Source organism: Strix aluco, chromosome 16 (assembly GCF_031877795.1).
Source record: "Strix aluco isolate bStrAlu1 chromosome 16, bStrAlu1.hap1, whole genome shotgun sequence".
NCBI lineage: Eukaryota > Metazoa > Chordata > Aves > Strigiformes > Strigidae > Strix > Strix aluco.
The window spans coordinates 20492165-20563556 of record NC_133946.1 but is presented as its reverse complement, the minus strand read 5'-3'; the positions used below and the strand labels follow the sequence as shown (position 1 = coordinate 20563556).

The window sequence follows — 71392 nt, the reverse complement described above, 5'->3', positions numbered from 1 at the left end:
AGTTCAGTTCAGTAATTTGCCCTGCAGGCACAGCAAATATCCCTCATGCTAAGTGAGACTGCACGTGCTTGTATCTGGGGAGAATTTGATCTTGCATGCACCTCTGAATTAAACTGCAAAAGACTACATTGCAATCAAGTTATACCTTAAACGGAGTTTAGAATTGCTAATGTTCAGAGTATGCTTTGAGATTCTTGAAAGAATAATGCTTTTCCAGTTCAAATCTTAAGATAAAAACTCAGACCTTATCACCAACACAGGGCCAAGTGGTGAGGAAGAGCCTTTATTACGTGACAAGTGTAGTGCAGGCTGCCACGCACATCCTTGGACATGCTAGAAACTGTGGAGTTCCAGATGCAGAATACCCTATGTGTGAAAATGGACAAAAATATCCTACTTGCCTTTCAAGAGAGTGAGGGTTACTAATTAGGTCAGATGTTGTGGATGAGTCTGCACAGAGTAAGGGTAGACAATAATGTATACACTGGCATGATGGACACTTGCAATATCCAAATTTCTATACTGACATCTCACTTTAAGCAGTACCACTCCTGTTTCTTGTCAGGTGTTCAGTTTTGGGCCCCTCACTCCAAAAAGGCCATTGAATGACTCGAGCGTGTCCAGAGAAGGGCAACGGAGCTGGTGCAGGGTCTGGAGCACAGGTCTGATGGGGAGCGGCTGAGGGAACTGGGGGGGTTTAGTGTGGAGAAGAGGAGGCTGAGGGGAGACCTCATGGCCCTCTACAACTCCCTGAAAGGAGGGTGCAGAGAGGGGGGATGAGCCTCTTTAACCAAGTAATGAGCGATAAGACAGGAGGGAATGGCCTCAAGTTGCGCCAGGGAAGGTTTAGACTGGATATTAGGAAGCATTTCTTTCCAGAAGGGGCTGTTGGGCGTTGGAATGGGCTGCCCAGGGAGGTGGTGGAGTCCCCATCCCTGGAGGGGTTGAAGAGTCGGGTCGACATAGCGCTGAGGGATCTGGTGTAGTTGGAAACTGCCAATGCTAGGTTAAAGGTTGGACTAGATGATCTTCAAGGTCCTTTCCAACCGAGATGATTCTGTGATTCTGTGATTCTGTGAGCGTGTCCAGAGAAGGGCAACGGAGCTGGTGAAGGGTCTGGAGCACACGTCGTATGAGGAGCGGCTGAGGGAACTGGGGGGGTTTAGTCTGGAGAGGAGGAGGCTGAGGGGAGACCTCATGGCCCTCTACAACTCCCTGAAAGGAGGGTGCAGAGAGGTGGGGATGAGCCTCTTTAACAAAGTAACAAGCGATAGGACAAGAGGGAATGGCCTCAAGCTGCGCCAGGGAAGGTTTAGACTGGATATTAGGAAGTATTTCTTTCCAGAAGGGGTTGTTGGGCGTTGGAATGGGCTGCCCAGGGAGGTGGTGGAGTCCCCATCCCTGGAGGTATTTAAGAGTCGTGTTGACATAGCGCTGAGGGATCTGGTGTAGTTGAGAATGGTCAGTGTTAGGTTAATGGTTGGACTAGATGATCTTCAAGGTCTTTTCCAACTAAATGATTCTGTTATTCTGTGATTCTGTAATGTCAGAATCCCAAAGTATGAGGGTCAGTCCCCTATCTATGATTTTGCTATTAAAATGTTGCTCATTTACAGTTTTTGTCTGCCTTTAAAGTGTTAAGTATTATAGCACTTAAGAAAATAGGATTCCAGGGTAAACAGACCGCTGATCTGATCCAGAATTTGCTCTGCTGTCCCCTCCTGGTTGGTGGAGATAAGTATCTAGGCGATTCTTTACTTCAGCCACAAGTTACAAGACCCAATTCAAGACTTATAGAAAGAAGCTTTGTGCCCTCTGAGAGATGGGAAGGATGGAGCTAGGCAATAATAGTGATCCTTTCTGATTTCAGTTTGTGACTCTGCCTTTCTGCATTAGCCCCATGGGAACAATCACGCTGATCTCTGAAAGCAGCAGAGCTTATAAAAGAAGAGGTAGTGGGAAGACAGGATGATCTTCATGGGAGAGCTGACAGTGGCAGTGGCTGTTGCTTAGGAATGCACAGAGAAGCAGAATCACACGGTGTCTGGGAGTGCTTTCAGGAAAGCAATGGCTGGGTGTTTGCCACAGAGACTTAAAAGCTGAATCCCAAGAGAAGAGGAAAGCAAACTGCTAGCAACACAGAAGAGGATTGCATCATCAAGCAAAGCTTACAGAACTAAAGGACTGTGTCATAAACAAATGTCACAAGATGGACAGACAACTCACTGTGATGAACGAAGTCAAAGAAGTGATTGTCTCCTCGGCAAGCTGATCATTTAGAAGCAGGTCAGGTACAAGCTCCTAGAGCTCTGATGAATTCCAGAACCACCCTGCTCCAGACCACTGGTACCCAAAGGGAAAATGAATGGACAAGGAGGGAAACGGAAAGGCACAGAAGAGAAGGAAAGGAGGAAGCTCTGGCAGAGAAAAAGGAAGAAACAACAAGTTTGTGCCTAGAGACTGTGGAATTCAGAGGGTGCTTCTGGTTAGCGTGTTTCTCTGGGCACTGCGATCAGCCTGAGTGGCCATTCCAGCCACCCTCCTTTGCCATGTGTCCCCTTCTACACAGCAATGGGAGGAAACACCATTTGAAATCAAAGAAATTAGTGGGAAATTGGCTACTGGATAGACTGTGGCCTAAGGTGCTCGCCCCTCCTTCCTAATTCTAGGCTAAGTGTCCTTTCACACCTTACAATAAGAGTGTAAGCCAAGCACAAGATTTTATTGATATTTTCTGTACATCTCTGTGGTTTAGGAGAAGCCATAGCTTTCACTTCTTTATCATCTATGCTGGATTACTGATTGCTAACATTTGCTGAATGCCAAATTGTATAATGTGTTTTATATATTACATGTAATGTAATTCTACTTAAGTCCTAGCTTTGCTTGGCTGCTGATGTATCTGAGTGCCTCCAGCACTGCATTAAATGAAATGATTAATGTCCACCACATGCTAAACATTCCCTCATCTCCTTTTCAAGAAGTGTGTGCAGTAGAGTGTCTTCTATCATGGAGGTACTTTCATGTCTGTCGTAGGACATTCTACCATTTTTTTTTTTAAGGGAAGAAGGGGTTTTGTTTTCTTCCTGCACATGCTGCTCTTTGTGTCAGGGTAAAGAAGCAAGATTTTCTCTTTGTGGAGAGTCTTGCAATGGTGTTTAGTCCTTGCTGGCCTCCATGCTGGCTGCTGGGGAAGTTCTCTCTCTGGGAGAGACCTTCCCTTTGTGAATAGTCCCCGGGAAAGAAAGTAAAAGAAAGAAATCACGCACCTACAGTCACACACAGCTGCTGATGACAACAGTCAAAGTATGTTTCTTCCATGAAAGAAACCCACTGAAGAGGATGCAAATTCTGAATCTTTGTTAAGGTCCAATTTGTTTTACAAAAATCTTATGTCCCAGCCCCACCTGCAAGAGTCCAGGGACACTGACACCTGCTCTAGTGCCTCCAGAACAGCTCCACTGGAAACCCATCGAACTGCCCTGGACACACAGGCAGGCAGAGTGATGGAAGGGAGCGCTCCCCATACGTAAGAGAAAAAGCATGTACAGACGTGGGGTCCCTGGGCTGAAATGGTCTCTGACAGAGTCTGAGTGCTGCCAGAGAAACTCTCTAGATCTTCCTGCAGGCTAATCCAGCCTCCCACTGCCCTCCCCATTAGCCAGCACTGATATTACCATCAAGTGACATGTGCCAGATCTCCCTGACACACGACCCTGGGCCTGGGATCTCCTGCACTGAAGAAGAAAACGCAGGCAGGAAATGGTGGTCCTCTTCTGGGAATGCTCCCACCAGAGCTCCAAAACCAAATTAGTGCTGTTCAAAACTCAGTGACCATATTTTCAGTCTCCAGCCTGCAGAAGGACGTTCAGAGTTCAGTGGGCTGTGGGAATCTAATCCAGTGAGGGCAGAGTATTCACACAGCAGCAGAGCGGGGCTGCTAGCAAGTTCTACTGCACATGCAGGAATAGTAACTTTCAGAGTCTTATTAACACAAACAAATTGGGCAGGATTTTTTCACGGATGGCAAAAAATACCTCTTTGACTCTGGGAATATTTCCTTGCCAAACCTCAAAATCCTGTGCCAAACCCCTAAGGTACTGATACTTCTTTCTTTCCTTGTCTTTTCATTTTTCAAATAAATGTTAACATTGGCATAACTACCTACATTTTCCCAGCTAAAATAGTTCTCCAAATTAGCCTGAAAGTGTATGTAGAAGTTAGCCTGAACCTAAGCATGCTTTATCTCAAGATGTTTAAAGTTTGAGACATTCTTTTGTGATTGAAAAGGAGGGGGCTGACCTGAGAAAGTGTTCGGCGTCTTAAATATAACTCCTAGATAAATATAAATATAACTCCTAGACTCAGACACAAAAAGGAAGCCTACAGAGGGTGAAAGCAAGGACAAAAAGCCTGGGAGGGATACAGAGAAACTGTCTGAGCAGCCAGGGATCAGGTCAGGAGGGCCAAAGCCCTGACAGAATTAAATCTGGCCAGGGATGTCAAGGGCAACGAGAAAAGCTTCTATAGGTATGTCGGTGATAAAAGGAAGACTAGGGAAAATGTGGGCCCTCTGCAGAAGGAAACAGGAGACTTGGTTACGTGTGATATGGAGAAGGCTGAGGTAGTCAGTGACTTTTTTGCCTCGGTCTTCACTGGCAAGTGCTCCAGCCACACCACCCAAGGTACAGAATGCAAAGGCAGGGACTGGGAGAAAGGAAAACCACCCACTGCAGGAGCAGATCGGGTTCAAGGCCATCTGAGGAACCTGAAGGTGCACAAGTCCATGGGACCTGATGAGATGCATCCACAGATCCTGAGGAAACAAGCGGATGAAGTGGCTAAGCCACTCTCCATCATTTTTGAGAGGTCATGGCAGTCCAGTGAAGTTCCCACTGACTGAAAAGGGGAAACAAACCCCCCATTTTTAAAAAGAGAAAAAGGAAGACCCAGGGAACTACCGAGGCCAGTCAGTCTCACCTCCGTGCCCGGCAACATCATGGAGTGGATCCTCCTGGAAGCTACGCTAGGACACATGGAAAATAAGGAGGTGAAGCCAGCATGGCTTCACTAAGGCCAAGTTGTGCCTGACACATTTGGTGACCTTCTGTGATGGGGTTACAGCATTGGTGGATAAGGGAAGAGCAACTGACATCATCTACCTGGGCTTGTGCAAAGCTTTTGACACTGTCCCGCATGACAAATTGGAGAGACATGGATTTGATGGATGGATCACTCAGTGGATAAGGAGTTGGCTGGATGGTCACACTCAGAGAGTTGCAGTCAGTGGCTCGATGACCGAATGGAGAGAAGTGACAAGTGGCCTTCCTCAGAGGTTGGTGTTGGGACCAGTGCTGTTTAACATCTTTGTTGGGGACATGGATTGAGGGCACCCTCAGCCAACAACGTCAAGCTGTGTGGTGTGGTCACATGCTGGAGGGAAGGGATGTGCCATCCAGAGGGACCTGGATGGGTTTGAGAGGTAGGCCCATGCAAACCTCACGGAGTTCAGCAAGGTCAAGGACAAGGTCCTGCCCATGGGTCGGGGCAATCTCAAGCACAAATACAGGCTGGGGGATGAATGGATTGAGAGCCATCCTATGGAGAAGGACTTGGGGGTGTTAGTGGATGGAAAACTGACTGTGAGCCAGCAATGTGCGCCTACAGCCCAGAAAGCCAACTGTGTCCTGGGCTGCATCAAGAGGAGTGTGGCCAGCAGGTTGAGGGAGGGGATTCTCCCCCTCTACTCCCCTCTCATGAGACCTCCCCTGCAGTGCTGGGTCCAGCTCTGGGGGCACCAACATCAGAAGGACACGGACCTGCTCAAGCGGGGCCAGAGGAGGCCATGAGGGTCCTTGGGGGGCTGGAGCACCCCCCTTATGAGGACAGGCTGAGAGAGTTGGGGGGGTTCAGCCCAGAGAAGAGAAGGCTCCGGAGAGACCTTAGAGTGGCCTCCCAGTACTGAAAGGGGGAGATAGGAAAGGTGGGGAGGGACCCTGTATCAGGGGGTGTGGGGATAGGATGAGAGGTAATGGTTTTAAACTGAAAGGGGGTAGATTTAGATTAGATATAGAAAGAAATTCTTCCCGGTGAGGGTGGTGAGGCCCTGACACAGGTTGCCCAGAGAAGCTGTGGCTGCCCCCTCCCTGGAAGGGTTCAAGGCCAGGTTGGACGGGGCTTTGGGCAACCTGGGCTAGTGGAAGGTGTCCCTGCCTATGGCAGGGGGGTTGGAATTGGGAGATCTTTAAGGTCTCTTCCAACCCAAACCATTCTAAGACCCCCCTCTTGCCCAAAATGAAATCTCAAAAGATGCTGGGGCAGGTATATGAAAGGCTCTAGTTTTCAAAATAATTTGTACTGAAACTTTCATGAAGGAGAGGGCTCACTGCAATGCTGGAGCTGCATCTATCTGACCTCATTTCTGCTGGAAACTGGACAGGGTTCTCCACTGACTCCCTTGTTCCTCCTTGGCCATGATGGCATTAGCTGGGCTTCCCCACATGGTGCCTTCCAACTAGCACTGTTAAAACTTTTCTCACTCTTGGGGGGACAGACAGTGAGAAACGGGGTGAAAGCTAGAAGGGTCGTTTGGATGAGATGTTGGGGGATGTGGTGTAGGGGAGAACTTTGTAGAGTCGGGCTGATGGTTGGACTTGATGATCCCGAGGGTCTTTTCCAACCTGAGTGATTCTGTGATTCTAAGGAGGACAGGTCTGACCATTAAGTTTCCAGAAAGAACTGGCTTTGGAGTCCCCTCTTCTCACTAAGGTTAAACAACAAGCATTGTGATCACTAAGCAGAGGCACTATCACAGCCTCCCGAGCATACATTAAATAAGCCCTTCTGTGATTTTTTTTTTTTTTTTTTAAAAAAAAGGTAGATGGTCTGAGTTTTGGAGAAGGTGGGGTTTGTGCCTAGGCAGTGTGCAGGGAGGGAGCTGCTCCATCGGCAGCTCAGACCGAGCACTACAGTAAAGCTACAACAGAGGATGGGAGAGAAAATAGCAGGGAGGAGGCACGGGCTGACTGCGCAGAGATTAACTCCTTCCCTCCATTTCCCATCTCTCTGCAAAACTCTGGCAGAGAGGGAAGAGGAAACTCCATTAATATCGCTTCCCCCCCTGGAGCTGGCCATGGGCACGAGAGCTGTGACTGCGATGGGACCTGCTGGGGTGGGACCCGCTCGCCCCGTCCTCCCCTCCCGGCATCCCGCGATGCAGCTGAGCACCGGGGGCCGGGTTTTCCTTTCAGCTCTCATCAGATGCTGCTCGGTTCCCTGAATTCTTCGGGAATTTTCATTCTCTCTGCCTTTGTCTTGCTGATGTTGGCTGCACCTCGGTGCTGCTGACTGCGTGGGGCCATCCCCAGCCATCACGGTTTGAAACTCCTTCCTTCAACGGGGACAGGAAAGCCTGGCTTATTGTAAGGCTCAGCCTTGGAAGGTGAAAAGGGGATCAGGAGATTCACGCCTTTAACTCTTCCCTAGGTGGTCGGAGAAATGTGTGTAAAGTAAAAACCAGTGTTCACCCCCCCACCTCACCTCGCACATCCCCAGTCTGCGCTTCTTGTTTGCTCTTTCCAAGCACTTTGCCCCAAAGGTTTTTATTTAGTCGGGATGCTCAGGGAACGGCTGCTTGTCGGTTCAGCAGCCGCATACCGATGCAAACAGCGCATAAACAAAGGAACTGCCTCTTATTCCTTTACTACAGTCTTCCCGGATTAAAAAAACAACAGCCATCCAAGACACCAAGAACAGGAACAAACCCCCAGTTATCAGTAACTAATTTCCACACCTGACTTTGTTTATTCATAAACAAACCATAATGTGAGTCAGCAAGGGTTTGGGTTTGTTTTTTTTTTTTGGCTGGGATGGGACAAGGGAAAGAGTCTCCTCTTTGTGGGGATTCCCGAGGTATTTGGGAGAGACACAAGGATTTTCCCTCTGCTGCTGAATCACATCATCACCACCAAAGCTTCCCCTTATCCGACTCCTACACCGTAACTGGCAGCTAATTTAAATCCACACCCCCGGACACATCTGCGGGATGACCACATGTGATTTGGTGGCAACCAGTGGCCTCCAGCCCAGGAGTCTGGATCTAGGAGCTGGACCCTGGGTCAGGCTCTGCTGATAGTTGTCTGGGCCATTAGGGCAAGTGATTTCTTGGTCTCACTCTCTTCTGTCATTATTTGTGTTGTGTCTTGCAAGAGCAAGTTCTCAAGAACAAAGCGCTGCAGAGAAGCAGTTAATATGTACCTACAGTGCCTTCCCCCATGGCACCCTAACCCCAAGTTTTTCTCCAGGCTGTACTGTAATAACAGCAATGTACAGAGATTAGCCAAGCCATGATACCAAAAGCACCTTGAACATGCTAAAACAACTTCCAAGAGAGCAAAGTAAAAGGCAAATAAAAATGATGTATTTTGCTTAACAGCCACAGCAACAACATCGAACCCATCAGCGAGCAGGAGATTTAATAGCCAGGGTGTTGTCTCATTCAATAAGCAGTATAAATATGTATTAATTGGCAAGCTCAGAATAGAATTCCTTGAGTTGGGGCAGCAGGGCTTCAAAACAGAGGAAGGTCAGCACTTGAGCTTTCTCCAGTTACCTCAGTTTATTTAAAGTGTACCAACTCCTTACCCCATGCAGGTCAGATTTGGATTCAATGAGACCCAGGGTTTATGCAGGGCTGCAAACTCTGCATTCCTGCCAATGTTTAGACAGGATTGCTGCTGCTAAGTGGCAGTCCCCACAGAATGCAGTTCTGTCTGCCATTTCATGCATCGTATCATTGAATGTAATCTGACTGCACAAGGCACAATTAAAGTACGGAATGACTCTTGAGTACTGGACATCCAGCTTTGGACGTGCGTGTGTGCAGGTGTATGCTGATTCCTGAAATAAATGAAAAGTGAGAAAGTGCAAATATTTAACGTCCATTTTCCTGCCTCTCCATAAGAAAAGTGGTGCAGAACAAGGATTGCACAGGTTTTCACTTTTTCCATATGAAAATCACAGAGGTCTCAGGGTAACATAAGAGCAAGCTGAGAAGGCATGGGCAAAACAGTAAAATTAACAAGTAGATATCGTGAAAGAGCAAGACCTTTTTGATCCTGCCTCCGTAATCTAGCTGGAGCATCTGCTATCCAAGTTGACACCAGCAGTCCGTCTAAGAAGAAATGCCTCCTGGCCCTTACAGCTTCTGCTGTGCTGCATCAAATGCTGTCAGTTCAAATTAAGCAATGCTGTTTTCACACTGCATCCTGCCCGACTTGCTGCACTTCAACATGCAACTGCATTGTACCCTGGCAGAGGCTGGTACTGCCCCGCTCCCTGGAGAGTTTGAGGAAGCAGCATGGCCAAGTCAGCAAAGCAGTGCAGTAAAGATCAGACTTGCCCAGCTCTGCAGCTCTCTGGAACTAGCCCCTTCACTCCCGGTTTCTCTCCAACTTTTTGTTTAGGCAGAAAGACTGCTAGCCATTCAGAACAGGAGCCTGGGGCTTGTGCAGCCCACAGCAAACAGATTTCCAGGCTCAGCTAAGTACATGGTCCCAAATGAATAGCAGCAGCCCTGAAAATAAGTGGAGAGTGCCCAGCTTCTGCTACACTGTGTGTTTAATAGTGTTCCATGGCCAGATGCTTCTCCTTTCTCCACAGACCATTTTTCTATTAATTTGAAATGGCAACAGGGAACATTCAAAAGGTACAAATAGATGCAATACTGTAGCAAGGATTTTTGGGGGAGATTAAAAAATCTCAATTGTCCCGGTGTAAAATGATGTCCTTTTGAAAACTCGAGGAGACAAACACCATACACAACCTCTCTGGCCCCTGTGGCTTGCCCTCCCAATCTCATGGTCAATATCTTCTTGGATCTTGAGATTTCCTCTCAACTGTTAAATGAAATTACTGGACTGTTGAGCACAAGAGATTAGATCACATCAAATACACATTTTCCCTCACTGAGGATCATCTTTTACACCATGCCAGACTCTTAAGGGCTACCAAACTAGTGCTCTGTTTCATCTCCTCAAACTAGCAGACACTGAGTTTCCAGGACTTTTAGAAGCTATATGCACAAGGTTTCAGCCTGGCTATTTTAGGAAGACAAACATGGGCCTTTTGCTTCAGTGTGGGTTGGAAAAAATCTTTTCTCTCTCCTGATTTTAGAAACCATCATCTTTTTCCAGATGCTCCAATAACATTTTAGGGCTTCACCGGTTGGACAAAATGAAGTCTACTTTGCACAGCTACAGATTTCTTGAGCCAAATCCTTATGTTCAGCTGGAAGGTGTTGCTCATTCAAACATCCTGCCTTATGTAGCCATTGACTTCAGCTGCAATTATGCCCCTAGGTTCATGCGGCGATGGGAATTTCTTCACAATACTTGTATTTTTTATGGGCCACTACACTTATCTCATAGGAGGAATTCCTTGCCAGAGCATGTTTTATTTCTTCTTTGTCAAGACAAAGAAGTTCTTCACTGCAGAACAGTTCTTTGTGGAGTGTCAAAGGAGGCTACCTTGTCTCACAAGTACAAAACAAGTGTCTCAGGAGACATCTCTTCTCACATTTTATTCATGAAGCCTAGGACACCTGCCCCAAACAAAAACAGATGGACAAAGGTTTAGATGGTTTAGGTCCCTTAAAGTGTCCTGGGAATTATATACACTATCCATTTGGATAGAGTCTAGTGTGATATGATGGGAAGCACCACTGGAGTCCCTAATGAGCCCATAGCTCACATCCTAGCAATTTTCCAGCCTAAACGTGGAACCGTAGTCTCTTGACTACTTAAGTTGTATTTCTTTTTGCAAACTTTCTCTGGTTCCCAGTGCATTAATTTATCTTACCCACAGACCTGAAGAAGCTCTAAATACTGTCTTCTCTGCCTGCCTCCTCTCAGGTGGGGCAATGCCTTACACCTGAAGACTTCAAGAGGGTGCCCAGTCAAGTAAAAAGTAAAACTTGCACTTGCTGGGACTTGCACATACAACCACACCCTTTCAAACCACTTGGAAGGAGTGGCTCAGAGCAGGTTTTCCCACTGAGAGACGTGATCTTCCACCAGTTGACCTCTGGCATGGAAATTAAGAAGGAACCTGTCTCAGTAGACCATGCAAGTGTTGTGAGAAACCCTGTTCCTGCTACTGCTGAGAAAATCCTCTCCTCCTCTTTTCCTTCAACCCTTCTTCCCAAATTGGAGAACACTTCTCATTTGGCATGTCTATTACATTTACAGACAACCTGCTGCATAGGAAAGGGTGACGCAATGAAAGATTTCTGCTGTCTCTTTCCAGAACTTCATGGTGCTAAAACCAGTAACGCACATTTGCCATGGAACACAGAAAAGCTGGGAACAACCCAGCTCAAACTGGCCATGACGTAGGAAAAACCTCATTCACAGCGAAATGGAGATTGAAGACTTGTGGGCTTCCAATGTTATCATAGCATGGAGTATTAAAATAGCTAGCTCAGATCCTGAAAGCCATAAAGCATAATCAGCATAAAGATTCGTAGAGGCTAATTTACAACTTCTACTCTGCAGTTAGTTCAAGTATCTCTGTGGAGTTTCAGTGAAGACAACCACTAAGAGGAAGAATGCCAGACACTTAACAGACTTCATCCAACCAAGATCTTTCTGTGACCATTATTCCAGAATAAATGGTTTGGAAAGAACAGGCAAGAAGTGTTTGTTAAGGCAAAGGAGGTTTGGATTTTAATCTTCCCTCTGATTTTTGCATAGTTTTGGCACTTATATTTAACAACTCTGTTCCAGTGCCTCTCGCTGAACAAGGAGCTAGGTGTTACAGTAAGCCTATGTCAGTAATCTAACTAAACACTTGTGATCCTGAGCAGATGGAGAAATGCAGCTGCGTGGTATCATATGCATTTTACTCGTTTCTCCTTTCCTCTTCTCTCCTAGTCTCCACTATCGAAATAAAGATTGCTGAATCCACTGAGTCCTGCACCATTTAGGGTCAATACCCAATTGCTTCTGTAACATTTTCTAGTGCGTTATCAGCCCAGTCCTACATGACTCATAACAAAGCTTTCATCACTTTCTTCATGAGATAATTCAACAGTCTCCTAGACAACATGATAGCAGTACATAGGTCCTAAAATTAAGCAAGAGAAGCTGTATTCTAATTTCTCTGTAAAGACATCCTGTGAACGAACCTGGCTCCACAACTTTTCTCTTTGCATTTTTCAACCCCAGATAGTTATCAAACCTCTGTAGTATAGCCAAGCCCTTCTTTATCTAGTCCTTTTTTCTCATTGTCTTGTTTGAATGTAAATGTGACTCCTGGTTAGAATCAGAAGCTGAGAGTTCACAGTGCTGTCTCTAGGTAATTTTTAGTCTTGTTCCACAGCCACTAAAGTCACCAAGCATTTCAATTTAATCCAGATGCTCCTAGTTGTTTGTTGAAAATTGCTAAGGCAGATTTGAGACATTTTTCTAACCATTCCAAGTTGCTCTCATGTTTTCTCTGTTTCCTGTCTAGGTCTTTTGCATTCAACAGAGCCCTTCCTCTGGCAGAGTAAAGCATGTTGGATCAGACATTAATCTTTTTTAAGATGACTAGCAGTTGGTCTTGCTAGATCAGAAATCCAACAAACCCAGGTAGAGAGAATTCCTAGCTGTGTAATAAAAGGTCCTTGATTAAGTCAAGATTGTAGGTATGAGCAAAGGCTTCTACAGAGCTGAAGTTGCAACGTTGCTTAGTTTAGCAGTAACCACACACTCTCTGGAAGTCTTCAGTGGCCCAACCTACCAGTGGCCTAACCAACCCTAAGAGGTTGCTTAAGCAACTAAGTGGAAATTAGAAGTCTCGTTAGTCATGGATCTGTGATGAAGTAACATATCCAAAGTGGTGACATTTAGCATCTCTGAAATTCAGCCACGCTCAGGAACTTCAGGTCAAACTCTATTATAAAACAGGGTGAGTCACGAAGAATACAATCACCTTGAAGGTTAGAGACCACTGGGAGCTTGGCATGCCTACACAGAAATAATGAAAAATAGGTTCATCCTTGTCAAGATTTGAACTGCAACTCTGTCATATAAGCAGCTTAGAATTAGCTGATAATTATTTAGGTAGGTATGCAATAGTGCGCGCTACATGTTAATATGGGGACTCAAATCAACATAACAGGAAGAAGGTAGCAACTGGAAAGAAAAATCAGTGGAGAATGCTGACAGGATAGTATATCTCTATCATACTTATTACTGAAAGAAATTGTCTCAAACAGACAAATATGAATATAGACTTGTGTCACTCCTGATCTAGAGAAATTTAGGTTCAGTGCTATAACATGAATCTGTAACACAAAATGCTTATTAGGTAGAATTTACTAAACTGCTTTGATAAATCTGGAAGATGATTGCCCAGCCTGTTGACTCTGAACCATTTCCATTGCCTTTAAAAAAAGGAAAACTTAGTATCTTATTGTTTCCCCCTACTCTTGAAATACTTTTCTTCTTCTTTAAATGGGGTTGTCACTGGGAATTGCAGAGATGCACAAAGCAAGAAATGGTCTAATGCAAGCATCCATTTCACCCTCCATTTAAAACATACTACCTATTAAAGGTAGAAAACACATCTATCTTTTTTGTAAACTTATTTTAGCTTCAGCTCATCAGTAGTTTGCCCAGTCGATTCAGAGATTCAGGAATTAGTTCATCTACGAGAGGGGAGAACAAAATGCTGCAGATGAAGGGGGGGAAAAGAAGGGAGGGGAATGTTAGATATGAAACATAATATCCCTCAGGCTATTATGTTACCTAATTGTGTTTTCATTAACATTCACTATTTCTTCTTTTAACTTGCAAGTTGTATGCCCCGTATTTTAAGGCATCAAATTATACTGCCATATTGAGGATTATTTAAGCAATCCCAGTAAGTAGGTCAGCCAGTAATTTACTCTTGGTTTATTAGAGGGTGCTAAAATAAAAGAGCAACACCGTTATTTGTTAAATGAACAGCTGGACCCAAATTGTTGAGGGAGAAAAACCCATTAGTTAAGAAAGTGTTTTGTTAAGATTTCTAGCGTAAAGGAAAGTATGGCAAAGTCTTTGTTTGCCACACAAATTTGTGTAGCAAGCAAACACAATTAGAGCAGCTTCTTTTGCACAGCAGGTTAGATTAAGCATCAGGAGGAACAATGCAGAGAAGAGCTCTGTATGACCCAGGGGACGAAGATGGAGGATGCATTTGGTTTTGTGTAGCCTGATTAGACTAGGTTTTTCCCCAACTGTGTTACCAGTCCAGAAAGCTGCCACTGGAAGAAAGAGAAAAGGATCCCAGTCAGATTTCTTTATAATCACAAGGAAGAATCATTCAGTTATGCATTTGACATATATAAAAGCAAAAATTATGAAGCTGTCCTCATGAAACTAGAATAGCCTTCTGGCACCAGACCTTACATATTTACTTGTGAACTAATCTCCAATTTCCCAGTGTTCCCACTGGAAATTCTCTCCAGTACGTCAAATGAATTTTAAAGAGAAGGTATTGATTTTGATGCGTGGCTGTAGGTAAATATGTAAGGCTAGCATAAAGCTTTTAAAAGACACTAACTGAATGGCATAGAAGGGGTGAAAAGGGCAAAGAGCTGGTCTTAAAGCTGTCAGATCAAAGCCCTAACTCTTATCCTTCCTTCTGAAAGCAGTATCAGCAGCTCCTCCACATGAATACTCTGTGGTGAGGGATTTTCATGAGTTTGGATAAAGATGAGGGTAATGTCCTTACTGTGCATCGTCATCCCCAAAAAACTGTCACAGTCACCCAGAATGGGCAATTGTGTATGTTCATACTTAGCATTCATAACGGAGGTAGATGGTAATTCTCCTGTCTCAGTTATTTTACAACAGTGCAACTGTGCCTGGGCTGTGGTGGTGAAAAGTTTTGCTGATGTTGGCCTCATGGTAGCTCTCAATTACAGTTTGTCTTTTCCTTTACTTAGGAACTTTGCTCCTTAAAAACAAGTTTTATTCATGAATCTAGCTCTAGCTGGCCTTCCTCAGTGCAAGAGACTGATTTCAGAAGTTCAGCTTCCCTTTCCCCTTCTCTCTCCCTCACAAAGAAATTTTTTTCATAACCTCCGGAGCAAAAACATCATTAGATTTCCAAATCACTGCTAGAGGGTTTTATTGGAGGCTTAACTTTCCAAAGGAGCCTGCAAGAAATCACAAAGAGGGTTTTATTAACAGCTAATTAAAAGTATCCTGGTAAATTTTCATATTTATAAAAATGCAAAGGTCATGTTGCTCTGCTATAGAGCAGAGAGAATTTGGGGCAGTGAGCAAGAAGAAATGGGTATTCAGAAGGTCAATATTGGGACAGTCCCTGGTCTCTATTTAGTTCTCAGTTTTCCAAGTTCATAGCTTGTGGTGGATAACAGGATGTTCCTATTAAATATTGGTGAATGTTAAGCAGTTACAGAATACATTTTTGAACATGTTACAAGGACCAGCTTTCCACAGAAGGCAGCATGTCCAAGTCCCCACTGTTCAAAGCATTAGGAAACTTTGGGCAAATGCATGCACACAGGCATCCCCATTTTTAAGGGTTCAGGAAAAACAAGTATAGACTCAAAATATGCACTGAAAGTCAATAAATTAGGGCTGTACCAACCTGGTGGGGGAAACACATTTCATCACGAATTCCTCTTCAAGAAAAGTCCTAGATCCTTCTCTGGCAACTGTCTTGTGACTGAAGATCTATTAGCCCAGATACCTCAGACAGTCTTGTAAGCAGCTGTATCAGTCTCTCTCCTTCAGGCAGCCAAGAGTCAACCCATTCAGGACATCATGCATCACATTCCATCTGATAATCCAGAAGCCAGCAGAGATTGCACAGCGCAAATAGTTGTTTCCTGAGGAAAACTCTGCAGTCAATGGGCAATCATTATCAGTTGGAAGTTCATGTCTAGTCCTAAGGCACAGCCCTATGAAGAACCCACAGTTCATATGACATCCTTCAGGTGGCACAAGCACGGGCTGCTGCCTCATCATGTTCTCCAAATTCCTAACCTAACTTCATTGCTGACAGCTGTGGCCACCTTCTCTGTGCCCAGGCCCTGCTGCCAGCAGGATATTGCACAACTGATCAAGCAAACCAAAACAAGAATAAGAAAGAATAAGGCCATTAAAGAACATGTCTAAGCATGTCAGTACTTCCATGGTCAAGAGAATCGGAGAGAGATGACCCAAAAGGATCAGTGTTGACAACAGGGAGCCAAAAAACTAATGCAGTCACCCACAAACTACCCAGGCTCCAGAGAGTCTCCTAAAATAGGAGGATTAAGAGTAGAATCATAAATAAGATTGCAGTCTGTCCTGTGTACCTACTGTCTCACCACAAGACGTTACGGAGACACATGCAATCCATTAATAGATTCCCTCTGCAAACTCCACTTCAGAAAACCTTTTGCTTCCAAAGAAACTGGAATTTTTATATCAAATCATCTCACCCACAAGATACGACAAAACCTTCCACATCAAGAAACAGATAGATGAACAGCTAGGCAAATGCAGCTGGATTTGGCAAAATGTCTGCTATATAGTCTGATACCATGAATCCATCTCTAAATTACTGGCTTATGACCTGTGGAGTTTCCATTCCCTTACATAGCAGAGGAATATGGGCTAGAACATGCTCTAGCAGAACAACTCAGTAGCACAGCACTTAGACACTAGCCACAAAATGCTGCTGAAAAATACACCAAAAGTAGAACCACCCCTGTTCGTCCTGCAAATACCACTTGTACTTTAATCAAATAGATTTTTCTGCCTTGAGTAAACAAACGTATGAGGAAAAACTGAACAGCTAAGAGAGGTTTGTTTGGTTTTTTCCTTTTTAATGTCTAGTTTAAGGAATAAATAGATCGCTTCTAGACTGATGACTTCTCAGTCAGGAAGGGCCATTTGGTTTTTAAGAGCTTACAGGGACTGTAGCTAGACCACTGCTGCTTGCTTGTCAAATGTAGTTGTCACTTAAAGTTTCATCCCCAATACAAAGCAACTGGAAGAAGAATGCAAAAAAGGTATTTGCATTTCTCTGGGAATGCAGAAGGTATCACCTGAAATCCACACACAGAGCTTAGGTTCAAAGATGCAACAGCCTTAAAGTATTGCCCAACCTGAGGAGCACCAGATGGTCAGAGCAGCTCTGGAGGGAGAGGCCATCAGTGTGGAGTGGCCTCTTTGGGGCAAGGATGCATGAGACTGGCCAGCCCTGTCCTACTAGCCCTGCCTGCTATGCCTAATGGATACTGGATGAAAAGGAAAAAGACCTAGAGAACAGGTTAGCAGTTATTATGGGGTGCAGTAAGCCTGGCAGACTGGGGACCATATACAGACTGTAGCCTCCCAAAGGAGCTGGTGCAGGATAGGATCTTGTGAGCTAGAATTTTGGAGTTCAGCATTAAGCTTCATTTGCAACCCAAATATCACTTTAAGCAGGTTTAAAACTTTTTTTTTTTTTTTTAAGCATCTATATTTTAACTGAAATCATTGGTCTGTTTGTGTATCTATCCTTTCTGGACAAAAAAGGATGGCGGAAGCCAAGAGCATACCTATATCAGATATTAGGTGCTACTATGAAAAAATGAAAGCAAATTTATATTATTTGACCATATTGGAAATAAGGCCTATCAGGGAGCTATAGTAAAGAACAAGTTCTGGTTTCAGTCGTGCAGTCCTTTAAAGGGGTTGCTCTTCCACACCAGCTCTTCTGCTTTCTTGTGGAGATGAACACACTATCAAAAGCAAAGCTGGACTGGAAAAAAGGATGATTATTCTCTGCTTCCCAGTTTCAGCATAGAAGCTATTTCAAAGTGAAGAATAAACTTGCTGTATTTCTTGAGGCAGCTGAGGAAAACCTTCACGGTTTGCTGTCAAGGTACACTAATCCCTCTGCATTCAGCACAACGCTGCACATGCAGCAACATCTTTGGCAGCTGGGATTTACACACAGTGCCCTTTATGCACAGGAACACAAGGCAGTCCTTAATGCCCGATCTGGAGCCTGGAATTCTGTTGTGAGTGCATAAGGCAGAGTCTATCAGCCTAATTAGACATTTAATAAGGCATTGCTCTTACCCTCAAGGTCCTCAGTGAAACCAGGGCCTTCCCACTGCCTTCAACTTTCCCTAAAAAAAATCACAAGCTGTACGCATCCTGCAGCCACCTAGACAGCTCTTCCCTGCCAACTCCCCTGCCATGTCGCCTACAGATTTGAACCTAGTCGTCTTTCCTTGGGACTAAGCATTTATTAGCTGCCTGGAAGCCAGCAAGTAGTTATTTTTTCCAGGGTAATTGGGATGTGAAGAAGGCTGTATTGATAAATTGGGCTCTGGACTCCCTGAGAACAGTCACTCTCTGCTCGTGGCAGGTCAGGCTGATATGACCTTTGATGTTGGCAGATATCTGTTGGAGAAGCAGCTTTCTGACAGGATGGTACAACAGACTTCTGAGAGCAGAACTACAAAGTTCCTCTTCGTGTGAAAAACCACTGACTAGAAAAGCCAGGGTCTCCTTAAAAGAAAAAGGGGCTTCCCATCAACATTCAGAAGTTTCAAGGAAAGTTTCCCTATCGTCAGATGTTCTCTTGCATTCAGGTAGTAGCAATGAGGAAGGACAGCAAATCACAGACAGGAAAAGCAAGAGCCATTTGCTTTCTGTATGTAGACATGTGTGCAAGCATCTACTCTGATCATCCATGCTCTCACTAACCTTGAACATGAAAACTCCTTGTTTACCCTGGTGCATTACTGAAGAAGTTTCTCTGTTCCCCTCCACCTCCCCTCAGAGGCATCTTGGAGTTCTTCAAAGAAATAAATGGGTTTGGCATTTAAGTGACTGGCCTTCAGCTACAGACTCAGAGCCCTGAAGTATGTGAGCCAGACCTGCCCTCAGTCTTGGGGCACAGGCTGCTTCTTTGTCAACACTTCATTAACGCAGTATCTGCACACTGGGGCCTCCTTTCTCCTGCTGGTAAAACTATACCCTCCTATAAACCTGATCCAGCTCTTCAAAACCCGCAGTGATTTCAACAAAGATGAAAGTGCCAAATCAACCTTCATCTTGCAAGACCCATCACCTGCACTGCTACCGCCATGGTTACTTCTGTCAGGAAACTGAGAAGAAATGTCAGAAAGTCACATCAAATCAACGAACATATGTGGGTATGATCTGCATTTGCAATTGAGGAGCAAGTCTCCAGATTATAGCTTCAATACTTTTACTTTTAGATGGTCTGAGCAAGAATGACAATTTTTGTCTCCTAATAATACTAAAGAACTTTTTTCCCCAGCTCAGATAAAAAGCTGGATGAAGGTCTATTCTTCCTCTAAATAAAGGGAGAAGAGGAGAATGTGAAAGGCTGAATTTCAGGAGGACCTTTTACTTCATTTGCAATGCGCTTTTAAACACTCTTAAATCACATAGCAAACTTTTGGGGTAGATTTCATTAACTTCCTGATAGGTATAAAAAAGAGGATTAGAAAGACAATGAACTAATAGAGGGAGACAGGACATTAGTGAAGTGTTTCACAGGCAAAACTAGAACGCATTGAGGAATCTGTCATCCCAGTCCTTCCCTAACCTCTAATGGCACCATTTTCAGCAGAAGGAGCTTGCGTTTTCATAATGCTTCCTCCTGTAAACTGCTAGCACTTCACGACTAAGTGGAAAAGCAGCCAGACAGCTTTTGAGATTGACCAAGAGAAAGGTGTCTTCTGCAGAAAAACAAAGTCAGAAGAATAGGCAGGCACACCTAGAACACATTATACCCCAATTTTTTGAGTTCGATCCCATCCTTCTGTCATTAAAAGTAGTAGCCCCACTCACCAAGTTCAGGGCTTGCAACACTGTCTCTTACTTCTGCCATTTTGCGGTTTCACACCAAGGCCAAAGTCATCAGGATGGAGCCCATAAAGGAGAAAAAAACCCTTTCAAGCCAAAAACTCCTTGTTGCCAAAGTAAAGCCCAGTCCAGATGTGTTGGTGATTTCTCACTTGCCTGTATGGAAAGATGCGTATAGCCAAAACTTCCATCTCTTGCCTTCCATTCAGCCTCAATGACTAACAGAGTCTTTCCAAAGCTTAGAACAAAGCCATCAAGCCACCTTCGTATCCATCCATGACAGTAGCCAGATGCTTTTCTCCAAACTTCAGTTCTAGACAGAACTGAAAGGAGAGTAAAAAGGCCATTTCCAGTGACATATTTCAATGTGTTTTACAGTCAGCAGGAAGCAGGTCAATTATGACAGCTCCTGAAGTAATAATAACAGAGGCAGATTTATTGCATTGCTCTTTGGAATCCAGAGAGACTTTCCGTCATATTTAAGGAAGGATGTTATCAAAGCTGTAATTCCATTGCACTGAGATATATATTCTTATCACAGGCACACTGAGTGAAAGCCTCAAAAGTAAGCGTAGACAAACGAGCTATTTTTCTTTCCACTCTGAGTAACCAAAGTAACTCATTATCTATCCCAGAGACTCCAGCAGAACCCACCACTATACAAACAAAATAGCTAACCGGGCATTATGACCAAAATTTTCAAAACCAGCTAGAGACAGAGTGCCCACTTTGTGACATTTTACAGCGATCTCTAATTACAGAAAGAGCAGAACAACAACCTCTCTCAATCAGCCTAAGCTTGGCACCTTAAATAGCTAGTGATTGAGAAAATCAAAGGGAAAGTCACAGAAAATTCCATCTCTACAGGACCTTCATGGACCTCTCCTGAGGCTGAGAAGGTACTTCCAGGGCCAATGTCCTGTAAAAGGGTGTGACGCTCCCATCTGCAGAATTGTAAGGGTGGTACAGCAAAGCAAATACGTTGCACCCATAGAATCGTATCACCAAGGAAACACCAAGATTGGTGTATGTCTTTCTACCTCAATTAAAACCAAAGTGGTTTTTCCCACATAACTGATAGCTGGTTACTGTATCCAAATGCCTAACAAAAACCCGCTGTCTTTTAAAGAGAATTTTTTCTGGCTTCCTTCCAACCTGGTCTCAAAGCTACCTCTGTAAGACGTTAGCCTCCGTCATAACAGAGATGCAATAAAAAAAGATGCTCAATAGTAGCACATATTAAATCCTGAGCCATTTTCATAGCATCATACAATCATAGAAAGAATGGTTTGGTTTGGAAGGGACCTTAAAGATCATCTAGTTCCAACTCCCCCTGCCACGGGCAGGGACAACTTCCACTAGCCCAGGTTGCCCAAAGCCCCGTCCAACCTGGCCTTGAACCCTTCCAGGGAGGGGGCAGCCACAGCTTCTCTGGGCAACCTGTGCCAGGGCCTCACCACCCGCACAGGGAAGAATTTCTTTCTATACCTAATCTAAATCTACCCCCTTTCAGTTTAAAACCATTACCCCTCATCCTACCCCTACACCCCCTGATCAAGAGTCCCTCCCCCCTTTCCTGTAGCCCCTTTAAGCACTGGGAGGCCACTCTAAGGTCTCCCCAGAGCCTTCTCTTCTCTGGGCTGAACCCTCCCAACTCTCTCAGCCTGTCCTCATAAGGGAGGTGGTTTTCTTCTGTTGCAGATGTTGATAAATCATCCAGTCCAAACTTACTTCAGCTCATACTTTTTTATTCTTCCCCAAAACAGATGAATGAAGGAGACAAGGACAGAATTTTTTAATTCCTCATCCTTCCCTCCCCTAAATTAACCTCTTGCGTGCTTCTGAAATGTGTAATCACATTGTGGAAGACAACCTTTCCCCTTTCCAAGTAAGTCATGAACACAGTAAATTTTGCTTGATGGGAACACTGCAGAGATGCACTCATTCTTTGACAATTGATAGAAATGCTCCATTTTTCTAATTTTTAATTTTTTTTTTTTTTTTCCGGAAGAGGAAAGATTCTTATGCCACCCTGGGACATGAAGTTAAAATTACAGGCACACAAATTATTCTCCTCTCACTGCACCATTGCTGGCTAAAGCAGCCTCTCTGGAAACAATAGCTAGAGCTTGAGGTATCCACAGGGAAAACAGAACATTGTGCTTGATTTAATGTCCTTCTCAAGGGATTTACTCTTGGCAAAGTGCCTGTGTGGTTTCTGTCAGAAGGGATACATGATTCGCATGTGGATCCAGCGCTCACTGTGAGGTAACTCTTTAGTACGGATAGAGCATAAAAGGAGTCAGCGTCCCATGAATTAAAAAATAAATGCACCTGAAAACCACCCTCTATCAGGAGGAAACCAAAGGCCTGCCGGACTCTGGTAGGAGAGGGAGAAACATGAATATCCACGTATCTCTCCAATATAACCAAAAGCGGTGATAAGAAGAAAATACTATTAGGTTCTACAATGAATAATGAGCAGAACAGTGTCAGTGCATGAAAATCTGCAAACAAAAATATGAAACAAGCATGTTTTGGGGTCTTTTTTTGCCCCTTTTCTGCTCTTTGGATCATTTTAGAAACAAACACTAGTTTTTCTAGGTGTCACATAATTAATACAGGTAATTTATATGGACAAATAATGCCTTGATCAGCATGCTCTGCAGTACCCATCAGAAATTTTCCACGATCCTGTACTTTAAAAACAAAAACAGAACCAAAAACTTTTATAGTAACAAAGCTTGCAAGGTAAAGAAATGTGTTTGCTTCTGTTCTACCACTTGAAACAAAGCATCCCATTGCTGTCCACGTGGCTGAAGACTCTGTTCAGTAACAAAACTGCAAATACCATAATTTTGGATTTAGGAATCTGTAGTGGATGAATGAAATTCCTTCCTTCCCTATAACAGGTGCAGTCCAGGCAACTCAGAGAGACTGCATGGCAGAACCTGGTCCCCTGCTACTTCCCGTGGATCTACAGATAATACATAGTACAGTGTTTCTTTTGGTAGCCATTCAGATTAGATCAGCTGTCACAACCACTTCTGTTTTGCCATTTAGAGGAATCGGGGGCAGCTCACTGTTGTTTATGGAGCAAATCATCTCAAAACTTGCAGAAATAATGCAGGAACAGGCAGAAATACTGTACATCATAACTCCTTGGGACCCCACAGTCTCACAGTGATTTGCCAGGCTGTACAGGGAGGAAAAGCCTGGCCATAAAAGGGACAAGTGAGAGGTGTTGGTGCATAGCACTCGTACAGAACTAGTAGCCTTCCTTGTTGGTATGACAAAAGAAAATTAAAAATCCCTGTCGATATAATAAAACTCTGAATGACAATGGAGCTTTGGGAAGATAGTAACAACTCCTCCCTCCAAAGCATAAAACCAACGGAGATCAATACAACTTAAGGGTGATACCAAGCTCTCAATTTTTTTGCACAGCATCCTCCATATAAACTGGGTCCGAAGTAAGCAAGTAAACATGTAGAAACAAGAAAAAAAAAAAACCCAATCAACCTAACTTCAGTTTGGCAAGGAAAGAGGTGGATTCAGTTACAATTTGAGAGGAAATGAAGGAGCCTGTTTCAGAACTGACCTGGAAGTTGCAAATCATGGACAGACTGTGGTCCAGCTGGTCATCTGCTCTCTGTATAATTCTTACACAGTTAAAGGTAAGCAAGGAGAGTCAAGCTTTTGGATATATGCTACTATGGATCCATAAGCAATTTTAAAAGCATCCAAAGGACAGCATTTCATTCCAGAAAGTAGGAAAAAAGGGGAGGCTATTTTTTTTTTTTTTGAAACAGCTATTTTTTTCCTGTCTCTTGATGCTTTTCTGTGCGTTTGTATAATATCTAACATAGTGGGATCCTGATGTGATTGGACTTTGTCCATGACACTGTAAGAGCAATAACAGGCTTACTGAAATTAGTAATGACTTCAAAGGGCTTTGCTTCAAGGCAGTGAACAATTTATGGAGCCTGTTTTGCTTCAAATTCTAACCTTTATTTTCTGTACAAATATCGCCTTACTTCTATTCTTCAGTAGAGACAGGTCACTCAGACAGACGCTGGTGAGGGAAAGCAGGAGTAAAGCAGTATTTGTTTGGTACCAAAGCAGTATTCCTTGCTAAGGACAGTAACTGCAGCACTCTCCCAAGGACTGGCAAAATCTAACTATCACCAAACAAAACTAATCTTGGAGAAGAGAGAAGGCTGGAAAGGTTTTCACTGGAATCTAGCTGGCATCCAAATATTCACTGTGAGTTCCATTGAGAAATTCTGTATCTTTATCAAAAATAATATGCAGAGTTATTTGCAAACGAATTCTGATTGTTCCCTCCTGCAATTCTTCATCATTTATTCTCACTCATCTCCTTTCTCCTCTCCGTCTACAACTTGCATTACTTTTTGGAAATGTATCCCTTGTTTGAGAAACAGGATTTAATATCGTCCTCATCACCTCCTATTTTGGGGGGAGGGGGGAAAAGGAATGGAAATTAATATTATTTCATTTGCTTGCATATGCTCACACGTTAAAAGGGTGTGGTAAACCTGCGATCCATAGTGAGAAAATTTTCCCTTTCACCATGCAGGAATTTTAAGGAGGAAAGGAAGGGTTTTCTCTGTGAAGAGGGATAGTGTTAGGAGATGGGACAGTCTCTTCCCTGTACACAAAGAATTTTGGTTTCCAGGTCCTTTTTCTAGTCTTCTGGATCTGTTGCCTTCTTCCTAAACAGAAAAATCCAGTTATTATTAGAGATAGCACTTATTCCTGTTTAGCACCCATCCCTCTTCTTTTTGTTTTAGACATAGACCAATGTGCACAGAGGCAGTGACCACAACACTGAGTGACAGAGGTTCCTGGATCAGAAGGTACTGACATTACTTTGGGGGGGGGGAAGGGGTTGCCGACGACACAGGGGACGACCCCAAAACAGGACATACATAAACCTCTGCAGGTATTGATCGGCTTATTTTAAAAATAAAGCGTTGCTGTTGATATGTGCTAGTGGAGAAAATCTGCCTTCACTGCAGGCAGGGAGCTGAGCTTTTATACTCATCATTTCTGCACCATGCCCCTGTATTAGAGTCACAGAAAAGATGCCTATAATAATGAAGAAATACAAACCTCCGTATTTTATAAATAACAATCTGCAGACCCTAAGTGAATACAAGGATGTAATTCACTCCAGGATTTCTGCAGCTGTTAATAAATCACTCAAGCTGCACTCTGGCAGCTTATGACATCAGCAGATCCCCTCAAGTGAATTACAGCCATTAATTTACACAGAGGAGGCCATCTATCATCTATTATTGACCATCTGCTACTAAGAATATGTGTATTTTTTATAAATTAATAAGATTTTGATAGAAAACATCTTTAACTTTATTCCTATATACATTCATTTGTGATGTTCAAAACTCTGGGTTTGTAATTGTCAGTGAAACCTGACTTGTGACATCAGCCAGAGGTGATGACATATTGATTGCAATGGTACGCCTCACAGCAAGTTCAGCCAGGCACCGTGGCTAGTGCTTAAGGTCACGCTCCTGCACAGATGGAAGGGATTGATCCTCTCAAAGATGTCACAGGAAGATACTTACCCGTTCAGCATACAAAGGAAACAAATTCTCTGGGTGCCCGTGCCAATAGAAAAGTGTCATTTGCAATGTGAAACCTGTTACCCCTTTGCACAACTTCATTTCTTCCCAGCAGTAAAAATAACAGCGACAGAGCATCTGTAAACAGAAGATAAAACATTACCATAAATGAAAGATCAAGCTCATTACACCTGATGATTTACTTCAGCTCCTTCCTCGTATTTCTTTCTGTTTCCTCATGCTTCTACCTCAGTGGGTGATATCGCTGGGCTATCGACAGAACTGACAGTAGAGATTTGGGCACAGTATTTCCAGCTTAAAATTCCAACATAAGTTATATGTAAGTTATAGCACAAAACATAGTTGTGCTTTAAAACTTTCACAGCACCAAGGTGCCTTATAGCCTGGCAGGCCTGCTAAAGAGCCAGAACATATATAACAACTCAGCTTTGTCACTGGCACATAAACATTCCCAGATGTCCGTTTCAGAAATGCTTACGCTGGGTCTATGTAAAAGTACTGCAGAATAAAAGTAAGCAAAAAAACCCCAAATGCCTGCGTGGCTAAGTAAAACTGTCAAGCGGGTGACGGACTTTTCAACTGTAGTTATATGTTTGTAGTCCTCCAAATTACCCATTGCCACAGTATTTAAGTCAGATTTGCAAATAAAGTAAGAATGGACATACAGGCATACAGGGACAAACCACCATTTGCTCAGCTAGAGCTGTATCTTTTTCAGCTTAAGCTGGATTTGGCTTCCCATCAATGGCAAGGTTTTGTTGCAGGGGTGGTTTTGAATAGGGAGGCTTAGGGCTGAGGGCTGGATTCTGACCCTGCAGCTGTGGGCAGAGGTCTGGACCAGCGCAAAGCCCCAGAGATTGCGATGCAGCAGCAGCTTCTGCACGTAACTCAAGTCTAAAGTTCAAGTTTTGCTTCTTAAAGATATGGTTTTTACAAAACCACTCATCACATAAATATTTTAATAACTACAATTTTTCAGTGAAAACTGAAAAATGTTTGCGATATTAAGACTGTACTGTCAGAGCATATACGGGATATTGGAAATGTAAAAGCTACTAATCCCAAAGTGGGAACATCTACAAAATCAGCAAAAGGGGATTTTTTATAATTGTAACAATTTAGGAATACTACTTTGGGAATTAAAGACTACTGATTCTTGCCAACGCGTGCTGAAATAAACTCATCCATTGCCTGGCGTATGCTCAAAATCTTTCAGTCTTATAGAAAAAAAATTTTTTCTTCAGAAAAAAATTCCCCAGCAGAAGTCACAAAAATCACCCTAGATACAGAGTAACATGCGAGTGAATGAAATTTTTACACCTTTAAAAAATAATGCCATCATCACCATCCTTTGATAAGCAATTAGAAAACAATAAAAGTTTATTATCTGAGACCTTTCATGTTCAGGTGAGGGTTAAGCCTGATATGGTAGTATTAATTTAGGAAGTGGAACTGATGTTGAAACTATCTATTGGTCTTTCACAATATAAAATATAATAAATTTCTGAAATTACATTTATTGGAGCTAGTCACCATGTATCTGCTGGTTTCCAGAAAAGACACTGGCACTCAAAATTCTTTAACATAGTAAATTTATTCCTGAAGCGTCCTATCACGATTTGACCACCCAACTTTCTTCTTTCCAAAGACAGCATTTTGTTTTATTGAGTGAAGCACCTACAACCGGAAAATACTATAATGGAGAAGAAATAACAAACCCAGCCCTAATCAAACTGGAAACAGTGCTTATTTTTTCTTTAACTTTTATAATTGTTGCCAGAAGAGGAAATAAGTTTTCCATTAATGTAGTCTGAAAAAAAATAACATCCTTTCGGACATAGCCAGGGCTTTGTCACCAGGTCACCTGCTGGAGTCTACAGTGGGGATGTAAACAGGGGTTTCTGTGTGCACATGGACTCACCACCCCTTGTTGGAGCTACAGAAAACTCTTGTTGCTGTTCAGAGTGAAGCCAGCATCTTCCAGTCTAGCAACACCTAAACTTACGAGACGACTGTAGCCATTCCCATAAATATACAGAGCAACGTGCTGCATCTATAAAACAATATACAAGCGTTGTTACTAATATTATCGCAGTGTCGCTGCTTGCAAAGCTATTAATAGTCCATACCGGTTTGAAATAAATCTTTCAGACATTTGTTATTTAACTGTAAAAGTCTGCGTTAATCTGGTTTAGCAACAGGGCATGCAAAAATCTCAGCTTCAGAGGCAATTTCTTGTTATCAAATTACAGTAAAATCCATTTAGCTAGCAATTCCATTTGTTGGGACACATGCCATTTCCAGATAGTGTTTCACTTGTATAATCAAAGCAAAATTAAACTCAGTTCCACGCAAAATTATATTAAAAAAACCTTTAGCATCCTACTAGGAGTAAAACTGAGGGTTTCGTATTCCTGGTGAGTAGCTGTTGGAAGATGTTACATGGTAAATCATGGCAAATCTCCTCCTCTTCTAGAAACATTTGTGGTTGCCTTAAAATGAATGCAAATAATCTAAAAGCGGCTAGTAAATTTATAAAAATGAAACTTGTATTTGAGAGCAGTCCGCACTGTAATCAGCCTATCATATGACAAGAGACATAAAGGGCAATACGGAATATTGTAAGTACGTAATAAAACTTCTGAACTTTGAGCAGAAAAACGTTTGCCTTCGAGTTTTCCAACTCCTGCAAACGTAGAAACGTTCAGCGGTTATTGCATGAGCAAGTTTGGGGTTTTTTTTCTCCACAAACGCGTTTAACCGAGCCCGTTTCTGCTCAGGGGCGGCCTCGCGCTCGCCACCCCCCGGCTCTGCGGGTCCCTCAGCGGCGGAGCCACCTTTTGTTCGGTGGGGGCTGCTCCCCGGGAGCACCCTGCGGCTCGCCCCCACGCCCGACACGCGGGTGGGGCCCCGCTCCGCTGCCCCCGCCGGCCCGGCGCGGGAGGTGCCGTCCCAGCCCCTCCAGGCCGCGGAGGCCATTTTTAAATGCCTCTGCCGGGCAGCGGCGGGGGGAGCAGGTGCCGCAGGCCGGGAGCTCGCCGAGGCGCTGACCCCGCGGTCGCCGCTCCCTCAGGCGGAGCGCAGCGCCCCGCCGCCTCCCGCGCCCCACGGCGGACGGGGCGCCTCAGCCCGCCCCGCGGAAGGAGCAACGGCGACCACACGCCCCCGCGGCGGGGGAGTCCCTGGCATTTAAAGGGCAGCAGCGGGCGGAGGGATCCCTCCACCGCGTGAGCCGGCCGGAACTTCTTCCCGCACACACGGCCGGGCGGCCGAGCCGCGGGGCGGCCCGGGCCTTGTTTTCGTCTTCGCGAAATCCCTCCGCCGCAGCGCAGCGCCGCGCTGAGCGGTCATGGGAGCTGCGGCCCGCGCTGTCCCTCCTCCGCGGGCGAGGCGCGGCGGGCGGCGGGCTGGCGGGCTGCCTCTGCGCCCGCCGGTGTGAGCGGCGCCGGCGGGAGGAGGCGGGGAGCGGCGCAGGCTTGGGGGGGGGCGGGCGGCGTTTCCTTTCGAGCGGTGTATCCTTCCGCGGCGGCGCGCGTAAGGCAGCGCCCGGCCGCGGTGTCCCTCCGCCGCCAGGAGCGCAGGGGCGGGCAGCGTCTCCCCGGACGGGGCGAGGAGGTCGCGGGTCTTCGCCGGGGAGGAAGAAGAAACTTCGGAGCGCGGCGGCCGGTGCGGCGGCCCGCGTGGCTCGGCAGCCCGGCGGAAAGAGGGCTCCCCGCAGAGAAGAAGGGAGAGGAGGAGGAGGAGGCGGCGGCAACGGCGGCCGGTCCTCGCCGCCGCCCCGCGGGGTCTCTGCGAGGGAGCCCGGGGGACTCTTTCTCGCGGGGCTCGGCGGAGGGATCTCTAGGCGGCTTCCCCCGTCGCCTCCCCCCTGTACCGTTCGTCCCTCGGCGCCGCCATCTTGGATTTTAATCCGCCATTTTTTTTCCTCCCCCCACTCGGAATTATTTTTTATCACTATCGCTGCTTTTTTTTTTTCCCTCCCTCCTTAATTTTCCTCCCCCCTCCCCCGCCCTTCCCTCTCTCAGTCTTCTCTTCTTCCCCCCTCCACCCCTTCCTCCCCTTTTTTTCCGCTCGCTCCCTTCCCTTTGATGATTCATTTTCCCCCAGTGGCGGCTGGGGCAGCGCCGGCGGCGGCGAGGGACCCAGCGCGGAGAGCAGCCGGGAGGTGAGAGGGGGGGTGTGTGTGTCTTGGGGGGGGGGGGGGGGGGGGTCGCGACTCGCGTGGGCCCTGTGAGTAGGGTGCCCCCGCGCGTGGGAGGCGCCAGGGGCAGCCTGTCAGCGGGCGGTGAGGCGGGGGCGCCCGGGGCTGTGCCCCGCAGCTGGCGGGGGGGGCCGTGGGGAAGGGTCCCGGTGCCTCCCGCCGCGGGCCGGCCGAGGGGAGGGGGGGGGGGGGCAGCGTGCGGGGCCGCCGGCGTCCGCCGCCGCCTCGGGCAGGGCGAGGGCGGCTTTGGGCGGCGCTGACAGACGGCCCCCGCGCTCCAGGGCGGCTGCGGGGAGGGGGGGGACCCGCCGCCGCTCGGAGAGAGGGGCGTCCGCCGGCGGGGCCGCCTCCCCGCCGCACCTGAGGGCCGGGGGAGGCGGGGGGCCGCGGCGGGGCCGGGCCTGGTGGCGGCGCCGGCGGGCGGTGAGCCCTAGGGGGCAGCACGGGGCCGCCGAGGCGCCGCCCGGCCCCGCTCCCCGGCCGGCCCCGCTCCCCCCCCGCCGCCCGCTGCGCCCTTGGGGCGTTGCTGGGGTTTGCGCCGGTAGTTTCAGCGTAGGGGAGGCGTGTGGGCAACTCGGGCGGAAGCTGGGGGGGACTTGGCAGTTGGCGGCGCTCGGGCGGTCAGTGGTCCCCAGGGCACGGCTTCCCCTCTGTGAGCCCTGGTCGGGGTTTTAACCCGGGTTTGTACCGTTCTGAGTGACCATTCCGGGCGCTGAGCTCGCTGCAGTTAGATCGAACCGCCTGACATCGTGGGGGGGGGTTCTGATTTATTATATTTTTTTCCCCATTGCGGACTATACGCTTTTAAGGAAGGGGTTAAGCACATCTTTGTCTAGCGTTTATATCTGAAACTTTAAAGTCAAATTATCTCCAACGCGTTACTCTGAAAAAGTAAAGATGGGGGGCGAGAGAGAGAGAGCACGTGGTGTTTTGTTGGCAGTATGAGAACCTTAAGTATATAACCTGCTGTAGTTTTCTGGTGAGTCGAATTCAGCACGGGGCGGCACATATGAGATGGCAATCTGATCAGAGTGTTCAAGAGTGTAACTATAAATATATAGTGTGAGGTTTTAATCAATTAGGTTAAAATGTGTTACAGAACTAAGTTCACAGAGTCATGTCCTGTGTCCGTAACCTGGTCACTATAGCTGTGCATGCATCCTCTTCTCTTTTCATTAAAAAGGAACTTTTGTCGTGAATTCTTGAAGCCTTCTTCCTTGCAAGTAACACTGTGTGAGAAAATCAAGACTGACTTGATTGAAAAACGGGATTTTTTTGTTTTATCATGCTATTTTGTTATTAGAGCCAGATAGACACATACAGACATCTCCGCTTTATACCCGTTTGGGTTCACAAGCTGGAAAATAAGACTTATTTTAAAGCAATTACTTAATGCATTTAACATTAAATGAATAAGTGGGATGATGTATCCTTGTGCGCTCAGTAACAGGACTGAACAGGGCTCTTGAATACTTGCTTTGCTCTGTTAGCACTATCCTGTTGCAGGACTACAATTCCCAGTATTCTTTTCACTTCAAACACCGTTGTGCTTTAATGCAACAGACAGTTGCCCAAATTAACATAGTAAGTGTAAGGTATAACTTCGGTATAATGTTCTGCTGCTAACCAGTGAATGCAGAGCTGTGGTTTGAGAATGCAAAGCATTTGGGAGCAGTCCCACCTTAAGTGCTCCTGACCCCGTCCCTAACCTTGTGTCCCGTCCGTCCCCCCCACCCCGTAACATCCTCTTGTACCGTGGCTCAAGCCAGCGAGGTTCAGACGTTTGTGGCTCTGCAGTTGTTTGGGTGGCACAGAGGGAGGATGGCATGGATGTGGGCACAAGCAGGCGAGGGGGCTGCAGGGCTGCTTTTGGCGTTACGCTGGTTTGAAGTCTTCACTGAACTGTAGTGCTGTTTGTGCCGGCTGTGGTGGGGCTGCCCTGAGCTGCTGGGTTCAGCTGAACCTGTGTAAGTCCCATAGCTAAACTGTTCCAAGTGCTGATGCTTCTCCTTCCCCTTTCAGTGCTCCTGCTGCAGCTCCTCCAGTACATTCTCTCTTGCTCTAGCGCTCATTGGATCCTTTGCTAAACCTGCTCAGCACATTAAACCAGCAGAAAATTACCTGCTCCCCCCCCCCCGCTCACCCCGTTGGGTTAATGAGGCTAAATTGCATTATGCAGAGGTCCACTGAGCTCCGGAATTGGTGGAAATGTTTGTGTGGCAAGGGAGAGGGAGGAGGTTCTCCCTCTCCTGGAAGCATTGAGTTTGTGGATTGTCTCTGAGAGTCTGCTGAATGCTGTGGTTGCTGCAGTGAGTTGGGGGGGATCGTGCAGGCTTTAGGGTGCTTTGCTCAGCCGGTTGTTGAGCTTCATCCTGAGAGGGCACGTACTGGAGGAAGGGGGGCAGGGGGTAGAGAAGGGGCAGGAGCTGCTGAAGCGCTTCTGTATGTGCGTTCCCTCTCTGCCACGCATTTGTGCTGGTACACTATTGCTTCTGTGCCTGCATTGTACTTGGATTAGTATCCGAATCGACACACGAAAATCACGTGTCTGCAAAAGAACTGGCACAAGAGAAAGTGGGAATGTACAGACTGAGCTATTGATGGGGGATTGAAGCCTGGGTTTGGGTCACTTTGGGATCCGTGTGTGCTCTCACAAACCTACATCCTGGGCTGCACTTCTGCAACAGTTTGGACTGACCTGAGTCAGCCTCCCACGTGCTGCTCTTAGCCCATGTCCAATTCTGCACCGAGCTTATTCAGAGAACTAACCAGCTGGAAAGAAACACTCAAAAAACAATTTTATTTTATTTTTTGTTTTTGGCTGGTGGTTTGATTTACTGAACTGGTTCATCCCAGGGGCAAAGAAAGTCAAAAGCGGGTGTGAAATCAGGTGGCTAAAATAAGTATCTGCAGGGGTGGGACTGAAGTAGCCCTTCTTGGGTAGCTTTTATCCTTTGAGGAACTGCAGCCTCAACTCCAGAATATTTGAAGTCCTGTGGGATCACCTGACCTTTCCTTAAGATACAACTTTGACTACAGATTGTGGAAAAGTAAACTCCAAATACCTTTTTTTTTTTTTTCTTGTCACCTTCTGTGGCTGCAAAGACCTCTGTTCCATGCCTGGTTTTGCTGTGTTTTAGTATCATCAGTAATAATTTGTAGTGTAACACAGAACATTAGGTTCCTGTTTAAAGTGACACTGTGCATTGGCTTCACTCCGTCTGTGAGCCAGAAGCATTCTGTTACCTCCCTTTCCTCTCTGGCTTAATGGTACTTGTCTGAGCTGTCAAAAACAGTAACCAAAACAAGGTTTTAGGCTGTTTTGAATAACTCCTTAAAGCTGTGCAAGTTTTCATTCATCTTTGATTTTGCTCAGTCTTTCATATTCTTAGAAGCTTGAATGCTTTTTAGGGAGTGGGTGGGGTTTTTTGTTACCCAGATGGGGTGGCTGTAGCAAAATCAGCTACAGCCTGGTGGTCCTGTAGAAAACAGGTTGCGTAGTTTTGCTCTGCTTCCCAAATTCAAAGGTCTATTGCTTTTTTTAGAGTTATCATTAATGAAACATATATCTTTTCTCTTGATACCGTTGATTTGTCCGGAAAAGCTGAGGCCGTGGTCATTGGGTCTTTTGTTTTGGTTTTGTGTCCTATATTTGCTTTAGGCCACTGTCTGAGGAAGACTTTTTTGCAGCTATAGTTAGTTAAAAAAAAAACCCAAAACACCAAAACTGGTTTAGATGTTTGAGTTCTTAAAAAAAAAAAATCAAGAAACTGTATTTTAGAAGGAGGTCCTTTGCCTGCCTGTGTACTGGAGACCATGGGAAAGGGGAGGATGACCCTGCCTGTTAGGAAACCTGATCCTGGTGTCTTTGCCTGTGTCCTGGAGAGGGATGAACAAAATCCAGTGCCTCTGTTTAGAAGCTGTCCCTGTCCTTTAAGTAATAAAAATTTATATGCAAAACCTGTGTTATGGAAGGCTAAACTAAATGGTACTTGAATTTCTTATGGTTACTGATGTATGTTTGTATGGTTTAAGGTTTTATTGATTTGGTTTTGTGCAGCTTTTTTCCCCCCTCACAAGAAGACTTTTCTGAATTGACAGATTTTGCAGATGAGAGCCCAAAACCTGGGAAGCTCAGACAGCTTTTGAGATCCATTTTAACAGCCACAGAATTTCTTTACTCAAATTCATAGGGATTTACTATACTTCCCAGTATAAAAGGGGTAAGGCTTTTCTTATGTGATATAAATCTGAGTGGTACTGTTTGATCGGTCTGGCAAACACTTCTGGATAAATCTGGCTTTGTGAGTATCTTAGGAGATGACAGCATTAATCATGTTTGTGCTTCAGTTGTTGATTGGTGCTTCCGAATGTTACTGAAGTGTAAATAATGCTCAGAAAGTGTATTAATAGGTTTAATAAATGTAGAACCAGGTAAATGAAACTTGAGTTTTCATTTTTGGGAGTGCCGTTGCAATGAAATGCTAAATTCCTCAATGAGAGGTGCCAAATGCAATTGAGCTATGTTTTGGCACTTGAGGAAATATGCCTGTAAAACTACTGTGATAGAATTGGGAAAGGGAGTATAATTATAGAGAGTTGTGGTATACTTAATAAAGGGTTAAAACAGCAGTGCAGACATTTACCTTGAAATAAAAAAGGTCTGTTGGAAACCCTAATTGTGCTGGTAAACTTACCAGTATAGATAAACCTGAAGTCATAAGTGATCCATGCATGATGTTACATTATTTCATGACGGAGCCCTTTAACAGGAATTTCTAAGTATGCAGATGTTTAAGTATATTCCATTTTTTTCTTGAATAGGAAGATCGCGTTCATCCCTTCCTTTTCTCCCTCCGTTTCTAAAGAACGTGTCAGCATGAGTCTGATGTAGAAGGTATTGAGAGCAAATCACATCTGAAGATCACATGGTGGTGATGAGTGGGGCATCTCTTGCTCTCTTTTAGGTTATCTGTTGGCACTAGGAGCTGTGATACTCAGAAAGGAATCCTGTCTGTTGGTTCTGGCTTTTGATAGCAGTATTTGTGTATTGGGAGAAGGAATAGAGGCTGAAGAAGCACACGTGCAGTCTTCAAGTTTGTTGTTTGGCTGGCATTAGAAAATCAAAGGCAGCAGTAGATGGAGACAAAGGTTTTCTTGCTCGTTAGGCTGCTAGGCTCAAATAAATAATGATTTTTCACAAGAATACTTGCTAGGCTTTACTAAATGATGTCTGATTTTGCTTGGGGACCACTTCTGTTGTCATCTATATCAATATATTTTGCAGCAAAAGCAAGTATTTCTCCTCATGCTTAGTATGGTTTGAGTATTCTTCTGTGTCCAAGTTCCTTCTTACCTTTGCTGCCATACTTTCCTAGTCATCGCTGTATTTGCTAGGCAGAAGTGTGTTCACACAGGTAGTACTCACCCTCCCCAAGCTGGACTTCGGAAAGATCAGTTTCCTTCTTTGTGCAGAGTGTGCCTTTTTCCAGCTGGAAGTGTAGCTACTGTACCTGTTAATTGTCAGAAACACTACCATATTGAATGTTTTTCCTCCCGATTGTTCCATACCAGCATTCATCTACAGTTGGGACTTCATGCTAGATTTCCTTTGCCTGTACTGCTCTGGAACTGTAGCACGCCAGAGTGTAGTTCACTCCTGGTTTACAAAGAGACCAAGATTGAATTTAGTGGAAGTCTTTGATGTAGTTTCTGTTTTAATGCTCTTTATTACCACTTGTACAAAAATGAGGAACAGAGTTTAATTAGCTTATGTAGAGCCATAAAATTGATTGAGAAGCAGAAAGGGAGGTTTAAGAGTGAATTTGTCATTAAGTGTTTATGTGATAGTGCAGATCTTCACAGGGTAGCTGTCTTCTGAAAGAAGTTCAGGTGGGATGCTTAACAATACAGTTTTGGGGTTTTGTTATGTTGTTGTTTGATTGTTTTTTTTTCCTTTTTAAATGTGTGCTATCAGGCAAGCTCTATGAAGGAAAAAAAAAAGCCCCGCATTGTCTAGGACAATTAGCTGCAAGATTTCCAAGGGTGTTTTTTTTTTTTTGGAGGTACTATGTAAAAATGTCTGTTTCTACGTGTAGCTAAATGCAATGATTAGGGTTTTCCCCAGCAAATTTTCAGTCTGGTTCGTATTCTGAAGGCTGTATCTGGTAACTTCCTAAAGAATGCTGTCAGTATGCAGAGTGACTTCTGTATTCTGGTCGTCAAACTGTTTGGTTCCAGCTCTGTTACAGAGCTATGTAAACGCTTGCTGGTCCAGTAAAACAGACGTGTAAACCTTTTTAATCTTGAGGTCAAAGCCAATCCCTTCTATCACCGGTAGCAGGAAAATCCCTTGTCCACTGATAGTTTACCTCATTTTTTTTTTTCTTTGTGTTGAGGCAGTCGTTCAGGCAGCTTTTCCTCAGTAGATTCTGCAACACTTTGTCGATAATCTGACTGTCCTTCTGTGACAATTTGTAAAAGATTCTAAAATCTGTAGATTTCTGGATGATAGTTCTAGTAAGATGTTTGAGCCAATACATCTCTTAAGTCACTTGCCTCTACTGTTTTTCTCTAATACCTCAATCTTCTGAATCTCTGTAAGTAACTAAGTTACTAATCATCTGGCCATAAATATTGCTGTAGCTTTAAGTAGCTAGGTCACATAGGTGTCTAACACAAATCCCGTATTTTGCTACTCTTAACTGATTAAAAGCAGTAATTCTACAGAAGACGGTATTTCAAAACATCTGTTATTTTGTTGTGAATTTCTTCCCACCAGATTGAAATGCCTGTTACTTGATGCCTGTTATCTGCTGTGAGCAGAGCATTAATGCTCTTTTTTTAATTACAGTAAAAAGAAAAGGCATGATTTATTTCTTTATGAGGAAGCAGTAGGGAGGAGGAGGATTTAAAACTAAGTAAATGAATTACTAATGCATAAATGCAATTGTAAAATAATTGTGTAAATCGGTGTTGGATTTTTTTCCTGCAAGTTGTACAGAGATGCAACTGTGTACAAAAGCATTAGTAGCTTTCTTATTTATGTAAAAGGCATTGAGGCTGCAGACAAAAACTAGCATGTGCTTTGCTGGCCATTTATGTACTGTGAAATTTCAGCTGTACTTGTGACCCCGCTTACTACTGGCCCATTGAGCCAGGTGTGTTTTGACTATTTTTTGGTTACGTGGAACAGTAAAAATAGTAGCCTGGGTCCTCTGATCATCATTGAGGGGTTTTTGAACTCTGCTTTTTAAATAAAGATTTAACATCTTCCCCCTGTTCAAAAAATGGTCTCAGTTTTGTGGTTGGGGTTTTTTTTTCTGTTGGTTTTTTTTTTTTTTTTTAAACTGTGTTCATCTTTAGTTCTTGGAGGATGTCTGTATATGCTGTTCTTTGCTGTAGAGTTCCAAGGTTACAAGTTTTAAGTATTAGGAAATACAATCTTAATTCGGTGTGTATTTGAAAACAGTCCATTTTTGGAGTCACAGAGCTGTGCGTGTATGTGTATGTGTATCCATGTGTATGTGTGCCTATATAAATACATAGGTATATATGTGTGCATAGTCCAGCTCTTAAAATTGCATTATCCTTAGCAATTCATCAGCTTTAGAATGCTGTCTCTGCTTCCAGATGTGGTTGTGAGTTCTAGGTCAGTACTTCAGCTGTGGATATCTGTACTTGCAACAGTTCCCTGTACTAGTGCTCATGAACTGCTTTTCTTTCTTCCTAATGCAAATGTAGACCACCATCTCCCCCCACCCTCCCTTTTTTTAACTTTTTGTTAAAATCTCTGTCTTGGAAACAGTTTCCTAGTAAGTTCTAATCATGTTTATGTTTTGCTTTCAGTTGGAATTGGAACTGAAATTATTCATCCACTTCTCCAAGCCTTTTGAAAAGTGACTAAATGCAACTGAGTCAGATTGTCTGTGGGAATGAAGTGGCTGGGAGAATCCAAGAACATGGTGGTGAATGGCAGGAGAAGTGGAAGCAAGTCGTCTAATGACCATGCGCAGAATCAGAACAAATTGCAGCATGCGGGAAAGGAGAATCCGAAGATGGGCAAAAATGGAGTTGAGAGAAGATCGAGCAGATGTATGTATCTGTTTATGTGGCTGAGCACTGTATGTGATTCATCTATCAGTTTGCAAGTCAGGCTTCTGTCTTAATTCATGAAGGAGGTCTTCATTCAGCATGTAGCTATTACCAGAAGTGCTAATTACGTTTGTATTTGTTGGATGTGTTAACTCGCTTCAGGAATATCAACCTCTTAAGTGAGAATAACTGGATGTAAATTAGTTTTGAACTGGTATAAGTATAAAATACATGATTGGCACTAAGTGAGACCTAATGTGGTTGGAAGTGGATAACATAATTAGAGTGACTAGCCCAACTTTTAGTGAATGCACACGTAGAAGTAAACCCCATTTTGAATAAAGTCACATATATCAATAGTCATTATGAAACAGTTTTAAGGAACATGACTTTTTATACTTGCTATTGGTCTGGGATGAACAACTAAATACAAATTCAGAATAAGTCCTTTCAGGTGTGAAATTTTCATGGCTTCATGATGTTTATAGGTCAGAAACTTCAGAGGCAGGTATAACTGAACTGTGTAGTCTGGAGAGATGCCTGAGGTTGGGATGGGGAAGAGAGAAGAAAAAATTACTTGAAGACACCCCTAAAATATGTTCTAAAATACTTTCTCCGTTGCCTGCTACAGAAACGAACAAAAGCAAGAGTGAAAAATTAACTGTGCTCCTGCTTCTTCAGATAGGTTATAATCTTCCTTAATTGTTCTATATTTTTTTGTCTCCAACCTGTGGCTGTCAGTCCCTGAGCATAGCTGGGCTTTGTAACATTCCTTAAATGATATCTAATTTATGCTCTCTTATTTGCAGGTAGCGGTGCTTCAGGATTTGAGGGTCAGAGTCGTTATGTGCCTTCCTCTGGAATGTCTGCCAAGGAACTGTGTGAAAACGATGACCTAGCAACTAGTTTGGTTCTTGATCCCTATTTAGGTTTTCAGACACACAAAATGAATACTAGGTAACTTGTCTTTATTTTTCTAGAAAAGAATCGCTCTTCTTAGTTGATGTAATCAGAGCAAAACTGTGGAATTTCTTGCATGTTTACAAAAGTCTGAAAAAATGGCAATTTGTGAGTAGCTTGTGCCTTTAAAACGGTGTTGCATGTGAGACTGGAACTCGGAGCTCTGTGGCAGCGTGCATTTGCAGTGCTATCAGGTCTTTCTTTTAGCCCTCGTGTTTATGCTGTAGAACAGATGGTTAATAGACACAATTTCGTAGCTTAAACAGTTAACCAATCACAAGTTTTAAGCCATCAGTCATTTGAAATATTTCAAAGACAGAAGTTAGTATTTGGGGACTTTTCGACTTTTTATTTCATGTGCCTGGGTGCTTGCTTTTTTTTTTTTCCTTATAACATCACAAAGATATACTTCCTGAGCACTTCAGCATTGGTGCTGCTTGATCTTAAGTTGTTGCAGACCCGCACTGAAGGAATGCTACTCAGACGTGTCTGTATGTATAAGATAAATTAATGTGCACGCTGGTTACGTGCTTACCAGAATTGCACATACTTTTGTACCGTTACGCACCTGTCTGAATGCTTCTGGTCTAAATTCGGTGTGGTCGTAGGGTTTAGTTGTTGCATGCTTCTTCCTGTTCTATAGACGTACTGCTGATTATAAGTCTATTCTATAGATCTCTATTAAGCTTTTGTTTGCATACAAGATTTGTGTTGCTAGCTTAATGGAGAAGCTATATACAAATGATACGTTTCTAAGGGCAGGAACTGTGTGCTTATTATTGTACAATAATAAGAGCTGGGGTTTCCAGGCAGCACATCATGGGAAACAGGCTGCTCAACCCTTCAAACTGTTGCTGTGGCTATTTTTAAAGAACAGTTTACCTGTGCAGCACGGTCACATAACCAGAGTATCAGTTAAGTAGATTTTGTATGTGTGTAACGAGCTGGTTGCTTCAGAACTGAGTGCTAGATTAATTGGTGTTGTCACGTAACATAAATGGTTGCTGGTGTAACCTGACAGCGTGAGTTGCAGATGAAATTGCAGCAGTGTGGTCTTAATAACTGTGAAGACTTGCTCTAAAGAGATTTTTCTTTTTTTGCTGGAGAATGCAACATCCCATCTTTAAGAGGAACGCTTGAGTTCTTCCTGTTTCTTCCATGCTATTGGTTAGTGGCACATTGTGTCTAGGTAGATGCTCTTACTGTTCATTTTGGAGTGTCTTTGTATTTCCAGCAGTTAATCGAGCTAAATATATATGCTCAAAAGACTTTTTGTTTTGTGGCATGAATGGTAGTCCACAGGTTATGCACAGGTAGTTAATTCTTACGCTTTTTGCTAAGAAAATGATGTATTCATTTTTTAATAGTTGGAGAAGCTACTTTCATAAATGTTTTCTGCTGATATGTTTTCAACACCTGAAATCCTTTTTTTTTTTTTTTTAATTACTGCTTTGAATCAAAAGACTACACAAAGGCTATCATCATGTATTTCTTCCTTTCTCAGACTTGGAGAACAGTTACAGGCAGTCTTCAAGGACAGTAGTTAATAATCTTGGAGCACTATGGGAAATGCTTAGGTGAGGCTTACAACTTCTACCAGAAACACATCTTCTTCCTCTTTCACAATGTCCTATTGAGAGAGTTTCTATTGTTGCAGTGAATTAAAGGCATCAGCATAGTTCTTATTTACCTTTTTAGTACAGTGATGACATGTACTTGTTATTGTAGCTGTGATGCTTAGATCTTCTTCCTTCCATGTAGTAAGCCGTAGTCTTTCTAGAGCTCCTGAGATTTATTGTCATTGTATGGCTTTGAGGGAAAGCGGGTGGAGGGGGAGCAAATATGAAAAGACTAGACTGTTTTCAAAATACCAGATGCCAATACCCAAATACGTGATTGTAGTAGAAATTAAGATTTACAGCTTATGTTTGGGCATCTTCTGCTTTGGTGTGATGAAGTCATATTAGTTACATAGTTTGGGTATTGAGGTGCACTTAAAATAAAACAGCCATTTATGATGGCAAGCAAATATTTCCTGTTCCCTTGTTCCGATTTGTTTGAAGACATACTGTGGAAGTGACTGTGCCAGCATTCTGCTTTGCTGTTGGAAGCACATAAGAGGTTTGTATTTTTGCAACTAGCAGCCCAGCATAAGCTGCTGACACTTACTGGAGTTGTAATTCACTTTACCAGGGCACATAAAAATAAAGTCCTGCAATTCCTGAATGCCCTCTGTCTTGGGAAATGGGCTATTACCTCTGTAAGCTGTCAAGTCAGTAATATCTGAAAAAGCTGAAGACTAGTTCTCAAAAGATTGCAATCAGATCCTCCAATGAGTTTGTCCAGTATTCCTCTGAAATATCGTCTTGTCATCAGGGATTTGATGGACAGCTTAAAATGTAGCTCTGGAAATGTCTTTAGATGTCTTTTACACCCTCTTGGATTTCCAAGAGGAAGCAGGTTGTTTTCAGAGCTTCTGGCCCTCTTTACAGGCCCTGTGGTCATTCTTTCATCAAACTGGTAGCTCTTACCTCGATAAAATAGCAGGTCAGCAGTTATTAAAAAAAACCCCACCCATACGTTAGGAAGTATAATCTTGTCAAGTATAGCTGTTTGAGAGATTTTGTTGCTGCTTGTACAAATCCTGTTGTATCAGTCCTTTTCTTTTGTGACAAAGGCTATCCTGGCTGTAAGATTTACTTAGTCTTGCATGCCTGTCGTTTTTGTAAAAACAAAACTGATTTTACCAGCTATTACTTCCTGGGTTGAAGGGTATCTAACACTAGAGATTAAAACTAACACTTTTAAAAGGCCAAGTGAATTCTTGCTTATCTTACCATCTCTTATGTTCAGATGCTTTTCCCTAGGCTGAGCACTGAGTCTTGTAGTTGCATGCCTTCGTGCCTTAATGGCTAATCCACTCTTTACTGTCTTGCATACAAATGTGTTAGTAGTAAATCTTAAACCAGACTCCTGATCATACTGCTGCTACTGTCACTGTTGGGTCCTCGTTCCCTAAAGCACTAATATCATGCTAGGGAATACTGAGAGCAGTTCCTCTAAGTTCACCAGTGGTTTAGGAAGTTGAACACACTGTAGTCTGTTTTAGGAGAATCTAGGGGTGTTTCCTAACTCCGTATTGATGCTTTCAGTGAAGTTACAAACTGGTGTGTGATGCGAGTGGTGGTGTCTGATAACGTGAGACTTAAAGGACCAAGCTTTAAGAATTTCCATGTGTTCCGTAGGAAGCATGAAATGTTTAGGGATGATGTACCAGAAGCTTTCTCTCAACACTGCACCAAGAGCAACTGCAGGCCTTGGTGTAAACCGTCAGTCATTCCTGAACTTGACAGGGTATGTCACTCTTTGTCCCTTAAAGTCACTGTTGAGCAATAAAGATAAAAAAGCAAAGCAGCTCCATGTCACTCGCATTCAGAGGTCTGTGCTGAATCTATTCTGCCCTTAGCTCGTTTCAATATAGTAGTTAAAGGACTCAGTATTCATCTTGAACAGGATTTGGAGGTAGAATGAGTTACGTGGCTTCTGCTAAATAAGGTTACGTGGCTGTATAGTTCAACTGTGGCGTTGTGGCACTGTGGAGACACTGGATTAGAGGTACGCAGCTCTTATGTAGTGACACCCTCTTTCAAAATGAAGCTTTTACACTCTCCAGACCTCAGTGTCTGTGTACTTTCCAAAATTACTTTGTTTGACTTTTGAGTACAATCTGGTTTCTCCATTATTTTCTTTCTAATTTTTGCTGATAACCTAATTGAGTAAAGTCCTTTAGCTTGCTCCTGGTTGTCTTCCTTAACTGTGTGTAATCACACACAGTGATTACATGAACTAACTGTTTTACTGCTGCTGAATGTTTTGGATTTAAAAAAAAAAAAAAATCACAACCAAAAACTCCCCAAACAACCAAACCACACCCCCCCACAAACCAGCACCCATAACCTTACTCTTACACAGCTTTTCTAGTTGCACCTTTAACTTCAGTGAAGAGTGTTATATTCAAAAGATGGAGTGGCTTGCACCCACTAGTCATGGTAACTGCTAAATGAAACTTATGTGGATTGTCAGAATAGGAATGAAAGGAAATGTTGGGGGTTTTTTTGTGTCCCCCATTTATTTTAAAAAAGCATTTGTTTGCTAACCGTATTGAGGGGAATGAACTTACATGGCTGTTAGAATTTTCTTTATTCTAGGCTGTATTGGAGTTTTGACCACACTGGTGCATGTATAGTTTCAGTTCAAGAAATTTAAGTAACGGGGGTTACTTTCTTCATTAAAAATGTAATTTTGAACTTTGGCCTTTAAAGAACATGGGGGTTTTTTTCTGGATAACAACACTAGAGATTAAACATAGAACAATGTGATTTTTATATAACTAACTTTTAATTAAGATACTCATACTACAGGGTTGGGCAGGGGGAAAAACAAAATGTACATTAAATAAATAAATAGTCTCCGCTTATAATCAGATGATTTTCAACTCTTGTTGTGCTGTCTTGAATGCTTAACAGCCTTGCAGTTTTAGATTTTGTGCTGAATCTCTGGTATTAGATGAACAGTAACTTGCTGTCTTTCCATAACCACGTAAATAAAAATATCATCCAGACAAAGTGCCTGTTGTTAAGAGGCTAATGGGATGCTGTGTTTTGATAAATTCACCCTTCTTGATGTTCTCTAGTCAGAAGTTAAGAAATAGGTTTAGAAGTATAACTCCTTATCGTGCACTGGTACACTATGTGGAGTTCCATACTGGATCTCTTGCAGGATCAGTTTACCCTTTTTGTTCAAACTCACTGCTCTCAGTGACTGAGACTGAGCAAGATACTGTGCTTCTGAACTTACCAGAAACTCTCCTTTAACTTCCTTTATAGGCAAGCATCTCACTGACCTTTGGCTTTATACCTTGGAGTTTCAAGATTCTTTAAGTATTCCCGAGGTAAGAGAAACTCGAGAGAGAGAAAGAGCTTTGCTTCCCCAAGCCATTTTCCTACGTCTTTCTTATTGAGACCACCTCAGTTTGCCCTTAACTGGGATAAGATCATCTTCTAGCTGATTTTGAAATTGCAGTAGCTGTAGCTTATTTGGATCTTGTTGACTAGGGAAAAATAAGTATTTCCTAGGGAAGTGTGAAAAGTTTCTATGCTGCACCTTGTCAAGAAGAAAGGCTATTATTATTTCTTTAAAGGTAGCTTTAAAGCGATAGCTGAGTTTTTCATTCTTAGCTTACTTTTAACAACAGACTGTTTTGCAGCAGACTCTGTGTTCTGTGAGACCTGACCCCTGAAACTGTTTGTCGGGTGGCTTAAGGAGTCTGTGCCTTTGAGCAGATTCAAACACCAGAGTGTCTCGTTCAGTTTCTGTGGTGGAATCTAATAAAGGTACTGTTCATAGGAACAAACCAAAAGTCTGAATAAACAATTCTGTTTTTAATTGACTCTGTGTTTAGAGACTGGGTTGGCTGGTTTATTTTTTTGGTTCTTGTGCTCTTTCTATCTCTCTTTTTCTCTTCTTTGAACTAGTTTCCTATTTTACTGACACTTATAAGCCAGTTTCTTTGGCTCAGTGTATATATACCTTTACCTGTGGGGTCTTTTCAGGCTCTCTTCATGGTGGTGCTCAGAAACAGTCATGTAGACTCTTCCAGCAGATGCATAGATATTTTTTTTTTTTTTAATGGCATGTGTAAATGAGAAAACCCTGTAACACCAGCGTATTGTAGGTTGCTTCTCAAAACCGATTGGCTTTTTGATAGGTAGTGCTGGGGAACACTAATGAATGAACTCCTATTTCATGATACTCCTGGGACAAGCAAAGTGTCTATCAGCAGACCCTGGGATTCTTAAGGAACACTTGACTTCTAGGCTTTCTTGGCTTCCTCAGTGCCTCAAATCAGAAGGTACCTTTTAAAGTACCTGTGGAGATACACCTGTGAAAGTACTGAAGCTTTCATGAGGAGTCTGGGCTGTAGTATTCTGGATTAGCTCATAAACTTTATATGCTCTTTATGTGCAGTTCACATGTGCTGCTGAGCTGTGAACAACTCAGGCTCGGGGGGCCAAGGGGCATTCTGTTTCACTCATTGGGGAACCCTTGAAGTGAAATGCTGTACATCATGATGTTGGTTTCTAGCGCCTTTCCATGTTCTTGTGGACACTTCTTGCTTGTTTGGATTCCTGTTTATCTTTTCTCATTGTCTCTGTCTTATCACCATGTAAAAAATACCAGGACAATGTTTTGACAGAGATGCTGCAGGAGGTCCTTGCTATTAATTTTTGAACCCTTGGGTGCCGAGAGTCTCATTCTTTGTAAAACCCAGTTCCCGTTTCAGGTTTCAAATGCCTGGCATACGGTGTAACATTCATCTGACCTTTTAATGTTTTGAGGTTTTTACAATCTCTTCACCCCCTTCCTGTTTCCAGCCTTCTTTTGGGCCTTTTCAAGACTTGGTCATACACTAACTATTCTACTTCTTAGGAACGACGTTACATGAGTTTCCGTTAGGCATTTAAAGGAATTCCACCAGCAGTGTGGAATGCCTGAGATGAGAATCCACAGAAACACCTGCTGAATGTGATCCATGGGGGTATGCGGGTGACTTCTAAAGGGTTGGGGTTTTTTGGTTGGTTTGGTTGGTTTTTAAAGGTTCTGAGCTACCTAAGGTAGCTAGTCAGGTAGACATCTAGTCAGCCTCTGAGAGTGGTATGTTGTGAAAGACCTGACATATGAGCGTCACTTTGGGGCTATATGATGTGCCTCTAGTTGCTGGAAAATGTAGGGTGTTGATTCTTTTTCTGTAGGTCTTGAGAGCCACTGTTTACACTTAGCATCTGCCCTGCTTGCTTTTTTTTGGTGTGGGTTTTTCCCCCCCGCCCTGCTGGTGGTTGAGTTGGGATACTGCTTCCTTTAGCTAGCCTAGACCAAGCTGCTTCTTGATGATAAACAAGTATGACAATGTCTATTGGCACATATGTTGCCTGTCTCAGGTGCTAATGCAATTTTGAATGTGATGGTTTTTCCACCTGTCTTTGCTCCTGCAGGTCACTTAGCCAAAAAAATGGTGCATTTCACCATATAACATAAAAAGTAAGGGAGCGGGCAGTCATTCATTTAGCCCAGCAAGAACAGACGTAGCTGAAGACCAATTTCAGCTGTAAATCCTGTGGCTTTTCCTCCTGTAATGTTTGTGGATAAAGATGTAAACAGAATGTTGATCTATTGTGTTTGTGCATACTGGGGTGCTTTGTCCTTCTCGTGATGTAAGTACAGTTGGGACAGCTGTTTCTGATTGTAGATGAGAGCAAGTCCTATTCTGAAACTAGTCTGGTTCAGTTCAGACTATATCATTTTAAATTTCCTTAATGTCTGAGGAAGCTCTGTGAGTTATGACTATCAAATCTGGGAGAAGTTTTTCTGATTTTGGGAGAACTGGATGATGCTCTTCTTGTATCTGACTGACAAGATGAGGGAGACTTTGCTGTGCTACAGAACAAAAAAATAATAATGATCATGTCATCTGTAGGCTGAAGGGAGTTTTATTTCACGATGAGGTCTCAGCAGCTTGTTAGGCAGTTAGCTTTTTGGGGAAATGGGATAAGTATGTTCTTTATTAAAGAACTTCATTTGAAACTTCTTGGCATGGTATATACTACAGTTCTAAGCGGGCATCTGTTTCTTGTCTGGCTCTTGTTATCTTGTTAGATGTTATCCCAGCCAGAAGAAAACTTACCTAATGTCTTCTCAGAACCACTTACTCTTTCTTCCTCTCTGAAAGCTCACAGGTTTATGCTGATAATTTTTGCCATATTCAAATAAAGCTTTGAAAGATTGCTTAGTCATTATATTACAAGGAAGTTTTTCAGATAGAGAATGCAAAGAAGATGTGTAAAAGCAGTAGCATGGAATGCTGATAGCCTGCACTGCTGCGGGAAGCCATACTGCTGTTAGGAGGTCTTTATTGTATCAGGAGCATGAATACAGCATTTTACTTCTAATGAAGAAAACTGAATCCTCATCATTATTAGTTACTTCTGATTAAACTCTGACTATTTTACAAGGTGAAATAAAATTGGGATGTGCAACACTTAAGGTGTTTTGTTTCCTTCATACAAGTTGCATAGAAGAAACAAATCTTATTTGGTCATCTGAAAAGAAGTTACTTGCAATGTTCAGCGTTCTAAGATGAGGATAAGCCAAGTGATATGGTAATTTAAAAAACATCAGTGAGGGACTCGATAAGGTTTCCTTCCACCAACTTCAGGAATTTATTTCTCCTTGTTTACTTCTGCTGTCAGATACAGACTTCATTTGGTAAATAAGAGGAAAAAGAATCAGCATGGTAACACATTTCAAGCAACAAGTAATGGGACTTAGTCTTAATCAAAAGCTGTTAGCTTGTTTTGTCATATGCTGTGTAAGCAAAGGTAGGAGTTGTAAAAGGAGCTGCAGAAAACTGTTTCTCACGACCCTAGAAAAACTTTGGTTTTGTGAAGAATCCCCTGGGGTGTATCACACACTTAAAAGTGCACACACCCCACCTCCACCCCAAAGCAGAGCATACATGGGAATGTGCTCAGTCAAAAGCAATTAATAGAGATTTGACATAATCTCTAAATTCTGCTTTCCAGCTCAAAAACAGAACTTCTGCTTCTTGCAGTCGTACAGGTTTTTTTCTGAAACCAGTTTTTTCTGCTGAAGATATGAAGAATAGTTTTTCTTAAATGTTAAGCTTTGGGAAGAAGGCAGAATTCTCTGCTAATGTACAGGGGTTGATTTTCATATTTTATCTCCCCATGATTTTCATCTACCTGTTTCCTGTAGCCAGTATTTTGGGTAAGAAGTCTTACGATCGCACTAACTTGTGGAACTTCAGTCTTCCACAGATGTAGTATCTATGCTGTGTGTTACTATTTATAGATACTTCTTGTGTAGTCATTAAAAGGTGTGTTTTATATGAATACAGATGTTAAGTTTGCAATCTGCATAAACCCATATAGTGCACTTGTCAATATAATAAGGCTTTAAGTTGGGCAAAAGTTGATTTGAAATCAGTCTTCAAGATAGTTGCGTGTTTTTTCCGTTTTAGAGATTTCTTACTCAGTCTTTCCAGTTGTGCTAATTGTTTGCTGACTATTTAAAAAATTCTAGTGTAGTATGTGAGCTGGTAGAGCGCTTAAATTTAAAATCACACACGCACCCCCAACCCAGCTACAAATCCAGAACTGTGCATAGATCCCTTGATACCAGTGTTAAGTAGGAAATTTAACAGCATCCAGTTTATTTGCTGGATTTTTTTTGCACAATGCACTTAGGAAAGTAAGGACAGTATTTGGAAAGTAAAGACAGTAATATTTTTATTATACTAGGCTTTGTTCCAAATGATAGGTGTTGAAAACAGCAAAACATATTCTGCATTGGTTAATCTTAGCAGAGATTTGGTTTATAAATAAATTGTGCTTCTTGGCAGAATGGAGGGTTTTACCATTCCAAGTAGTATGCTTGGCTTTACCTTACCTCTACCATTACCTCAGAAAATGAGGACCTGTGATTTGAGTACATAATGGGCAGTTTCTTTATGCTAGGAGTTAAATATTTATATGGCTAGCAAAAGAACTCTGTGCTGTGAGTAACTGAGGAAGAGTTGAGAATGAATAACGGTGGACTGGAATAGCTTTATTCTTTATTTCAGATTTCGACCTATTAAAGGAAGGCAAGAAGAACTAAAAGAGGTGATTGAACGTTTTAAGAAAGATGAGCACTTAGAAAAAGCCTTCAAGTCCTTGACGTCAGGTGACTGGGCCCGGCACTATTTTCTTAACAAGAACAAAATGCAGGAAAGGTTGTTCAAGGAACATGTAGGTGTATTTGTAATTAATGTGCTTTTTCAGATGGTTGAAAGGCTAAGAAAATGTAAAAATTTCTTAGGAATGTAGCAGTGGTAGAGTAATCCACTGCTCTGTTATATGTTACTTGTTTGATTGCTTTTTAATGGAAACTTCCTTTGTTTGTTAAAACCCAGCTAGCTCCCCCCCCCCCTTTTTTTTTTTTTGAGTTAACCCTACCATTGCCTTTTACTTGAGAGACATGTAGAAAGGAAAACACATTTGCCTCTCTTGCTGTTGGCTTAAGTCACAAGAAAAAGAGAGAAGACCTACTTCCTGAAAACAAGAGTTTCAAGGACTTCTGTCATTCTTTGAAAGGGGGGTTTTTTTCACTCCCTTTTTTTATTTGTTCTGTGTTGGTTGGTTTTTTTTTTTCACTTACAGCTATTGTAAATCAAATTGTGTGACAAAGAAAGGTAAAGGAAAACAGAGAAGCCTTCCTATCTAAAAATACCTCAGAAGTTTTTGGGTATAGGGGCTTTATGTGGTAGTATTATTCCTCTTCCTCAACTTCCCACACCCCAGATCCTTTTTGTATGTAGCATAAAGGTTGCTGACTCTCAAAAGTTGCAAGGGAATCACAGTACTTTTTTTTTACTTTAAAAAAACCACCTCCTCCTTCAGGAATGAGTGCATTGTTTTCAGATACAACCAAAAGGAATTTGGCCTACTTAAAAGTGCATTAAATCTGGTAGTGTAGAAAAAATGTAGGCAGCAAATTCTGCTTTCCCAAAGTGTGTTTTGAGTAATACAGCAGCACTTTAACTAAAAAGAATTGATGTGGCAATCTCTGAATTCAGTATCTCAGTAATATCTTTTTCAGAGCTGGAAAGAATACAATTGGATCCTGTAGATTATTAAGTCTCAGTGGTTCTTAAAGATCTGAGAAGAATTCTTGAATGTGACTACTCAGTGACTTTAAGAAGGAATTATTCATTTTCACTGGTTGGGCCAATTTTGTGCCATTCGAGGCATCTTTAAATTTTTTTAAACAATATGTATAGTCATGTTATCCATGTGAGGATTCCTGCAAGTCACTCTGAAGAAATAACATTAACATGTATAGCTAAAATTTATAATCAGAAATGCATTTCAGCAAACAGTTGCAATATCCAATTTTGTGTGGTTTTTGTGCAGTTCACTGACATTCATTATTTTTATATAAAGTTCCTCACTGCTTTTGTTTTGCTTGTAACAGAAAAGTACTGTTTTCTTTCACTGCAGGTATTTATTTATTTACGAATGTTTGCAACTGACAGTGGGTTTGAGATACTGCCTTGTAATCGGTATTCTTCTGAGCAAAATGGAGCCAAAATTGTTGCAACGAAAGAATGGTAAGAAATATAGTTTACTGTTGCATTCTATTTCTGTCAATTACGTTGAAAGATTCTAAAAAAGGTATTAAAAAAAGTATGATTTAGAATTAAAACTGCAACCAGTGAAATGTCAGGTTTGTATTTTTACTTACAAATTCAATCTGGTGTCTTTTTTTGCTAAGTACTTAACACAGAGTATATGCAGCTGTAAGACATTCCTTTGTATAGTTGGATGTAGCCATACAGTCTTCAGTATACAAGGTTTTTTTAATCTTGTTTTCGGTCAGATCATTATTATCCTCTAATCATGAGTTGCTAGCCTCCTGTGAGAAACACAACCATGTCAAGACTCACATTATGCCGGATTTGTTATACAAGTAATTGCGGGGGAAACTAGTTTTTCACCTTTGTCAAACTGAGGGGTGTTATTTGCATATTTTGATTATACAAGATAAATCTCTCCTGGAAACACAGAGTTGGAACACCAGTGTATTTCCCCATCTCATTTTGGCACATCTGAGTTTGATGATCTTTGACGGCACCAGCTGATCCCTGGGTTAATTCAGATACTAAAATAAATTTTCCCCTTCTCCCCTGTCCCTCCCCGACCTTTATATTTGTTTTGCTTTGTGGCAGTACGTACTCATAACGGCACATCTAAGATGATAATACACTATTATGTGCGGGCTAGGATTGAGTGGCTAGACATCATGCTGTCAGTGTACCAAGTAAATGTGCTGTTACTGTGGGGCTACAGCTGCAACATGTGGGAGAATAAGCTTTAAGAAGGTTGCATCCAGTTTCTAGCTCTTCGTGACTGTAGCTGGAAGTTGCACGATCATGATATAATCAGTATTTTTTGGGCTGCTTTTTTTCGGTTTGAATGATGATTGGCTGATTCTTTGGGGTGGAAGCTTTGTACTTAGGTGGGTTGAAAATGAATTAACTTTTCACGCTCAAAATCTTGAGTCACCTGAGAGAGAGCACAAGACAGGAGGGCTGGTTCTTAACCCAGCCAACATCTGGAATGCTACTGAGACTCAAAACCGATAGAGTTTTCAGCACTCTACAAAAGGAGAATTTTGGACTTGAAAGGCTTGGCTTCTAGTTTGTGTCCTTCGTGTATATTTAGTATCTCCATATTCATCTGTGTCAGAGTAATCTGGCCAAAATTTAGAATGGCCACCCTAAGTAGCAGTGGCAACAGTGCCCTTGCAAGATAATGGAAATTGCACACTTCTTCCTAGGCCTCTGATCTGCTCTGTTTATGATGGCAGATTGCCTGTCTGCACATGAAGGCATCATGGTTTTGCTGGGTTGTGGTTGTCTGTCCTGCCATCCCCACCCCAATATGGTCTGTTTCAAGGACCAGCTTGATGCTGAAGAACTACTCATGAGAGAGGAAGACATCTCGTGTGAATTCTAGCCTTTTTTTGAGTCAGTACTGGGCCTTTTTTAAGAAGCCGTGGAGTTCTAAGCATCTTCACTGTGCTGTGTTTTCTTGGCCAAAGGAAGAAGTATAGGAAATGCAAACAAGAGCAGCTGGAGGAAGTCAAAATGTCTTTAAGTGCTGATGGGGAGGGAATGTGCACAAATTAAAAAATCTTGCTTTTGGTTTTAGTGTGCACAAATGAAAAAATCCTGCTTTTGGTTTTAACAACTGTAGAAGCTGAAGTAATCATCTCTTGCAATTTCTTGCTTGCAGTCTCAGGAAATTGTAGAAACAATGGTGGTAATGCCTGTCAGAATTGATGTAATTGATTCTTTATAGTAGCATAAGAACACTTATTTCATGTCTGATAAAAAGTCTATTTAGCCTAATATCCTGTCTCTTAACTGAATTAAAACATGAAGTTTATAGGGGTTGAGAAATGGTTTACAAAACACTTCCTGTTATTGGCAGCTTTTCTTTTTATGAAATTACTTTGAAATTTTGACATACGTGCTCTTATTTCTGCTACTCTTTTTACACTAAAGGAAACGAAATGACAAAATAGAATTACTTGTGGGCTGTATTGCTGAACTATCAGAAATGGAGGAAAACATGCTGCTGAGACATGGGGAAAATGACTTCAGTGTCATGTATTCCACACGGAAAAACTGTGCACAGCTGTGGCTTGGTCCTGCTGCATTTATCAATCATGGTGAGTAGTAAGTGGAGGAAGCATGTTGAAGGACGTAAGCAGTTCTACTCAGAAGTGGTGTTGTGTGCGAGCTGAACTTAGAGAAAATGTCTGAATCTGGCATACTGAAATCCCATTGGGATTTTCTCAGACCAGGGCTGATCGGCTGTGATCTGGGAAACTCACAGAAGGTTCTAGGAAGTGATACCTTCTTTCTTCGCAGAGACTTTGGAACTGCCAGCTAAATTGGTATATTGTGGGCTACCTTGAATTCTTTGTGAACTTAGTCAGCAGTAATGTATTTCTTAGATGAACTTCTTTAACCTTTTGCACAGAAGCTTAACGGATTCTGTTGTATCTGTATGCTGAAGGAAAAGCAGGCAGAATTTAAGATAAGTCCTGTTACCTTAAAGAGGAGGGAAACTGAACATTTGTGATAGGGAAGAGCTCAGAAACCAAACCATATCAAAATAGGTATCCTTTGATGTATAGCTTTGTGCAATAATAACATAACTCCCAGTATTTAGTTGAGATTCTGCAGTTACTGAAGTCAGAGTGAATCCTTACTTTAGATATCTACAACTATTCATGTTTCAGGTCTTATCAACAGTTAATTGACTTTATCTTTTGGACCTTTTTCAGATTGCAGACCTAACTGTAAGGTAAGCCAGAAATTAAAAGTAAACAAATAAAGAACCCCACATTTTTTTCCCTTTGTCCCTGCACCTTTTCCTCCCCAACTGTTTTACTTTTTTTCCTTATTCAGATACTGTTCAACCTTAATGATTAATCTTTTCCCCCTGCCCCCCTCCTGTCATCTCCTTCCCCAGTTCGTATCAACGGGCAGAGATACAGCATGTGTGAAAGCTCTAAGAGATATTGAACCTGGAGAAGAGATTTCTTGTTACTATGGAGATGGGTTTTTTGGAGAAAATAATGAATACTGCGAATGTTACACCTGTGAAAGGTATGCATTGATGTAAATACGTTTCAAATGGAACTGGGTATATTCATGGTATCTCTTGTGAAGGTGAAAGTCCTTGATTATGAGCACTCAGATTTTTGGAGACATTATAATTGCTTCCTAGCTATTTGTTGTAATGACTTTTTTATGTTGTTACTGAATGGTCGTGTTTCCTGAGAACTCCTGCATTCTGTGTTTCTTCTGATTCTCTGTTCTGAAGATAGCCCAAAATGAGAATAACAAAAAAAGTGTGAATTCTTAGAAATACTTGTACTTAATAAAGTAGAATTGGAAGGAAAAGCATTTGTAGCTTTTATGAGACCATTAGCAACTGACCCCCGACTTTTTGCTCTTTTTTGCACTGGAAAAGGCAAATTTCATTAATGTTTTCTGCATTGACCTGATGTTCTCATCTGCTGGGAATGGGCAAAGTAGTTTTCACTCTGCATTATTAGAACTTGGGGGTTTGTGTGTTTGTAAAGGTCTGCTGGTTTGGACAGTACTTGCCTGTATCTGTCTGTCGCACAGTAGCAGCAAAGTTGTTGTTATATTTGTTTTTCACCTGTGCTGTCCCATCCTAGTTTCTTCACAAAATCAGTTGAAAGAATTTCACAGTTGGTTTTTTGCCATGTTGAAACTTCTGCTTACTGTGAGCATGGAGGCTCAACATCACATGTGAGAGCTTCACCTAGTTCCAAGAGGAACTACACAGAACCTATAACAGGTCTGTTACTATTTGACCTGACTGTAGAGAGAAAAAACCTATAAAGGACAAAGTATTAATCAAATTGAGAAATAGCTTAGTGCACCTACATATAAATACCTTAATCACCCTACCTTCATTTTTACTAGCTAGTTTGGTCACTAACAGTTCTTGGAATTTAAGGGAAAACCTTCTGGTGTGGACCTCGAAGCTCATACGATGTTGGTGTATCATTCTGAGTGAAGGATACAGTCTCAGACTTTATCTAGAGAGCTGCTAGTAAAAATGTGCTTCAGTCCTGGGAGCTGTTGAGTATTGAATAAATGGGCACTGTGATTGTTCTTCCCTTGTTACTTGGAGCGATATGTTTGGTTTTGCTTAGGTTCCTTTGATTGTTGATTTTCATGTAATACAGACATACTTTTAGGACAAACCAATTCCATGTGTTCAAACATTTTCACTAACTTGTCATCTTCATGCTTTAAGTACATGAAAATGTTATATTTTAAAGCTAACATTTGGGTAATTCTAACTTTAGGAAACTGCTTTTCAGGCACAAGGCTGTGTTACAACAATCAAATATGAGAGATTTGAATTTAGGGGAGTTGAGCAAGGAAAAATTAGTCCTTACCAACACTGATGAGGCAACTGTCACTTTGTACACCACAAAAAAAGTCAACTTTAAGTGACCCAATTTTGACTATGCTGTAAAGGGTGCTAATTTGTAATGTTAAAATGCTAGACTTCTAAGAATCTGTGGGGTACGTTTGGGAGCTGTGGGAAGGTTGGCACTGTACTTTTTTTTTTTTTTTTCCAAGTCTCCAAAAGTCATCACCAAGAAAATTTGCATATCTTTACATATGTGCATGTACTCTTTTTAGGTGAGCCTGCTGTTCATGCTGGCTGAGACAACTGGGCACCAAAGATGACATGTCAGAGTACAGTTGTGGTTGTTCATAGCACCATTTCTGATCTGGAGTGGCTGGTGCTTGTGCCAAGTTCAGTTTAGTATCATAAACTGCCTGTAATTTGCAGAATTCGAAATAATACTGAAAGAATGTTGCATATCAAACAAATACCAGTTAATTTGAAAACAAGTATTGTGTCTACCTGATAATAAACCTTATTCTTGAGGAGGTTGAGATCCTGTCTGATCTTTTTGGTGCACTTTTGGTTAAGTTCTGTAGATTTGCTTCCAGGTTTGCTCATCCATTTCATTTACATGGTAAATATGTACTGGAGTCCTTCAGTTATGAAGGAACACAGACCTGTGATAATTTTATTCCGTTTTCTGGACTTTTCAACTCTTGCTGATGCAGTAACAAGCACTGTAACTGAAGCTGGCATTTTTTTACTAGCCTGATGTCATTAGGAAAAATTTAAATTATCTAAGCTAATATAAGTAGTATTTTGAACTACTGTAGTTCACTTCCACCTGTATAATTTGACTATGAAATGATACTAAAATAGATACAAAGCAAGCAAAACCTACTTTTCCAGTTTTTCTTCTTCCAAGACATAAATGGAAGGTTTTTCTGCACATCTTATCTCATTTTAGTAAGTGTATAGTTATTGGATTAAAACAGCCCCCACTAATAAATTCAGTGGTTACTGGTATGGTTTCTCCCAGGTATACCTGGGATTCAAACTACTGTATATGAAACAAAGTTCTAAGTTTATATTGTTATTAATACATTGTGTCCTCTTTTTCTTTGTAGACGTGGAACTGGTGCTTTTAAATCAAGAGTGGGATTGCCAGCACCTACTCCTGTGATTAATAGTAAATATGGACTGAGAGAAACAGATAAACGATTGAACAGACTTAAAAAGTTGGGTGACAGCAGCAAAAATTCAGACAGCCAGTCCGTCAGCTCTAACACTGATGCAGATACCACTCAGGAAAAAGCTAATGCAAGTAAGTAAGGGGAGTGCAGGATTAAAGGTTTCATGAAAACATGAAAAACTTTCACCGTGATGCAACTCCTCTCTTAGTGTTGAGATGTGTCTCAGGTTCTGGTCTTTAGAACTGTAATTTATTCAGGAATCAAGGCAATTTAAATAGCAATTTCATGGTTTTCCTGAAGTGTTTCAAGAACAACAGGTGGTCTGTTCTTGTTTTATTTATACCAGAAGTAAATAGGGTCATATTTCTAAACATGTCAGTTAAAGTTCTATTAATTATGTATTTTGAACTATGGTAAATACCACATGCAGCAGTACGGTTCAGGAAAGAAAACTTAAATAGTTTGAGTTACCTACATCCTGTTGGAAAACAGTTTTTAAATAAATACTCTTAGAGATTATTAACAAAAATAGTCATTTCCTTTAGAGATCCTTTAAATCGGGCAGATATTCCCTCTCCACATCCAGGACTGATAGTTCAGGTACCTATTCTGAAGTGAAAGTGCACAGTCAGTAATCTCAGAAGAAATTGGAAGGGATTTTTGTTTGTGCTGCTCCTGAGAGATTTCTGGTCATGGAGCAGTGAGTATCATTTATTTACTTTTCCCCCTTCCCCACCCCCACCGCCCTCAGTATAGGCAAAACATAAATAAACTTTGACTTAACTAGAAAACGTGTTTGGGGCCACATAAAATACTATGGTTCCATCTGGCTCCTGTTTGCTGCTGTAATTTTTTTTTTTTTTTTTAAAAAAAAGACCCCACTTCCCAAAACCCTCTTACGATCTCTAATTACAAAGCTTTAGAGCTGCAGCTTTGCTTGGGCAGACAAAACTCCTTTGCTTACCACAGTAGGTGGTAGACAACTGGATACCTGAAACTGGAAATATTAACAGTAGTTAAGGTTTTGGGGGTTTTTTCCTCCCCCTGTAGGAAGAAATTCTGGGGTTAATGCTAAAGCAAGCTGATCCTCAGATTTTGCTGGAATAATACTAAAAACTGGGATAATGTGGGATGGATTTTTTTAAAAAATGGGTAGAAGGAAGTAATTCAGGAAAAACCAAACTTGGTAGATTGGGGGCAGCGAGGGAAGTGTACCTGGAATTCAGGTGTACTTTTGACTTGTTTGACAATTCTCTTCATGTCTGAGTTACAGGTTAAGCAGTCTCGCTCCTTACTGCATCCTACCTAGCCTGTTTCACAGATTTTGATGAAGTGTTTAAAATAAATGAAATAACTACAGTATTTGAGAGCGGGAAACTCAGGGTGAAGCAGTGTCATAACAAACCCACTTTTTTCTTTTGCAGCTAACAGAAAATCTTCAATTGGCGTAAAAAAGAACAGCAAAAATAGAACATTAACAAGACAGTCTATATCAAGAATTCCAGCATCATCAAATTCTACCTCATCTAAACTAACTCATATAAATAATTCCAGGGTACCAAAGAGACTGAAAAAGCCTGCAAAGCCTTTACTTTCAAAGATAAAGTTGAGAAATCAGTGCAAAAGGCCAGAGCAAAAGAATGCTTCTAGAAAGCTCGAAATGGGAAATTTAGTTCTCAAAGAGCCTAAAGTAGTTTTGTATAAAAACTTGCCCATTAAAAAGGATAAAGAATTGGAGGGACCAGTCAAAGTTGCAGTCTCTAGCGGATGCTTGACAAGGCATGCAGCCAGAGAACATAAACTGAATTCTGTGAAAGGTGCTCACGAGCATGGTGATATACCACCCTGCACATACATAACGAGGAGGTCAGTGAGAACAAGGATGAATTTGAAGGAGACCTCTGACATAAAGCTTGAACCAAATATGTTGGATAGCTATAAGAATAATTTGACCAGAACGCAGTTGGACATTTTAGAGCAGCAGTCTCATGTACTAAATGAAAATGATGTGGCTCATGGACCATCACATAAAGGGGAGATTAGGTGCCAGAAAAACGATGCAGGCATGTCAAAAAAGAAATCTCGACAAGGAAAACTTGTGAAACCATCTGCAAAAACAGAAGAAACTGATACTATGCACAATACACCCGTGAAAGATGAAGTACCAGATTTGATCAGTTCTCATTCAGAACTTGGAGAGAGGAATAATGTGGTGGACACACCTGTTGGCTATAAAGACTGTATCCCTGGAGCTGGTGGCTGCTCTGTTGTAACATCTGACAATTTTAAAGCAAAAGACAGCTTTAGAACTGCAAAAAGTAAAAAGAAAAGACGAATCACAAGGTATGATGCACAACTTATCCTTGAAAATAGCTCTGGGATCCCTAAACTGACTCTTCGTAGACGCCACGATAGCAGTAGCAAGGCAAATGACCAAGAAAGTGATGGAATGAATTCTTCAAAAATAAGCATCAAATTAAGTAAAGACCATGAAAAAGATAATAATTTATATGTAGCAAAGCTAAATAATGGGTTTAACTCAGGATCAGGCAATAGTTCAACAAAATTAAAAATACAGCTGAAACGAGAGGAAGAAAACAGAGGGACGTACCCTGAGGACCTTCATGAAAACGGTATGTGTTGTAGTGAAACTCTCTCCCTTTTGGAGTCCAGAATGGAAGTAGATGATTATGGTCACTATGAAGAAGAAACAGCAGATGAATCTTCATCAGAAGAGGATGATGAAGAGGAAGATGACTATGATGATGAATTTGATGACTTTATTCCTCTTCCTCCAGCGAAGAGATTAAGGCTTATTGTTGGCAAGGATTCAATAGATATTGATATTTCTTCCAGGAGGAGAGAAGATCAGTCTTTAAGGCTCAATGCATAAGCTTATAGGTCTTAAACTGACCTGGATGTCATTTTTAAATAAAAAAAAAAATAATAAAAATAATAAAAAAAAAAAAAACCCACAACAAAAAAACCCCAACAAAAATTCCATTTGATTATTCCTCAACTGAAGAACTTTCTGAAGAACTTAGTGGCAGCACTTCTTTATTGTTTATTCACCTATCAACGTAATATTGTAGAAAGTGTACAGCATACTGACTCTTCTTAAGTCTGATTTGTGCAGATTTTTATTGTACTTTTTAATAGCCTTCTTATGTGCAATTCTGAGTTAGAGGTAATGCTCTGTTGTAAAATAAAGGCTCAAGCAAAGTTAAGAAATTGCATCAAATCTTTCCATGCAGGACAATGAGAATACAGTGTGGCTACATAATTATTTTTGATCAGTAAGAGCATTAGTTTGCTCTCACAATATTTGACTAAACAATTTAAAAAAAAATCATAGTAGCAGCATATTAAGGTTTTTCTAGTATATGTTAATATCACCAGCAATGATCTACAGCTTTTCGATTTATTTGCTAGATGTTTTTTTCCCCCTTGGAGTTTGTCAGTTTTAACACTGTATGCTGTCCCAGACGTACTGTTTGTGGCCTTTGTTATAGTAGCAAACCGTTGGTTGGAAGTCAAATTGATTTCTTTAAAAAAAAAAAAAAAAAGAGGAAAAAAAAAAAAAGAAAAGGTGTTGACAATTTGCTGACTTTTTAGTACATTATATGTACAAGGGTAGCAGTATGCAGAATAAAAGTTTGGATATGGTGTATTTATTGCTTGTTATGTAAATTAAACACCTTGTATTTAACACTTTTCAATACTTTTAGATAAAATTGTTCTTTGCAAGAATGATTGGTGCTTATTTTTTCAAGAATTTGCTGTGAAAAATGTGATTACAACGGGCAACATTTATCCAATGAACTGCAGCTATCCTAAATTGGTTCTTCATATTTTTCTGTTGCACTTGTAAAATGCTACAAGGAATTTAAAGAAAATCTATTCACTTTAACTTATGATAGTTTTATGAAATTTAAAAACAACTAAGTCACAGCTTTTGTTCTGTGGTAACCTATAAATTGTTTGTCTTTTAAGAACCAGTTGTAAAAGACTGAAAAAATATGTATATGTTGTAAATATTTGTGTGTTGTGAGAAATTTTGTCATAAGAAATTGAGATAACTTGCCAGAAGGGTTTTTAAGTTTAGAAATACATCCATGCCAATAAAATAGGAAATTGTAAACCTAGTTTTAAACTCTGCATCAGTTGGAGTTCTTTGCTCATACGTAGTTCACTTAATACTTCAGAGTCTGCTTTATAACAATGAAGAGCATCAGGGCAATCTTTGGCTCTTTTGTTTTTAATAAAAGAATGTTAGGAAACTTCTGGGCACACTGGACTTGTTTGTACATATAAATCTGCTCATTTATAAGCCATTTCTTTGGAACAGGTCTAAAATGTCACAGTTGACATAACTGTATAGCACTTTGGTCTGTGGTACTTGTGTTCTTACTCAACCATGGATTAAGCTTTAGAGTTTTTGTACCTAGGGTGTAGAAACGTTGTAAAACACGTGCTGTTGGATTAGCTAAATCCACTGTTACCTGCACAGTATTTTCATGTCAAGTCCAACCCTCTCTGCCCAGAAGAGCAGGAGCTTGAATTACATGAGCGCTGTATTATGCAGCTGTGAAAGCGTTAATGGCCACGGGTGGGTGAATTTGCACGTCAGCTGATCATAATGGTTTGGCCCATTTTTCTGACCCTCACAGAAATGAAGAATTTTTTTCAAAGAAACCGTTCCAAATGCATCTCAGTAATTTGTTAGACTGCAAATCAGATGGTGGAGTCTGCCTTTATCTCCCTTCCCTTCTGTATTCTCAGCAGAGAATTAAGTGTAGAATTAAACATAATACTTGTAACTTGGTTTTTACAATGTCCAGTCTCTGTTAAAGGCTCATGGACAGAGTGTATATATTTTTTAAAAAAAGGGTAGGCCTGTATGTAACGCACAGTCTCTCCTGTCAGACCTGGGCTTTTGGTTCCCAGAGGACTGAACACAAAAGCTGTGATAAGTATGCTGACACTGTTGAGGTGGATTGTCTCGTGGGGTTTTTAATTGTACCAGATCATGTAAAAATGGGTTATTAAAGATTGGGTCACAGGGGAGAGAGCTGTGCTGTCAAGGGCTTGCTTTGTAGTGGCAAGTTTACCAGCAGTTGATGGCAGATAACAGTAACACAGCTCTTTCCTCCAGAATTCACTCACGTTTTCCCTGCAGAGATGTGGCTGTATCAGCAGAAGCTGGGAAGAGCCGAGCGGAGCTCTGCCCGCGTGCTCCTCGCAGGCGACTGCCGTAGCGTGCTCTGGGACACGAGTTCCCCCGCTCTGCTCCATAGTCAGCTTTTCTGGCAGCTCGGGTCTCCCTGCTGCTCCTGCCCCGTGGGCCTCAGGTAGCCTTGGTGGTTCTACTGGGGGGTGGTTGGTTTGCAGAAACATAATTCACCCAGGTGTTTGAGGAGGGGGGGAGCAGGTAAACATTGCAGCCGTTGTTGGTATATACTGCCCAGGGAGGTGGTGGAGTCCCCATCCCTGGAGGTGTTTAAGAGTAAGGTTGACTTAGCACTTAGGGATCTGGTGTAGTTGGGAACTGTCAATGTTAGGTCAATGGTTGGACTGGATGATCTTCAAGGTCTTTTCCAACCTAGATGATTCTGTGATTCTGTGACCAGTGTGCTCAAGAGCAAGTTCAGGGCTTGCTAAACCAGCATCAAGCAATGAAAACACATTGTGAAACAGCTGGTGAAGAAATGGCAAGAGAATTCTGCCCTCAGAGGTGGAAGCTGTTTTCTGGAGTGGGTGTTTCTACTAACCCACAGTTCAGCCAACCCCTCAATGAGAGCTGCGCCGCTGCTTCTCTGATGCAGAAATAAGTACAAGTAGCTCTTTGGGCATCAAACTCTGGGTTGCTCTTGTTCATTGAACAACCTTCTTGTCTTGGAGAATTTGGAACAAAAGCTTTTAGTCGTTTCCAGGGTAGACAGGTCCATAGCTGTGTCCCACACAGATTTTTGGTCTTGCAGGCACCTTGAAAACAATTCTACGCGTTCCCCCAAGTTGATCGGGTAGGCAGGGGTTGCACAACCCCAATCTCTTCTGCCCTTCCTCTGCTGCAGAAAATGGTGGTTTCTTCATCGTTTATACGTGAACTGGCAGATCATGATGTTTCACTAACCTTACAAGTAGATGAATGTGTCACATCTATGAGAACCTGCCAACCTGGGGATGGTTCTTGCTACCCAGTTCTAAACACAAAGCACTGCGAAGTCAGTAGTGAATTGACCCTGGGACCCTCTCTAACCTTTATTACTTGACAGGGACCCTGTTTGGCCTTTATGAATCTCATCTCCCAAGGTACTGGTAAAAGGTGCAACAGCTGGGTAGGTTTAGTGTGACCACAGGACATCTTTTAATGGGTTCAAGAATTAGAGGAAGCATGTTACTGATGGGCTTGGTCAACTACTTTTGTGTTAGGTCTGACAGGTTGTGAGGCTAAAAAGGAAATATTACAACCACTGTGCAAACGGCAGGTTGGCTGCGGATTTGTGAGCATCTGCTGTACCGTTGAGGACAGGTTTAGTGTGATGAGCTTTTGAACGTTTGGGTAGCAGATACAACTGTTGGCTGACTCGCACCCTTGATGTGGTGAGTTAATAGGGTAGGTGCAAGGGTGTTGATTCTTCATAAGACAAAAAAAACACTGTTTCTTCACAAAAGAGTGTTACGGAATTGTGTTATTTTAAAAAAATAGTGTATGGGAGAGGGGACATGCCTTAGCACTCAGCTCAAGTAGAAGCTTGTGTAGACTTACTGTACAGTCAAATCACTGCAAAATAAATTAGAGGCAGTTCAACCCTATTGGATACTGTTCATGTTGATCCCAGAGAGACAGAAAAGATAATTACTCAGTGTGTTTCCGTCTGCCTTGCATAGGGCAGTCTAACCTCTCCCATGTCTCTTTGGAGCGACAGAGAAAGGTACTTTACATTTATTTAAGGAGTGATTTGACTGGAAATAACCAAACAAGAGTCAAGCCTTTCCTGCTTCACACATACAGGGACATTTCCCTGGACGTTGGAGAACTTCTTGGAGAGTTCCTTGTGCCGAGAAGCAGCAATGTTTCTGCAAACAGCAGAAGCTTGTGATTGTCGGATGTTACTGTAATGTTGTCTAAAATTAGTCCCCCTCTGAGCTAATCAAGTGTGATCTTTTCTGCTTCATCTGTAACTCCAGTGTGCAAGCAGGGGTTTTGGACTTGAAAAAATTTGATAAAATTGCTGTGGATTCTCTGCAAGATGAACATGGATGTCGTGTCACTGTCTTTTTTTCCTTCTTTTTTTTTTTATATGCTTTTTCTTCTTTTTCCCTCCGGTGGATTTGTTGGGCATTAGGTGTTGTCTCCATACGTACTCTGAATGCTCAGGTATTGGGTTATGTGAAGCTTACCATCCTTGCTCACGAAGCATTGGCTTTATTCAGTTACACTCTGTGTTAAACGCACCCAAGGTACTCCCCAAAGTGTCTGCTTTCGGCTGGTTTTTTTTTTTTTTTCTGGTTTCCTTTTGTCCGTTCTGCCTAGCACTGCCCGTCCATGCTCTTTAAAATAAGCTCGGAAACAGAATTCCTTTGCTCCCCATATTTGTATGGTTGGTTACCCTTTTTGCAATGAAAGGGTGAAAGTTTGGGAGCTGTGCAGAAAATTAAGTCGCTCAAGTTTGCATTATATCTGCTAACATCGTGTGTTTTCCTAAATCCCCTTCCTCTTGTTTGGGCCAGGTCATAAGTAAACCTATGGCCTTGCAGAATCCCTGTCGCCCCTTCCTAACCTCTTGATTTCACAAGTCAACAAGGTTATGGTAGGTTGTATGTCTTCAGCAACACTATGTATCTGCTCTTGTTTGCCTGTTGTAGCTGCTGGTTTCTACCCACCAAGGGAACTTCTGTGATCATCACGCTTCAGTTCTCACACCTTATTTACACTGATCCCATGAAATATTTTTATTATTGCAGAGTATACATGGTTGTTTCAGTGTTACTCCTCCTCCCCACAGGCAAAGAAAATGCGTGACTTCTTCCGAGGCAGCTGCATTTGATTTAACTCTTAATTTTACTGATTCATCCTTGCATGGAACGCGATCAGAACGGTTCCTGCCACAGAAACGGTGCCTCAGGTGGTGGTGTTGGAGGACCCCTTGTTGCAGGTACAGGTACGTCAGTGCTGAAACAGGTATGGAGCCAGTTCAACAGTGCTGCTCAGGAATGGCTTTAGCTTAAACAACGATTAAACAATTTGGTAGTGCGTTTCAGTCAAGTGTGGAGCTGTCAGCGGGTCCAACAAACCATAGATTTTTCCACTGATGCTTTATGATGTTCATCAGAAGTCAATTCTATTTTGTAATTGCGTTTATAGGCTTTTCTGCTCCAATTACTATGTTTGGCTGCAACAGAATTGGTTGTAAATTGGTAGATCCGAGGTAGAGAATGGCAATCATAGAAATGTGTTGGATAGGACATGATTTTATTAATGTTTGCATAAAGCAAATGTGTACAGCATTAGGGCAGGACTGCGGGGTCACCAAAATTTCTTGGCTAACGCTGAGATGCCAAGACAGAAGGACAGTCTTTCCAGATCCAGAGATTTAAGTCCTCTCCAGCAGTTCAAGTGCAAGGCCCACCCAAGCTGTTTCAGAGCCAAAGGTCAGCCACGGCCCATCCAGGCGCAGCCGGGCGGGATTCCCTCCCCGCAGCGCCCGGCGGCTGCAGAGTTAACGGCAGGCGTGGAGATCCAACCTTGGCTGTCAACCCAACCTACACGCTCCCAGAAAGGAAAACGCTCTGATGATGCCTTTGGTATTAACAGTAAGACAGGGTTTACAGTTACTTTTAAGAACCAGATTTAGGCTTTTAAGTGACTTACATACTTCTGAAAGTTTTCTTCTTGGCGTGGCACAGAGCAGTCATGTAGAGTCCAGCTGTTTTGGATCTCCAGTGAAATCCAGCAGCCAAACTATTTGCATCCTATTTAAATATGGGACCGAACATAGGGTCTGAGGTCATGTTAATCACTCCTGAAAGCTCAATGTGTGTTTTCTTTATTTTTCAAAGTTGTGTATCTGATAGCTGAATAATACATGAGTTTTTAAAAATCTTGAGTTGTTAAAAATCTGTAGATGTCCTGAGCATTATCTGCGTGCTGGCTTTCATTTAAAACCATTTTGAAATGAAAAAATATGTATATTTCCGTTGGGGGGGATGAAGGGATGTATTTTGAAGCAGAATAGGTTTTTATCTTTTCCTGTACCCCTTCAGCTGCCTTGTTAACTTTTATATAGAAATTGTAAAATCAAGTGGAAAAATAGTTTCTCCTCAAAAAAAAATCCACGCTGTTCCATGCTGCATTGCGTAAGGTTTAAGCCTAGAGCAAGTCCTCTTCTGCAGAAGGTAACTCTGAATTCTGAGGCTGGTATTGAGTAGCAGAGATAAACCAGCTGTCTGGAGTAAGTGACTAATGGGGAAGGGTTCCAGCTTCGGGAATATGTTGTGTAATAAAATGAAAATCTTTTCAGGTTTATTAGATTTCTAGCAAAAAGCCCAAGGCTGTGTTGGTATATCTACTTTTAATTTACAGCACAGGATGACAAATGTAATTTCTGGTGAAACTAACCATATGTGTGTGTCAGTTATTTTGGTAGATACAAATAGGATCAGGTGTGAACTCAAGATAGAAGAAAAATAGCAGGCAAAAAAATGGGAGAAGGATTAAGGAAAGGCTAAGGAATTGAGATGAAACTGTTCTGAACATTTTTTAAAGTTTAGAGAAAGACTGAAATGTAGCATCTCATCGTTTTATTGAAAAAACCCCAAACTTCAAGTCTTATTTTTTTTAGAAAAAATACACAAAACATTAATATTTTCTAGGTTCGTAGCACAAATTCTGAAGCTGTATTTACACCTATGAAACACTGATGGTAGTATTTGTGAGCGGAGCCACTTAACGGAGTGAGTTTACACCGTTGAGCTTCTGTCAGTTGTGGGGAAACAGTGGAATCATTGGGTGATCAAAGGGGTGTGTGAACCTGTTCCCTGTGTGCCACTCTTACGTCGTCAACCACTGTCAAGAGGTGGCACGCTGGGATAGACAGACCTTCTTTGGTCTGAGCCGTTAGAGCTTTGCTCATACAAGGTGTGTCAGGATGGACAGGACATAGAGGACTCTGAGAGGCTCAGAGAGGGGGACCCCCAAGAGGGAAGAGCGATGAGGGGTGTTTGGTAGGAAGGGGAGTGATTGCTGTCAGCTAGTGGGAGCGGAGCGCACAGCCAAGATAAGGGATGAACTGTCTCATGCCTGCACGTGTGTAACAACCCCCAGCAGCGCTACAGGCTTGGGGAGGAGTGGCTGGAGAGCTGCCAGTCAGAGAGGGACCTGGGGGTGTTGATTGACAGCCGGCTGAACAGGAGCCAGCAGTGTGCCCAGGTGGCCAAGAAGGCCAGTGGCATCCTGGCTTGTATCAGCCATAGCGTGGCCAGCAGGGACAGGGAAGGGATCTGACCCCTGGACTCGGCACTGGTGAGGCCGCCCCTCGATGAGTGGGTTCAGTTTTGGGCCCCTCACTCCAAAAAGGCCATTGAATGACTCGAGCGTGTCCAGAGAAGGGCAACGGAGCTGGTGCAGGGTCTGGAGCACAGGTCTGATGGGGAGCGGCTGAGGGAACTGGGGGGGTTTAGTCTGGAGAAGAGGAGGCTGAGGGGAGACCTCATGGCCCTCTACAACTCCCTGAAAGGAGGGTGCAGAGACGGGGGATGAGTCTCTTGAGCCAAGGAACCAGCGCCAGGACAAGAGGGAATGGCCTCAAGCTGCGCCAGGGCAGGGTCAGACTGGCTCTTAGGAAGGATTTCTTTGCAGAAGGGGTTGTTGGGCGTTGGAATGGGCTGCCCAGGGCAGGGGGGGAGTCCCCATCCCTGGAGGGGTTGAAGAGTCGGGTTGACCCAGCGCTGAGGGATCTGGTGGAGTTGGGAACGGTCAGGGTGAGGTTCATGGTTGGACTGGATGAGCTTCAAGGTCCTTTCCAACCAAGACGATTCTGTGATTCTGTGAAGCTTCTGCGATGGTCCTCGCTCTGTCAAAGCCGGGATGTACTCCCCCTGCCCACACACAGTTGTGATGGTTAATCACTAATGGGAAAAATGATCCATCAAGCTCCCTGTTTGACTCGGCCTTGTGAGTGTGTACACAGAGGGTGACCCTTATTGGATCTCTGGTCTTGCTGCAGACAGAGGGACTGCTTAGATGTGTAGCTTTGTGTAAGACCCTTTGGGGTAAGATCTGTGTGCTCAAAGTGCATTTGTGTGCCACAGTCAGATTTCTTTTGAACATAACTTGAATTCTGAATTTCCTGGGTTTATCACTCCTGCTCTGAGAGAAAACCAGTATTATCCTTGTGGCATTTTAATCCTTAGAGCACCTAGCCGTAGTCTTAACTTCAGAATTCAGGTTACTGGATTCTGATTGTGAGCAGTTTTCATGAACAGGATACTCACACCCTGTTCCTTTCCAAGGTGTTTGCAAAGGAATTCATACTTTGCTACAGAAATATTTTCCAGAAGCTGCTTTTTTTCCCTCTTTTTGTTTTGTGAAGGAACCCTGAAGCGAATAAAACTCAAAGCAATACTGTCTCCAAGTCTATAGCCAGCTTGCAAAAATATTCCAAGTTATAAAGAGATTGAACCTAAATTGATCGATAGCAGTGCAAAATCTTTTAGGCTGACTTTGAAATGCATTTTCACCCCGTAACAACTCCCATTTCTGAACAAACAAACAAAAAACATTTCCAGAAGGCTGACTATGCTAAAGCTCCCCTAAAAATCAGTGTAGAGAAGCAGGCACTTTCAGAAGCTCATTTGAGGCACCTCTATATAAGTTGACCAGATAACCAGTCTTTAGAGTAAAAGCCTCAAAGCGAATTTAAAGAAACAAATAGTAACTCAAACCCTGCTTTTCTTTTCCCCTAGCAAGCCAGCTGGCTTCTCTCACCTGCACGTTGTTTTAGGATAGCACTATTTTGCATGTAGAAATTTCTCTGTAAAATCCTTGTGGCATTTTACTGGTTCATCTTCCACACCTGTATTACTTACAGGCTTATCTGTTGCAAACCAGGCTGCAGTGTGGATGTCCGCAACACTCAGCAGAATGTTACCGTCTGAGGTGGCACCTTGTTTCTCCCTGGGCTTGTCTGTGCTGAGGACAGGGGTGGCACCTGCCAGCTGTAGCTGCTGGGGCATGGTTAGGCTCGAGGTCTGACTTGGCTGGGTCAGACTTTGTGCTGCTGTTTGGGGTCGGAGCTTATCTGCAAGTAGCTGCTCACTGTAACCCACCTTTCCCTTCAAAAAGAAGAATCTACCCTACAGCAGGATGTTGAGGGTGATGCTGGTTGGTACCAGAAGGAAAGATCTCCAAAGGCCAAAACGCCTAATGCAGCTTTGCTCCAAAGATGGCTTCTCGCCCCCCTTCTCTCATCTTCTTTTCTGGACCAGTTGGTTTTTATCCACTGACTGTTGCTGTTCACAGCACAAGGTGGCACTCACATTCCAAGGGAGGGAATTCTCAGCCCTGCAGCCCCTCTCCCTCTCAGAAAGCAGTATGCATGAGTTACAAGCTGTTTGGCCATTTATTGCTTTTTACTGTGTGATATCCCAGGAGCATCTGAATGATACCTGGGGGGAAGAAAACAACCAGCCAGCGGTGATCTGGAGGGAGGGAATGACCCAAGTTACAGAGCAATGCTCAGCAAGGGGAATCGGGGTTATAACTTGATGCTGAATGCAGCTGTGCTCTTGCTAGTTTTAATCCTTTTGCATTCCCCCTTCAGCACTTTCCAGCCTTATTCTCTCTCTTGAGTTTCTGCTGTTTCCATTAGTCAGAATAGCTGCTGCCAAGGGCGGGCAGGCTCTGTGTCCTGCTGGTAGCCACTGGCCACTGTGTTAAAGGTCCTCAGACAAGGGGAAGTACAAGTACAGGAGGAATGGGCCAGTGGGGAAACGAGTGAAAAGAGGCAAGCAGTGTGACATCCTCTCATCCGCTGAGTCGGTAGGAATCCTTTCTTGGTCAAGATCCAGCATTAACACTTGCCTCAGGAATGCTGTATGTGTTCGTTGGAGGGGGAGGGCTTGTTGGCTGGTCTTACAGCTCCCAAAATCAAGCGAGAGCAAGTTGGCTGCTGCCTGTTCTGTTGCTATGCAGTACTTTTAAATCAATGTTTGCTCAGGGGTTGCACCTCCGTGCTATGTGCTGTCATGAGTAGGAAGCTCCTAGGCCATCTAGTCATCACCTCTGGAATACTGAATGTTTGGTTTACTTGATATTCTCCCCCACACTGCTGGGTATTTATTATCAAACTGACCTAGTAGATTAATTTCTATGAAGTCTTGATGAAAACTGTGGAGGGATACAAATAGTGAAAGCCGTAGCCAAACGCTACCCAGACTTCCTTCAATCTGGGCTATGTTGCCCTTTTTCTTTGTTCTGCAGCCCTGGCTTGCTGCTCTCACAGAAACCATGGGGTTAAGTCTCAGGACTCTTGCTTTTGCCCATGTCTTTTTTGGATCAAGAATTACCAAGAACAATGCAGCAATAATCTACCATGTATCACAGGGATCAGAGAGTAGAGTTGCAGAGGCACTGGGTGGGGCACAGAAATGTGAACTGGTTTCCTTAAGGGAACATAGCAAAGAAGTGACAGACTCTGAAACAGCACTTATCTCCTAAACACTGCTTGAAGTGCAGAGAAAAGACTTGATGTGTCACCTCCCGTGCAGGTTTAAGCATTCCCTAACACTGACTGGCTGGTCCAACGGGAGGACAGCGGTCAGAGATGCAGGAAAGCTCAGTTGGCTGTTAAAAGCTGTTTGTGTGCCCTTGAACTGGGCCCCAGAATCTGAATTATACTTTTGTAGAAAAAGAGAACAGAACAACAGCAAAATGCTTGATCTGCTCTGAAAGTCTGGCTTAGGTTGGGTGCTCCAGAAAGTCAAATTGACCCACGGGAACAAAGGTGAGGAGATAGGCGACTCTGCCAAATCCAAAGCATACATAGACGCTTTTAATCAGTGAAGAAGTAGTCGTAGATACCGGTGGGGTAAGGGCCCTGAGAGCTGAGCCTTTCCAGAGCTTACCAAGAGAAAGGCCTCTGACAGAAGTAACAGGCCAGGGGAGGCAGGAGGGAACCTGCCCCCCCCCGCCTCGGCCACCCAGCGTGCATCCATGACCTCCGGCAGCGGTGGGTCAGTGGCGAAGCGCGGGCTGTGCGCCGTGGAGCCCAAGGCACCGGCTGCCGTCCCCTCCGCAGCCCCACGGCAGGGTGGCAGTCTCTGGGGGAAAGGAGCGGCTTGTTTGAGTGCCCAGGAATCAGACTGCTTGGTTGCTTTGGTCAGGGAAGGCTGCAGTGGGTGTTATTTTTTATAGTCTTGAAGTTTTCGACCTTATATTAGTTACATCTCCTGTTCCTTTGTGTCCTTCCTACTTGCCCTACTAGACTTGCCTTGGCCATCACCAAAGCATTTGAAGTCTAGCTCCTGATCTGTGTTCTGTCTGTGAAACAGGGATCACAGAATCACAGAATCATTCAGGTTGGAAAAGACCCTCAGGATCATCGAGTCCAACCATCAGCCTGACTCTACAAAGTTCTCCCCTACACCACATCCCCCAACAGCTCATCCAAATGACCCTTAAACACACCCAGGGATGGGGACTCCACCCCCTCCCTGGGCAGCCTATTCCACTCTCTGACCACTCTTTCTGTGAAACATTTTTTCCTAATGTCCAGCCTGAACCTCCCCTGTTGCAGTTTAAAGCCGTTCCCTCTTGTTCTGTCACTAATTCCCTGTGAGAAGAGACCAGCACCAACCTCTCTACAACGTCCTTTCAGGGAGCTGCAGAGAGTGATGAGGTCTCCCCTCACCTTCTCCTCCTCACACTGAACAGTCCCAGCTCCTTCAGTCTCTCCTCACAGGATTTATTCTCCAGGCCCTTCCCCAGCCTCGTTGCCCTCCTCTGCCCTCGCTCCAGCACCTCGAGATCTCTCTCGTACTGAGGTGCCCACCTGTCCCCTAATAAACCTGTAAGTCTAATAAAGCTATAAGCTGCTCAGGACAAGGACTTTTTCTAGTTATGTAAACTTTTATGTATGTATTATGTGTCTTGAATTAGGTAGCCATGTCTCCCACAATTAGAAGAGTAGAATGATGAGAAGACCTTCTTCTGCTTTTAGCTTGTAGAAGAGGTAGGGCAACAGTAACTTCCCTCTATTCCTCTGTATCTTTTGGAAGAGGTCTTTCCACCCCCTGCCCTTCCATACAAGCCTAGCATATCTGTAAAAGTGAGACTTGCACCCCTCTTACGTTGCCAAGCAGCTGCAGTTGCAGTCAGTAAGAATCTATTTACGCTAATTACATTTTGCAAATCCATTATTGTTCTCTTGATGCTGCCTGTAGTCAAAAGCATGGTGTGCCTCTTCCAGGGCTGACTGGTAGGGCTCCCCGGTGCTTGGCAGGCAGGAGTGCTGCTGCACTTGACTGCAGAATGGTTTAAGAAGGAGTCTTGGCTCTGGAAAGCGGCTGTAAAGCCAAGAGGAATGGCTGTACGTCTTGTGACCTTTGATTGCGTGATTGCCCGCCATGCTATCATATGATGACTCTCATAGACTATTAAGAATCAAGCAAGGCCTTTTTTCATCCTTGCATCACCAGGATGAAAGCTTCCACAAAGCTGGCAGAGCACGTGCAACTAGACAAGGTGGATAAGTTCGGTCAAACTCCAGGGATTTGGAAAGTGTTGGGTTTTTTTCACAGCCCTGCCACTGCTTCCTGCTTACAGGCAGACCTGTCCCCCTTTTCCCCC

The 71392-nt window shown here is 42.8% G+C and overlaps 1 protein-coding gene across 6 annotated transcripts; it reads left to right on the top strand.

The window, feature by feature from the left end:
- The first annotated feature begins 28971 nt into the window (after nt 1-28971).
- KMT5B (lysine methyltransferase 5B) lies at nt 28972-59822 on the top strand. 6 transcript variants are annotated; one of them, XM_074842716.1, is made up of 10 exons: nt 28972-29669; nt 37554-37799; nt 38609-38756; nt 48460-48625; nt 49877-49986; nt 51946-52112; nt 52734-52753; nt 52922-53058; nt 55477-55673; nt 56967-59822. In XM_074842716.1, the coding sequence occupies exons 2-10, from the start codon at nt 37640-37642 to the stop codon at nt 58433-58435; spliced, it is 2574 nt and encodes an 857-aa protein (XP_074698817.1). In that variant the 5' UTR covers nt 28972-29669; nt 37554-37639; the 3' UTR covers nt 58436-59822. The 6 variants fall into 6 exon arrangements, with proteins under 6 accessions (XP_074698817.1, XP_074698822.1, XP_074698821.1 ...); XM_074842720.1 differs by lacking the exons at nt 28972-29669; nt 37554-37799; nt 38609-38756 and adding exons at nt 43665-43710; nt 44029-44152 and having other exon boundaries at nt 48460-48560; XM_074842717.1 differs by lacking the exons at nt 28972-29669; nt 37554-37799; nt 38609-38756 and adding exons at nt 43665-43710; nt 44029-44152.
- Nucleotides 59823-71392: the final 11570 nt, after the last annotated feature.

What these genes read in the sequence shown, in the direction of transcription:
- KMT5B (XM_074842716.1), top strand. Translation starts at nt 37,640, where the DNA reads ATGAAGTGGCTGGGAGAATCCAAGAACATGGTGGTGAATGGCAGGAGA. An exon ending in ACACACAAAATGAATACTAG is followed by an intron (nt 38,757 to 48,459) that starts GTAACTTGTCTT and finishes TCTTTATTTCAG; the next exon opens with ATTTCGACCTATTAAAGGAA. An exon ending in ATTGCAGACCTAACTGTAAG is followed by an intron (nt 52,754 to 52,921) that starts GTAAGCCAGAAA and finishes CTCCTTCCCCAG; the next exon opens with TTCGTATCAACGGGCAGAGA.